The sequence below is a fragment of the Tamandua tetradactyla genome, chromosome 21 (assembly GCF_023851605.1).
Source record: "Tamandua tetradactyla isolate mTamTet1 chromosome 21, mTamTet1.pri, whole genome shotgun sequence".
Lineage (NCBI taxonomy): Eukaryota > Metazoa > Chordata > Mammalia > Pilosa > Myrmecophagidae > Tamandua > Tamandua tetradactyla.
This window is the reverse complement of record NC_135347.1, coordinates 55,424,064-55,496,152: the sequence shown is the minus strand read 5'-3', so window position 1 is coordinate 55,496,152 and position 72,089 is coordinate 55,424,064. Positions and strand designations below refer to the sequence as shown.

The 72,089-nt window shown below is 38.8% G+C and overlaps 1 long non-coding RNA gene and 1 pseudogene across 4 annotated transcripts in view; both read right to left on the bottom strand.

The window, feature by feature from the left end:
* The window catches only part of LOC143665679 (uncharacterized), an 18,637-nt gene extending 7,273 nt beyond the window's left edge, over positions 1-11,364 (bottom strand). The window contains exons 1-5 of one of the 4 annotated variants that reach the window (XR_013167169.1): positions 10,372-11,364; positions 9,645-10,250; positions 9,263-9,515; positions 8,950-9,068; positions 5,526-6,941 (exon numbers count right to left, since the gene is read on the bottom strand). This is a non-coding gene — a long non-coding RNA (uncharacterized LOC143665679). Of the gene's footprint in view, positions 1-5,525; positions 6,942-8,949; positions 9,069-9,262; positions 9,516-9,644; positions 10,251-10,371 lie in introns of those variants that run through there. The other 3 variants (XR_013167170.1, XR_013167171.1, XR_013167168.1) reach the window with 3 other exon arrangements.
* A 27,920-nt stretch (positions 11,365-39,284) lies between these two features.
* Positions 39,285-70,699, bottom strand: LOC143665223 (testis development-related protein pseudogene; annotated as a pseudogene).
* Between the last annotated feature and the right edge of the window lie 1,390 nt (positions 70,700-72,089).

The window sequence follows — 72,089 nt, the reverse complement described above, 5'->3', positions numbered from 1 at the left end:
AAATCGATAAATTGAGGGAGGACATGAAGAGGACATGGGCTGAACATAAAGAAGAAATAGAAAAACTGAAAAAACAAATCGCAGAACTTATGGAAGTGAAGGATAAAGTAGCAAACATAGAAAAAATAATGGATAGCTACAATGATAGATTTAAAGAGACAGAAGATAGAATTAGTGATTTGGAGGATGGAACATCTGAATTCCAAAAAGAAACAGAAACTATTGGGAAAAGAATGGAAAAATTTGAACAGGGTATCAGGGAACTCAAGGACAATATGAACCACACAAATATATGTGTTGTGGGTGTCCCAGAAGGAGAAGAGAAGGGAAAAGGAGGAGAAAAACTAATGGAAGAAATTATCACTGAAAATTTCCCAACTCTTATGAAAGACCTAAAATTACAGATCCAAGAAGTGCAGCGCACCCCAAAAAGATTAGACCCAAATAGGCGTTCTCCAAGACACTTACTAGTTAGAATGTCAGAGGTCAAATAGAAAGAGAGGATCTTGAAAGCAGCAAGAGAAAAATAATCCATCACATACAAGGGAAACCCAATAAGACTATGTGTAGGTTTCTCAGCAGAAACCATGGAAGCTAGAAGACAGTGGGATGATATATTTAAAATACTAAAAGAGAAAAACTGCCAACCAAGACTCCTATATCCAGCAAAATTATCCTTCAAAAATGAGGGAGAAATTAAAACATTCTCAGACAAAAAGTCACTGAAAGAATTTGTGACCAAGAGACCAGCTCTGCAAGAAATACTAAAGGGAGCACTAGAGTCAGAACCGAAAAGACAGAAGAGAGAGATATGGAAACGAGTGTAGAAAGAAGGAAAATCAGATATGATATATATAATACAAAAGGCAAAATGTTAGAGGAAGATATTATCCAAACAGTAATAACACTAAATGTCAATGGACTGAATTCCCCAATCAAAAGACATAGATTGGCAGAATGGATTAAAAAACAGGATCCTTCTATATGCTGTCTACAGGAAACACATCTTAGACCCAAAGATAAACATAGGTTGAAAGTGAAAGGTTGGGAAAAGATATTTCATGCAAATAACAACCAGAAAAGAGCAGGAGTGGCTATACTAATATCCAACAAGTTAGACTTCAAATGTAAAACAGTTAAAAGAGACAAAGAAGGACACTATATACTAATAAAAGGAACAATTAAACAAGAAGACATAACAATCATAAATATTTACGCACCGAACCAGAATGCCCCAAAATACGTGAGGAATACACTGCAAACACTGAAAAGGGAAATAGACTCATATACTATAATAGTTGGAGACTTCAACTCACCACTCTCATCAAGGGACAGAACATCTAGACAGAAGATCAACAAAGAAATAGAGAATCTGAATATTACTATAAATGAACTAGACTTAATAGACATTTATAGGACATTACATCCCACAACAGCAGGATACACCTTTTTCTCAAGTGCTCATGGATCATTCTCAAAAATAGACCATATTCTGGGTCACAAAGCAAGTCTTAACAAATTTAAAAAGATTGAAATCATACACAACACTTTCTCGGACCATAAAGGAATGATGTTGGAAATCAATAATAGGCAGAGTGCCAGAAAATTCACAAATACGTGGAGGCTCAACAACACACTCCTAAACAACGAGTGGGTCAAAGAAGAAATTGCTAGAGAAATTAGCAAATACCTCGAGGTGAATGAAAATGAAAACACAACATATCAAAACTTATGGGACACAGCAAAGGCAGTGCTAAGAGGGAAATTTATTGCTCTAAATGCCTATATCAGAAAAGAAGAAAAGGCAAAAATTCAGGAATTAACTATCCATTTGGAAGAACTGGAGAAAGAACAGCAAGCTAACCCCAAAGCAAGCAAAAGGAAAGAAATAACAAAGATTAGAGCACAAATAAATGAAATTGAAAACATGAAAACAATAGAGAAAATCAATAAGGCCAGAAGTTGGTTCTATGAGAAAATCAATAAGATTGATGGGCCCTTAGCAAGATTGACAAAAAGAAGAAGAGAGAGGATGCAAATAAATAAGATCAGAAATGGAAGAGGAGACATAACTACTGACCTCACAGAAATAAAGGAGGTAATAACAGGATACTATGAACAACTTTACGCTAATAAATACAACAATTTAGAGGAAATGGACGGGTTCCTGGAAAGACATGAACAACCAACTTTGACTCAAGAAGAGATAGATGACCTCAACAAACCAATCACAAGTAAAGAAATTGAAGCAGTCATTCAAAAGCTTCCTAAAAAGAAAAGTCCAGGACCAGACGGCTTCACATGTGAATTCTATCAAACATTCCAGAAAGAATTAGTACCAACTCTCCTCAAACTCTTCAAAAAAATCGAAGTGGAGGGAAAACTACCTAATTCATTCTATGAAGCCAACATTACCCTCATACCAAAACCAGGCAAAGATATTACAAGAAAAGAAAACTACAGACCAATCTCTCTAATGAATATAGATGCAAAAATCCTCAATAAAATTCTAGCAAATCATATCCAACAACACATTAAAAGAATTATACGTCATGACCAAGTAGGATTCATCCCAGGTATGCAAGGATGGTTCAACATAAGAAAATCAATTAATGTAATACACCATATCAACAAATCAAAGCAGAAAAATCACATGATCATCTCAATTGATGCAGAGAAGGCATTTGACAAGATTCAACATCCTTTCCTGTTGAAAACACTTCAAAGGATAGGAATACAAGGGAACTTCCTTAAAATGATAGAGGGAATATATGAAAAACCCACAGCTAATATCATCCTTAATGGGGAAAAATTGAAAACGTTCCCCCTAAGATCAGGAACAAGACAAGGATGTCCACTATCACCACTATTATTCAACATTGTGTTAGAGGTTCTAGCCAGAGCAATTAGACAAGAAAAAGAAATACAAGGCATCAAAATTGGAAAGGAAGAAGTAAAACTATCACTGTTTGCAGACAATATGATACTATACGTCGAAAACCCGGAAAAATCCACAACAAAACTACTAGAGCTAATAAATGAGTACAGCAAAGTAGCAGGTTACAAGATCAACATTCAAAAATCTGTAGCATTTCTATACACTAGCAATGAACAAGCGGAGGGGGAAATCAAGAAACGAATCCCATTTACAATTGCAACTAAAAGAATAAAATACCTAGGAATAAATTTAACTAAAGAGACAAAAAACCTATATAAAGAAAACTACAAAAAACTGCTAAAAGAAATCACAGAAGACCTAAATAGATGGAAGGGCATACCGTGTTCATGGATTGGAAGACTAAATATAGTTAAGATGTCAATCCTACCTAAATTGATTTACAGATTCAATGCAATACCAATCAAAATCCCAACAACTTATTTTTCAGAAATAGAAAAACCAATAAGCAAATTTATCTGGAAGGGCAGGGTGCCCCGAATTGCTAAAAACATCTTGAGGAAAAAAAATGAAGCTGGAGGTCTCGCGCTGCCTGACTTTAAGGCATATTATGAAGCCACAGTGGTCAAAACAGCATGGTATTGGCATAAAGATAGATATATCGACCAATGGAATCGAATAGAGTGCTCAGATATAGACCCTCTCATCTATGGACATTTGATCTTTGATAAGGCAGTCAAGCCAACTCACCTGGGACAGAGCAGTCTCTTCAATAAATGGTGCCTAGAGAACTGGATATCCATATGCAAAAGAATGAAAGAAGACCCATCTCTCACACCGTATACAAAAGTTAACTCAAAATGGATCAAAGATCTAAACATTAGGTCTAAGACCATAAAACAGTTAGAGGAAAATGTAGGGAGATATCTTATGGATCTTACAACTGGAGGCGGTTTTATGGACCTTAAACCTAAAGCAAGAGCACTGAAGAAGGAAATAAATAAATGGGAACTCCTCAAAATTAAACACTTTTGTGCATCAAAGAACTTCATCAAGAAAGTAGAAAGACAGCCTTCACAATGGGAGACAATATTTGGAAATGATATATCAGATAAAGGTCTAGTATCCAGAATTTATAAAGAGATTGTTCATCTCAACAACAAAAAGACAGCCAACCCAATTACAAAATGGGAAAAAGACTTGAACAGACACCTCTCAGAAGAGGAAATATGGATGGCCAAGAGGCACATGAAGAGATGCTCAATGTCCCTGGCCATTAGAGAAATGCAAATCAAAACCACAATGAGATATCATCTCACACCCACCAGAATGGCCATTATCAACAAAACAGAAAATGACAAGTGCTGGAGAGGATGCGGAGAAAGAGGCACACTTATCCACTGTTGGTGGGAATGTCAAAGGGTGCAACCACTGTGGAAGGCAGTTTGGCGGTTCCTCAAAAAGCTGAATATAGAATTGCCATACGACCCAGCAATACCATTGCTAGGAATCTACTCAAAGGACTTAAGGGCAAAGACACAAACGGACATTTGCACACCAATGTTTATAGCAGCATTATTTACAATTGCAAAGAGATGGAAACAGCCAAAATCTCCATCAACAGAAGAGTGGCTAAACAAACTGTGGTATATACATACGATGGAATATTATGCAGCTTTAAGACAAGATAAACTTATGAACCATGTAATAACATGGATGGACCTAGAGAATATTATGCTGAGTGAATCCAGCCAAAAACTAAAGGACAAATACTGTATGGTCCCACTGATGTGAACGGACATTCGAGAATAAACTTGAAATATGTCATTGGTAACAGAGTTCAGCAGGAGTTAGAAACAGGGTAAGACAATGGGTAATTGAAGCTGAAGGGATACAGACTGTGCAACAGGACTAGATACAAAAACTCAAAAATGGACAGCACAATAATACCTAATTGTAAAGTAATCATGTTAAAACACTGAATGAAGCTGCATCTGAGCTATAGGTTTTTGTTTTGTTTTGTTTTGTTTTGTTTTGATTTTACTATTATTACTTTTATTTTTTTCTCTATATTAACATTCTATATCTTTTTCGGTTATGTTGCTAGTTCTTCTAAACCAATGCAAATGTACTAAGAAATGATGATCATGCATCTATGTGATGATGTTAAGAATTAATGATTGCATGTGTAGAATGGTATGATCTCTAAATGTTGGGTTAATTTCTTTTTTTTCCGTTAATTAAAAAAAAAAAAAAAGAGAAGGGATAATTGGAGATGAAGGGATACAGACTGTACAACGGGACTGGATATAAAAACTCAGAAATGGACAGCACAATACTACCCAATTGTAATGCAATTATGTTAAAACACTGAATGAAGCTGCATGTGAGGTATAGGTTTTTTGTTTTTGTTTTTTTTGTTTTTTTTCTTTCTATTATTGTTTTAATTCTTATTCTGTTGTCTTTTTATTTCTTTTTCTAAATCGATGCAAATGTACTAAGAAATGATGAATATGCAACTATGTGATGTTATTAAGAATTACTGATTGTACATGTAGATTGGAATGATTTCTAATTGTTTTGTTAATTCTTTTTTTTAATTAATAAAAAAAAAGATATATATGGAGTTTGTTGTGAGTTTATTTTCACAGTTCTACTTTAGTCTGAACAAGGGACAGTGCATACAGAGCTACTCCTGGGAGCAGATCAAACTGAAATTCTCTCACCCTGACCAGTGCAAGAGTTACTGCAAGAAATCATTGCAGTTTAATCCCATGATCTTCCTAAGTGTCCCATTGAGATCATGCAAGACAATGGAACAAGGGAGGATGTGCAACAACTGTGCTCAAGGTCTAAGCAGACCTCTGAAAGGGCATGTCTCTCTTGGAGATCAGAATTGCCTCAAGACCTTGGAGGAAATACAGATTCTGAGAAGCCCACAATGGAAGCAAGTGGACCACTCTCTATTAACATCCACAGGGCACTTATAAGCTTGGTTTGAGAGCAGCAGAGTCAGTTAGGTAGGGGAAAAGGAAAACAGATGGATTACATCTGAGGGAATAATTTGGATATAAAGAAATAGAGCATAAAATATGTGGGAAAGTGTACAATGGGAAAGAAAACATGAAATTCACCACAAAGCTCGTGGTGTTGGAAGGAGCAGGAGTGAAATGGTGTCATTAGCCTAGTACCACAGTGTGAGAGTGACAGGTGTGCACTAGGCCATATGACCCAGCTCTCCCTGAAGAATTTACTTCCAAAATGCTGTGCTGTCCCTAAAATAGGCTAAAAACTCCCTTGATGGCAAAATTGGCCAAATATGGGAAGAATTGCTGTAAGGGAAGTAGCCAGGTGGAGCCCCTCATCCTCCACCTTCAGTGTCCAAAGCAGCTTAATGAATTTCAGATCAGCTCTGGTCATGGAGATCCCACACTGGGAGTGAGAATTTTGGGAAAGTCTTTCTGAGAATAGGGCAGGCACCGATCCAGGCAGGAGCAAGTGAGTCCACCCAGAAGTTTGTCACTTGGGACACTGTCTTCTCCACCAGGAAGTGCATCCCCAGAGTCTCTTGGAAGGGCAGATCCAGAGACACCTTTGCAACCACTTCTCCATCAGCCTTCCTGAGTTATCACTGGTATTCCTGACTTCTGGCCATCACTTGCCCTGTTTTACTCAGTTCTTAGCAATATGCCTGCTGGCCAACAGCTGCAGCCTCAAGCTACTGGGTCTAGTTCCTGGGCCTTGCCTTCCTCAGTCTGCAGCTTCCTCTCATTCTTGCTGAGCCCTGTGGATGAGCCTTGTTATTCAGTTCCAGGTGAAGTGGTTTGGGGTCAGGCAATGCAAGATGTGAGGCTCTGTTCCTGTCACCAACCGACTTGGTGGCAGCCAGGCCAGGCCGGGGACCTCAGGCCTCACTCTATACCCCATTCAGCCTCAGCAGCCTCATCCGCTGTCCTCCTGCTGTTTCCTCACTAAAATTTGGTCGCTGCTGATGCACAGAGGCAAAAGGACATCAGCATCCAACCATACACAAAGTACATTCCTGCTAGATAAACACATAATTGTGAAAAGCAAAACATAGAAATTAGCATAAAAGAGTAATTAAAGATACTAAGCGAGGAAATCAAAATTAAAACAAATCAGAAGGAAAACTTATCAGAGGAATATATTCTCCCTACATTCTGAACTCAAGGACGCTGTAGAAAAAAATCTGCTTGTTTACACTACTGTTCACTTCTCCACAGTAAATAATAATTTAGAGATCAGAGATTTGATAACCAGGACTAGTTACCAAAGGGGGATTGATTAATTGGTCTGGATAAGGCTAAAATCAGTAAAAAACCAGATAATACTTAAGTATGAGTTTCTTGCAGTCCAAATTTTGCATTGACGTTTTTTCTAATAAATTATTACCAACAGAACTCTTAATAAACTGTAAAATTTACAAAGTGTTTCATAAAACATTTGGCAGGAACACAAAACATACTATGAAGAAAATAAATCTATTGGAATAAATAAAATGAAGCCCAATTAAATGAAAAATTATGCCATCTTACTGAATGAGTAGACTTGTTGCATAAATGACATGCAGTTTCCATATCAATATGGGAATTTGAATTGTATGCATTAATAATGAATAATAGTTTTGGAACATTATTTAAATGTAGATGACATAGGTTTAATAACTCTTTTTTTGGGGGAGGGGACGGTGCATGGTCTGGGAACACATGGAAGGCAAAAATTCTCCCACTGAACCACCCACGAACCTATGAATTTTCATCTTAGTAAGAAAATAGGTACAAAAATTCAGCCCTTGAAAAATGAAGGATGAATTAAAACAGGACATTCATCAAAAATCAAAATGCCTGAGATAGATGAACGAAGTTGTTCACAAATACTGCTAAATGGAAAAAATGTGAAAGTACCAGTGAAACTGTTCAAATTTAAGAAACTAATGAAGCGGTTATAAGCTGGGTTGTGTGGAAAAGGATATGCATTTGCATAGTCAAAAAAGAACATTATTACATGATTTTACAGAAAGCAATGTAGCGATAGCACTAAAATTCTAAAATATACCAAACTGCAAATCTCACCGTTAGAAATTATTTCAAAGAGAGAAACATACAGAAAAAATATTGGCAGCTTTAAAGTCAATAATGACTGAAAAGGAGAAAGAAAATTACTTCCCTCTGATGGTAATATATAGAATAATAGGGTAAAACCATAGCATATATTAGACAGCCATCATAATGAAAGGGAGCAATAGCAGTTGAGAAAGAAAAGTGTCAAGTATTGTATTGGGAGAAATGCAAGTTGCATAGTAGCATACATAAAATGAGTCCATTTGGTTGAAATAATACAAATAATATATTTAAAGACATGCATATATACACATGTGTACAAAATAGAGTAGATAGCTAGATTTGGATATGTGAGTATGATTATTTAGGCATGAATTATAAGGTAGACTAGTTAGTAAATATTTATTATAAATTACCTTGGGTTCATTTGTGGGACAAGTCCAGGGAGTAGAGAGTCAGAGCATGCAGAAAAGACGGGACATAAAGAACATGGACATGTGCTCCCCAGTAGAGTTATTTATGAACATGTGTGAAGTGTACTGTAATAGTTCTGATTTATATAATACATGTATGAATAAGAATTTAAAAATTAAACAATTGAAATGATATTGTGGATGCCATATGTACTGAATTACAGGGAACCATGATTGATTGTTAAATGACGGATAGCAAATGGGGAGAGTTTGACCTGTATTTCCTAAAAGCCAACAAACAGAGATGAACATGTGTATCTGTAGTACATATAAATCTCCAAAAGGAAGAAAGTATGAAACAATACATGTGTGTTGTTAAAATTGCACATCTTGATGGAGGAGGTACAATTTACATGAGGGCATGGCTCTGCGTATTTCTTTATAAAAGTTTACAATGCTTGTAATGTGACAATGCAGTGTGTAAGTTAAATACCTATATATGTTAAAATGTATTAACAAATTTTGTTTGTTATTTTCTAAATAGGCAACAAAAATATACCTATAACATGGTGTACAAAGATTTTAATCCTTGGAAGAAGAGCATGTCCACAAACTGTATAAAAGGCCAGTGATCTCCTACTTCCTATTTGGAGTCAGTGACCTCTTCTGATCTCATACCTAGAAATGACAGAAAACAATTCTGAGTGTTAATGGACTTATTCTTGAAGTACATATTGCGTGTTTATGTCTAGAGATAAGGAAGTAGCTGAACACAATGGACAATTCACTAGGCAACATATGGGCCTCTACAGGACTCTTTCTCTCCTATGGTGCCTACACCTTCCACCCCATTGCTCCAGTTGAAAACTCACTCTTGGATACTGTAGCCTTTTTCACCAGACTGACCATAGAGGAAGTTAACTGAGAAGATGCAGCTATCAAGGAAAAAGCATATTTTGGCCAAAAGTCTTCAGGTTGTTGGAAGTCATGAGCCATCCTCTGCCCGTCTCCAACTGCAGTACATCAGTGCTTCATTGGCTTTTGTTTTTCTTGATGGTAGTGTATGGATGGATGTCATCTCATAGCCCCAACTTCACTCTGCTCACTGGAGCCATCACTATCTCTCTGAGAAATAAAAATAGGACACACTGTAAATGTTATGCGACAGGCCCTTATCCCCTTCCAGTGTCTCTGAAGGCTTCCCCATGCCACTCTAGGTCTCATCTCTGAAGTAGGTGGAAATGCCCCTGTCACCTTCAAGACTTCCAGGCCCAGGAACTTGATGCTGTGCATGTGACTAGCCTTTTTTCCTCATTACTGAATCTGGATCTGAATTTGCCCATCTCTTCCTCACATGTGATTGTCTAGTATGTTGTTGTCCTGTCCAGGTTTTGGAGATATTGTGCCTCTTTTATGCATTTACTCTCAGCTCAGGTTGTTCCAGGGAAGGATCTCAGGATCGTTGAGTTATAGAAGAGAAAAAATAAAAGGTCAAAGATATGAATAAAACCACAGAGTAAAGTCTGCTTAAAAGAAAATTGAAAAGTGTTTGTATATAGTCAAGGACATCTTTGCAGCAGTTATCCATGAGCTACTGGTTCTACACTTATTTAGAAAATATAACACTCAGTGGAATTTTTCTATACCAGCTGCTGCTTACACTCAAATCAAGAGGAAGCAATACATCATAAACCCAAATTCAGATTCTCTCGGCAACTACTGGGATGTTATGAACTCACCTTATTTCATGATGTCCTCCTGTCCTGTGCCAGTGCCCTCCTTCTTTTCACTGCCTAAATGTTGGTAGATTGTTTCCAGGCAGGCAGGATCCCCCACAGTCTGGCACTGCTTCTCTTCCTTCTGCATTAAAAATCTGTTATATCATCCTTCAGAAACACATTTCCCTTGGAGTCACCTAGGCTGTGACCCATTTCAGCCTCCCGTGTTCCAATAACATCCCATATCCTCCTTCCTGACTTACCATGCGGCTCACATGCAGAGCCTTGTAAAAGTCACTATCCAGATGAGGCTTCTGTCTTCTCCTGGCCTGGGGGGGACACTGAGCCTGAGTTGATGTCAGCTGTTCTGAGGCTTTTACAGTCCAGTTCCTTCTAGGGTGGTACTGCCCATGACATTGGGGTGGAGTAGAGGGATTACAATGGAAGGAGGGGAGCTTCTTAAAGAGGAGATGGATTGAAGTAACCTAAAGGGAAGTTTCCAGAGAAAAGCCCACATTTCCCAGCCCAAACCCCTTTCCCTGTCCAAGTCAGTGTGTTTTATGGTGTGTCTTTAAGCGCTTCCCCCTCTGCCCTTGAGGGTGTGCTGCTCTCCTTTTCTTCTGCTGGGCCTCTTGGCTCTGCAGCCCCACCAACTCCTGCTGCAGTTGCAACAGCTTTTGTTTCTGTTCTTCCAGCTTCTCCTGTAAGCGGCGACAGATTTCTTCCTTTCCTTTTATTTTCCTTTTTACATTCGCCTTCATGCAATGGTGGGCCATCTGGAGACACTGTCGACGAGGGCGCCTTTCTGAGTGGGCCCGCTGCCTCTCCAGCATCTCTTCATAGAAGACACGGCAGCTAAATCCCTCTTTGACGCCGTGCTCTGCATGCACCAGGAATGCCTCCCTGGTCGGGAACACCCTGCAACAGGCTACACAGCGGAAGCCGAGCTCTGTGGTGACTAGCCATTCTGGGGTTGCAGCCCGGGCACTCTCCTCCTCCTCCTCCAGATGGACAACAGGTTCAGGGATGGGTATTTCAGGTTGCTCCTGGAAGGGCTCCGGGGAGCTGAGCATGGACTCGGTGTTGGTTAGACTCGGGAGAGAGCCAGTGGTGCTCTCTTCAGAGAGCTCAGCCTCAAAGACCTGGGGATGTGTGTTTCCCACGGGTGAAAATGTGCTTTTGGTTTGCCACTCAACAGCTACACCCTTTACTGTGTGCACTCTGGTAAAATAGGCACACCTGACCCATTGGTGCCCAGAAGGCCCGACTGGTAGTCTGATGAATTGAGGTCTTCTCAGTTGAAGTTGAGGAAGAAGATCTCTCTGACACCCTTGGAATCTTACTGGGCCTGGAGTCTGGACTTCTTGATTTCTGTGTCGTAGGCTGCTTGGCACTCTCCTCTTCGGTCACAATATCTGAAAACAGAGTTATTTTTATGATCTGTTTGAATCGTGGGTGGACAGCAGTGAGCTCACACTTTTATCACAGAGATCACTTGAGACTTCTCCATCCTTACCTTCCTTGACACACTAATCTTGTCAGTTCTTTCTCCTTTCACAGGGCCTTTTACTTTGGAGACACTATGTGGGCAACTTATGTCCTGTGCACATTATATTATTAAGTATCACCTTATCACAAACATTTTTACTCTTCTAAAGCACTAATACATGTTGGGGTTCTATGTTTTCAATTGTAGATTCACCCTTAAAATTTTTTCTTTTATTTTTGGTTTTTAAATTCCAATTGATTTCTACTTTGAAATGTAGAAATTACCCCATGTGCCTGAACTTTCCTCATTTTCTGTTACTTCTCTGAAAGAATATTCTGTGAAAATAATCTTCTTAGTAAATTTGGAGGATGAATGTGAAATAGAAGTAATGGTAACCTTTTTTTTAAATCTATTTCAATCTTTTCAGGGAAAGCTTATATAAAGGAATTATGTTTAAAGACAGGAATTTGAATAATTTGTTTTGCTTTATACCATTATACCTCTCATTTTTTCATTTTTACTAAGCAACAATTCCATGTAAAAGTGTTTTCCCTGAAAAAACTTCCATTAACATATCCTTATTAAATCATCTTTTGGATCAAATAATGTATCCAGAACACAGTTCTCCATGTCTTAAAGTCATGATTCCATAAATCTCAGATGGTCATGATGGCAACCTCAAAGAAAATTATCTGGCAGTGTGTAATTATCAGGTAAAAGTTTCTGTATATTTCAGAATAAGATCAGATTATTCACAATGAAAAAAAAAGATGAGAGAGAGTTGTTGATATCAGGGTGAATGAAGTGTGAAAATCCATTCAGAGTCTTTGGATAGAGAGGGGTGACTGAATTTCATGAGGATGTTAGAGGCAGGCAGAGATGGAGAAGTAACAGGAAGGAGGGCTGCACTAGGGACGAGCAGATGAGAGAAGCAGAGGAGGGTAGGGTGGGTGAAGGAAATTGGCTTGGGGAAATGAATTAGAGTAGAGCTCAATTTGAGTAAAGAAATAATTAAAACTATGATCATGAAGTGAGCTATGCCTTTATGGTGTTAGTTGCTTGGAAAGTAGTAGGTAGGAGAAAAATGAGATGGATTTCCTTGGAGCTAAGGAGGAGGGGCCTGCACAACTCATCTGCCTGAGAAGAGAGAGCTCACGGACTAGGATACCTGGGGTGAATATGTGATACTGGCTCCATCACACTACCCACTCACATAACTCCCTAACATTTGGTTTCTTTTCAAGATTCTTCAAAATATGTTTTACTCTCATACACAATATGTAATAATGGTGAAGTAAAAATCTTCAAAAGCCACCTTGTTCCCCTTGCCCATCCTTCTGACTCAGTTGCCCCCTTCCTTCCTTCATCTACATGAAGAAGTTAGGATTCAAAACCGAAAATGAGCAACTTTTTTGAAACTATTATGAAATCCTGAATCACTTAATTATTTTGTTTGTTTACTATTTATTTCTCTATTATTCATTCATACTATGCAATTTTGTTAATTATCTACCATGTGAAAGAATTATGTTCTCAGTGAAAACCTTGGTGAGTTATTGCCTCCTTTCCAAAATCCATATTTTCTCTGGCCCAAGGCAGATCAAATTCCAGGGAAATTAGGGGAAATCCGGACAGGAAAATAAAATGCCCCATGGCCCATCGACCATCAGTCAGAGGCAATTTTCCTTCCATTCTTACCTAAGGTTTCAGAGAAAGGTCTCTTCCTTGCAGACTGCTGTGACATCTTGTCTGGGTGAATGAGAACTTAAAAGGAGAGTTTCTGAAAGGTTTTATCACACCTCCCAGTGGGAGGTGCTGTTCCAGCCTCTCCTGAGTTGGGGCCTTGGATTTAGTCCTGATTATCTGCCAATCTATAGTCAAAGTCGCTCTCCCACAGGGAGATCTCAGATCACCAACCTCCCAGAAGAGCGGTTGGGATATGAGTGAGCACCAGGACTTCCAGTAACCCTTGTGTGACATCATCACTGACATAGCTCAGTTCCATGGGCCAGTTTGAATCTAAACACAGAAACAAGAAAAACAGCAGCACCTGAAGTAGCAGTTGGCAAGGGATTGTGGGTCAGAGTATATAATAAAAATGAATTGAAACTCTTCTCTGTCCTCAAAGAAGTTATAATCTCCAAAGAGATGGACGTGCAGTGCTTAATAACTAAATGTGATGGGATATTTATGTCCCCAAACTTCTCATATGACTCTGATTCAATCCTGACACTTCAAACTTAATAACACAATATCCTGTCTGAACCCCCTCAGGTATCTTTGTACCAGAGTCTTAACACAGGCTGTTGCCTCTGACTACAAGTCTTCCCTTTCTACTTCTCCTCTCCCTTTGTTCACTCTGACTTGGAGATACATGGTATTGAAAAGAGCTGTACTCTTCTGTAAAAGACATTATACTCTATCCATCTCAATGTTGTCATTAGTATGAAATAAGTGTGTGGCTGATCAAGAGTAAGACCATATGAATGCTGGCTGTTTCTATTGTGATTTAGGTGACAGTTTGCTTAGTTAGTGCAGTCAATGTGATTTTCCTTCTTGAATGATTCAGAATGCCCAAAGGCAGCTTCCATCCTTGCTCTCCTCGTGGATCATGGGAGATGGTCATTTCCAAATATCTAGCCTCTGAAAGTACTGTATCAAATTAATGGAAAATAGGAGAATTACTTCATCTTTGCAGTTCTAGAAAGTAAGAAAGTTCCTTCCCATAATAGGTACCCAATATCCATTTGTGGAATACATGAATGTTTGGTGACTTTACAAAGGGACACTTCCCTTCTAGGCATCCAGCACAGAATGGGATTGTGTAATGTAGTTGCTCATCTTTTAATATGATATCCCAGAATATTATTGTGAAAATCCTGAGTTTTGATTCTAGCCATGCTAGTGGCTATGAAATATCACAGTGTGATTTTGATTTTGATATCCAAGATGGCTAACATGGAGCATATTTTCATGTGGTTTTGTATATTTGGGTAATCTTTAGAGAACTGTTTATTGAAATCTTTGTAACATTTAAATTGTGTTAGTTATTTTATATTGAGTTGTGTATGCCCACTTCATATTGTAGTCAAAACTCCTTATCGGATACATGATTGCACAATTTTCTCCCATTCATTAAGTTCTCTTTTCACTTTCTTGATGTTGTTCTTTGAAACAGAAAAGATTTTGTTTTTCTTGTGGCCCAATTTTATCTACTTTCTATTGTTTATCATTCTTCTGATGGTCTTTGGAAAATCCAAGGTCATGATTTTTATCTCACTTTTATTCTAAAATTTTTATAGTTTTTTCTTATATTCCAGTATTTATCCATTTGAGTTCTTTTACATGTTGTGCAATAAGGGCCCAAAGTTCTTTTGTATGTGAGTGTCAAATCTTATTGATCATTTCTCAGAAAAGTTTGCTCAGAGTCTGATAGGAATTTCATTAAATTTGTAGATGAAGTGGGGAATTATTGTGATCTTAATATTTAGTGTTCTGAATCATAAACATAGGATTTTTTAATTTATTTTGATCATCTACATCATTGCATCAGAGTTTTTAATTTTCTGAAAGTAAAATTTACAATTATGTAGTTAAATTTATTCCTAAGAATTTTATCTTTTTTGATGTGACTGAATAGAATTTTTTTCTTGATTTCATGTTGGATTGTTCATTGCATATATAAGAAATAGAACTGACTTTTTTAGATTGATCTTATATCTTGCACCTTTTTGAACTCATTAGGTATAGTAGTTTGTAGGGGATTCTTTAGATTTTTTCATAAAAATCATGTCATCTCTGAATAGAATAAATGTTCTCCTTTCCGGTCTGCCTGGCATTTATTTCTTTTCATTGCCTAAGTTTTCTGATGAAAAGCGCCAGTACAATCTTGAATGTAAGTGGAGAGCGCAACCATCTTGTCTTGTTCCTGATCTTTGAAGGAGATCATTTAGTCCTTTCACCATTAAATGTGATATTAGACATGGGTGTTTGAAGGATGACCATTATTAGAATGAGAAAATTCCCCTCTATTCCTAGTTTGTGAGTATACCTGTTGTGGAAGGGTGTTGGTTTTTGTCAGATACTTAATGCATGTTTGATATGATCATGTCATAATGGTTTTTATTCTATTGATAAGACATAACAATTGATATTTAGGGGTCAAAACATCATTGCGAATCTGGCATCAAACTCATGTAGTTAGGCCATATAATTTTTCTATGTTGCAGGATTCAGTATGCTAGCATTTTGCACTGGAGATTGCATCCACAGTTGTAAGGTATTCAATTCTATAGTTTTCTTTTATTGTGAGTTATTTATGTAATTTTCATATTATGTATATTTTAATTGAATTTTCATCTTCTGTTTTACTATTTAGTTTCTTATATACCTCATGTCTCTGTGGTCTCTCTGTTCCTTCTTTGCTGCTTTATTTTGCATTTAATAAACATTTTATATTGTAGTATTTTTATTTGATGATTACCTTATTGTATTTTTGAGTTATCTGATTTTTTGATCACTCTAATGTTTTACATAGTGTGTGTATAAATTTTTCTGAGTCAGTTTCATATTTTTACTAGTTTAATTCCAGATGTATATGAAAACATTATTCCTATATAACTCTACCCTCATTTTCCTCTTACCCTGATATTGTTATTCATAATACATCTGTGTGAAAAAAATGAAAAATACCTTTATATTTAATAATTTACTATCTGATGTAATTTCCTTAGCACTTACAGATTTTCCCACCCACTTTTTTCTATTATTGGAATCATAGAAACCATATATTTCTATATGTTATAGGACAAACAATACATTAAACACTGTTTCAGCTTGCTAAAGCTGCAGAATGCAATCTCCCAGAAATGAATTTGCTTTCCAGGGGGAATTTATTAAGTTATGAGTTTAGAGTTCTAAGTTCATGAAAATGTCCCAGTGAAGTCATCAGCTGGATGATACCTGTACTCTGAAAAAAGGCTTCTGGCATCTCAAACACCTTGTAAGGCACACAGTTGGCATTTGCTACTCCTTACTTCCAGTTCCATTGCTTTCAACCTTCTGAATCCAGTAGCTGTGTCCTTTGGGTTTTCTCTTAGCATCTCCAGGGCATTTCTCTCTCTAAGCATCTGTAATTCATCTATAATTTTCTTCATAGTCTCTTGGTCTGATGTCTGTATTAAGTGGTGGTAGCTTACTAGAATAACTTAGGGAGTATTTTCTCCTCTTCACTTTTGTGGAAAAGTTTGAGAAGGATTGGAATTACCTTTTCTCACAATGATTCATAAAATCACCTTGAATCCCTTTGGACCCTAAGTCATCATAGGTTGTTCATTTACTCTAAGCAGCCTAGTTTCTTGGCATAGAGTTACTCATATTATCCTCTACTGATAGTTCTTATTTCTGTGTTATCAGTAGTACTGTCCCACCTCTCAGTTCTGATTTTCTTTATTTGCATCTTCTATCCAGTTTTCTTTGTGTGTCTGTCTCAGAGCATGTCAGTTTTATTGCTCTTCTCACAGAACCAACTTGTGCATTTGTTGATAGTCCCCTTTTTGAAATTCTCAATTTATTTCTGCTCTAATCTTTGTTATTTCTTTTCCTTAGGTTCACTGTCAGGTGAGTTTAAGGCTCTTTTTCTAGTTCCTCCAAATATACAGTTTGCTGTTCTATGTTAATTCTTTCCTCTTTTATAATGTTGGTGTTTAGCCAATAAATTTCTCTCTCATCATTGCCTTTGCTGCATCCCATAGTTTTTGATATGTTGTATTCTCATTTGCTTTCATCTTGAGTTATTTACTGATTTCTCTAATAATTTCTTCTTTGACCTACTGATTAAAAGTATGATGTTTGTCCTTCAAGTATTTGTGAATATTCCAGTCCTTCTGCTGTGACTGGTTTACAGCTTCATTCCATTATGGTCCTAGAAAATGCTTTGTATATTTTCAAATTTTTCAATTTGTTGAGAACCTGTTTTTTTGTCCCATCATATGGTCTATCCTGTAGTGATCCATAAGCAGCTGAGAAGAATGTATATCCTCCTGTCGTGGGTGTATTTATCTTTACCTATCTGTTATGTCTAGTTCATTTATCTTATTATTCAAGTTATCTATGTCCCTGTAGATCTTCTATCTAGATGTTTTATCTGTTGATGACAGCAGTCTCATAATACCAATGTAGAAATGTCTGTTTCTCTGTAGTGTGTTGCCAGTTTCTGGCTCATATATTGGCACAACCTTCTTAGATGCATAAATGTTCATGATGGTTATTACTTTTTTGTCGATTCCCTCCTTAAATAATATATAGTGTTACCCTTGGCTCTTAAAATTTTTGCTTTTGAATTCTATTTTATCTCATTTAGTGTACTACTCCTGATCTTTTTTATTACAGTTTGCATGGAATATCTTTTTCCAACATTTCACTTTGAACCTATTTTTGAGAACTGGCCTAAAGTGAGTCTCTTGTAGAGGAACATGCACATAGATGGATCACATATTTTTTATCCATTTCCCCTGTCTGTGTCTTTTGATTGAGGAGTTTAATGCATTAACCTCCATTGTAAAGGCAATAGATTTCTCAACCATTTTAACTTTGTGCTTTTATATTTCCTATCTGAGTGTTTCTCATTTTTTACAAAATTTGTTTTTAGTTACGCATACTGACATTCTTCTTTTCTCCATTCTTTTTCAAACTTCTTTCTCCCGTCTTTTCCTTTGAGCCTGTAGTACTCCTTGCATTACCTGTTGCAGAGCAGGTTTCTTGTTAATAGTCTCTCCCAGCTCCCAGCTTATGTTTATCTGAGAATATTTTAAACTCTCCTTCATTTTACCATGATTTTTCCAGATAAAGAATTCTAGGCTGCAGTTTTTCTCTTCCAGTTTCTTAAGTATATCATCCTATGGCCATTTCACCTCCATAGCTTCTGATAAGAAATAAGAACTTCATCTTATGGTAGCTACTATATAAGTTATTAATCACTTGCTCTTGCTGCTTTCAGAATTCTCTCTTTAATTTGGTATTTGACATTGTGATTAGTGTCTTGAAGTAGGTATATATTCAGATTTATTCTGTCAGGAGCATGTTGTATTTCTTGAAACTGTATATTGGCATCTTTCATAAGAGTTAGTAAATGTTCAACCATTATTTCCTCTAATATTCTACCTGTACCCTTTCTCCTCTCTTTTACTTATGGTACGTCCATGACATATACTTGCATGTTTCATGTAGCCATTCAATTCCCTGAGACCCTACACCATACTTTGCATTCTTTTCTGATCTGTTTTTCCCCTGTAAGATTTTATATATTCTATCTTCCATTTCCATGATCCTTTCTTATGCCCCTTCAAATCTCCTATGGTTTATCTCTATCTTTTCTTCATCTCTTCCACTGTGCCTTTTATTTCCATATGTTCTGTTATTTTGTACATGCTTTTGAACTCTACTTTATGCTCATCCATTGTCTTCTTTATATCCTTTATCTCTTTTGCCACACTTTACTTCATCTCCTTGAATTGGCTTAGATTTCTTTGGACATGATTAATCAGTTTTTTCAATTCTTATATCTCAGCTGAATTTTTGGCTTGTTCCTTTCTCTGTGCCATATATTCCTGTTTCTTGTTGTGACTTGTAAGTTTTTACAGTTGTTTAGATTTTAAAACCTGTTTGATGAGTTTATTCTGAAGGTCATTTGTCTGTCTTGCTTAGGGTTTTCATGTTGAATAGATTTGTGCTGAAGCTCTTCTTTGATGCTTGGTTCAACTTAGGCTATACCTTTATAATAGGTTCTGTCTAACTAATTAGATTTTTTTGAACAATTAATCATATGATTCTTGTCCTGAATTTATGGTCCACTTTTTCCTTCAAATTGCACTACTGGGGACATAGTTCACACCCAGTAGAAAAATTCCTTTTCCTTCTCCCTCTTCTGGAAATATTGACCTGGTCTTTTTTTGTGTCATTTGCTGCTCTATGTTTTTGACATTCCTTTTATTATTTCAATCAACTTTTATCTGGAGGACTAATTCTGTAAGGAGGGCCCACTAGATAGGACCTATCAAATTCAATTTTCCTAGTCAACAGGCTCAGGACCTGGAAGGTATTACATAGGTCAATTCCAAAGTACCTTGGGAGGAGACCCAGAAGGATGCCAGTCTTCTCCATGACATCTCCCTGAGTCCTTACTTTCATGTCATGTTTAGCCAATTCTTCCCCATAATCCTAAGGTGACTCTGTGCATTTAGTTTTCAGCTGACTCCACAACTACCAGGCACCTTGCTGAGACAAATGTTGACAGCTGCTTTTGGCTTGGGTGGGTAGAAATTGTTGCTCAGATTCCAGACCTTGGGATCTGAATTCCTTGAGCAACAGCTTTGAATTGCACTGGGCCTTGCCATGACCCCTGTTCTTGGGGAAGCACCTCCCTTCAGCAACCTGTCCCACCCGAACCCACGAAATTACTATGTCTTTCAATTAACCACACCTTCACATCTGCCAGAGAAGGGGTTGGAACAGGGGCTGCCAATTGCTCTCACTCTTACTGGTTAAAAGGATCACTGTTGTCCAAGCTGGTGTCTGGCACCCTGAATTCTCTAATCAGGAACTTATGTCCGTACCCCATATATCTCCCCTTTTTCATGGGAAAAGCCATCCTTCAGCAAACTGATCAGTGCCACCTCAAGAGTTACTATCTCTCTCAATCTGTCCTGCTTCCTCCCCTGCCAGGAACAGGATTGCAACAGAATGTGTTGGATGATTTCTGTCCTGTGTGTGTTGTAAATTTAGCTGTGCTTAGAGGTACAGTCATATCACCTTGGAGAATGGTACCATATCAGTGACTTCTCATTGGTATCTGTTGTTGGCATATTGGGCACTCACCAGTGGCTATAACCAGGTCAGCCTTGGTGAATGTATGTGTTCCTGAGCCCATAACCTCCATTCCTGCCTCTATGGCAGCTAGGTTGTTGTGCCCATTGGGAAGTCATACAAGTGCCAGCTGAAGAGGCTGACTTGTATCCACAAAATGGGTCATATCATCTACTTTATTACTAAGATTTTTCCCTGTGGAAGACTCCCATTGCTGATTATTTACATGGATTATATATATTCACAATTTTTTACCCATTCAGGAGGTCTGTCTACATTCCTCTAAAGCAAACTGCCTTGCCACCTATTTTCCAGTTATAATGTTTCCAAGTCTCTGACTGAAAATTTTGCCTATAGATTATGAATCCACATACAACAACACATCAGACAATTTCTCCTTTTAAGCAAAAGTTACAACCATGAGAACTGCTCATAGTTTTACCACTGGGAGAAATTCATTACACCCTTACTTTCAGTGATATCCTGAAATTCATTTCACCCTTACTTTCAGGGATATCTAATGCTTCAGCTCTCCACTTTCAGATGGTGTCTACCATCACACAGAACCATCTATGATCCAGGCCCAAGTTTTTCCTTCCTCAGTCAACCAGTTGTAAAGAACTCCTCAAGAAAAAGATTAAAAAATTTAAAAAAATTAAAAAAAAGAACTCCTCAAGAAGCCTCTTCTCATAGTTGGTGCTGAGAAAAAGAAGGAAATGTGACAAGGATGATGGGCATGGACATTTGGACCACATTTTCATGTTCTTACTTTTGCCTCCAGGGTCTCATCAAGCAAGATCTCATATATCCCACTTGTATTGGATGATAGGGTGCTGCTCTGCATGTCAAACTTCATAACTTGGTGTATTAGAAAACACAAAGTTCATGATGGATAGCTCAGGTCACATGGAGCCCGATGTTCATGTAAGTGCTTATTCTCCTCTAAGGCCCAGTGACAAACCAAAAACTTCTTCTCAAAAAGAGAGCACTTATCTGTAGTCAATGGCATGGCATTTCTCCAAAATCATCAGAGTTTGCACTGTGATTCCTCTCTAGGAATCTGCTAGGGACCTCAAATATTATCTATGCCACTTAACTTTAGGCATTACTGGTTGTGATGGATCACATGGTACAAGTGACATAGTAGCTTGCCTCGCAGCCTGGACCTGCTGTGGAGCCTTGTCTTGCTCTGGTCCCCACTCAATATTTGCAGATTTTCAGCTCACTTGGTAAACGAGCCTGAGTAGCACACCAAAATGAGGAATATATTGTCTATAAATCAAAAGAAACTGCAAATCCTGTTACTCTCTTCTTTTATGGAAGGGGCCTTATTCAAAAATTTGTCCTTCATTTCAAAGGGTTATCTTAGCATGCCCTATATATAACTGGGCACACAGGAATTTCATTGAGATGGAACATTCCTGTATATTTGTTGGATGTTCTCAAACCCTCTGACATACAAATGCCTCACTAATAAGTAGTTGTGGCTGCTTGTTCTTTCTATTCAATTGGTATAATATCCTCAATGCTATGGACAATCGTGATGTCTCATAGAAAATAAAGGTGAACAAATTCCCTCTGGTTAAATTATGATAAAGAGCTTGAGAGTTGATATACCCCTGAGGAAAAGACCAAACTCAGGAGGAAGCAAGCCTTTTAGCAACTGAAACTGAACCAATAAAATATTCTTGTTAAAGTGACTCACTGGATTTTATTTTTCAGCTCAGAAGGTAAAACACTGACCTGCAGAGAAGAGTAATCACAGAGATCTTCAAGGATGCTGGGGCTTCCAACGTATATTTTTTTCTCACAGTTATGATGAAAGGTAAGTCCTTCAGCACTACTAGCATGTGTAAGTAGTCTTATATAAAACCATTATAAAATTCGAATTTTCAAACACTTGAATACCTTCTCCATTATGGCAAAGCTCTCTGACTTTTCACCTTCTTTAATTATAGGTCACTTTTTGGTCCATATTTCAGCCAACGAAGAACAAACTGTTATAATCCTTTCTTATTCTTCTTCTACTTTGTAGATCACATTTAAACGGAATCAACAAATATCTCTGTATCATTAGTTTGACACAAATGTCCAAGATATCAAATGTTCAGTCACCCATAATCTTTCCTCTTGCAAGTATTTGTTTAGGAGTATTCAGTGGTGACATTTTGAAGAGTTCCATTTCTTGATCATGCCATGGACTATCAGTGTTCTGTTTACAATGGAAAATGGGTTCATTAACTTCATAAAATCTAATCAAATTAAAAAACTGTACAGAAAAATCTTAAAATTAAATCAGAAAACTCTTCTTTAAGATTTTTATCCTCTAGAATGATTTCTAGTGCCCAAATCTATACGCGTGTATGTATTTATATACAGTCACGTGATTGTAGGGACTGGCATGTATGAATCATGTTGGACAGGTAGGCAGGTTGGAAATGACATAAATAGTGTTGGTTGAAGTCCTAAAACCAAATTTCATCTCAACCTTGGAACTGTCCATTCTTTACTCTTAAGACTTGCAAATGTTTGGATGAGGCCCACCAACATGTCAGTTGATTACCTTCTTAAATTAAAGTAAATTTATAGTAGATACTAATTCCAGATACAAAAACCTCCACAGCAATACCTAGGCCAGGTTTGACCAAACAATTTGACCATAACTTAGCCAAATTGACATGTAAAATCAACCATCACAATTTTTCAGAGAAGATATTTTTTAATGTTTCTGCAAGTTCACTAATTCTTTCCCCTGTCTTCTCAATTCTGTTTTTGAAGCTGTCATGTCAGTATTTTATTTTGATGATTATTTTTATCAGTTTTAACATCTACACTTTCCATTGTAAAATACCTTATATTAGTAACATTATTTTTCCATTTTTCAAGAGTGTTCCGCTTTACTTCATGGAACATGGTTCTAATAGGTGTGTTAAATCTTTGTCTTATGAGTCTAGTGTCAGAGTCTTTTGGGTTGGTATTCTTTGATTGCTTATTCCCCTGAGAGTTCCTGTTTCTTCCTATGTCAAGTAATTTTAGTTTTTTTTCCTACAGTATTTGGATATTATACAATGACATTCTGGGTCTTGTTTAAATGCTAGGAAATATAATTTTTGTATTTTTTTGTCAGGCAATTTACCTAGTTATGTTCATTCTGCAAGGTCTAGCTTGCTGTCTTTGTAGTGTAGCTCAAAAGTTAGTATAGTTCATAATGGTCTGTAATGCTATTCAATTCTACCCATGTGTGTGGAACCTGAACAGTGTAATATTTCACTTCTCAGTATCTTTAGTGGGTTTTTTATGGTCATGTGTATACTTGTGCACCTTAGGGGTCAGCCCAGGAGTCCATCCACAAAGCTATAGGATTATTCTTGACCTGTCATCTCTCCAAAATGTACCTGAAACTTTTTTTTTTTTTTTTTTTTTGCATGGGCAGGCACTGGGAATCAAACCCGGGTCTCTGGCATGGCAGTGTGAGCTCTGCCACTGAGCCACCATTGCCAGCCCAAATCTGAAACTTTTTGAACTCTTGAGAATTCTTGTTGCTCATCTTCTGACTACAGGAATTTTAGCACATCTGTCATGTATTTCACCCCAGGTGCCTGATTGTGAGAGGGTAAAGGGAAAAAAATCCTTAAGAGATTCCTACCACACTTTTTGGATTATGGTTCCTTTGTTTAAGGAGGATACCACTCCTTTGGTTTATATGCCTGACCTCCTGCCTGCATTGTACATTAGGATCTCTCCTTGCTATTCAGATGAGAAAAAGTGTTTCTTTGGTGGTTATTCTCTCCATTCCTGGTGCATGATTCTGGGATTTGGACTGCATTTGAGTTCAGATGTACAATTGTGTTCATACATCAAGTTCTTCTCTCATTCCCTAACTGCTTGCAACAATTGATATTTCAGAATCTTTAGTCAATTTCTCCAGAGATTCTCTACATATTTTAGTTGCATTTGTAGAGAGATATGCAATGGAATGTTTACTGCATTCACCTGAAATTGGAAACCCTCATAACTTTATCATATTTTATTCATATTGTTTTAACTACTCATATACATAATATGAGTAACAACAAAAATGCAAATTTTCTTTTGACATCCTGCTTCTGATCCTAGTTCCTTAATTGTGTGGGTACATATTTAAAAATTACAAGTTTCAGTGCTTTATTACACCGATGTTTAAATACTGATGCAAATGTATAGATTTGTTTTGTGGTGGTAATGATTACTGTCTACGGAAAGGATATCATTGTACGTATTCTTTTTTTTTAAGTGGCAGGCACCGGGAAGTAATCTAGGGTCTCAGGCATGGCAGGCACTGGGAACTGATCTAGGATCTCAGGCATGGCAGGGAAGAAATCTGCTTGCTAAGCCACTGTGGCCTGCCCCATTGTATGTATTCTTTACGAACTTGTTTTTTGACTTGCCTTTTTCTCTCATTTACATATTTTATTATGAAATAGAAAAGAAAAATAAATACAACCTAAATGTTCTAGTTTGCTAGCTGCCAGAATGTGATATACCAGAAATGGAATGGCTTTTAAAAAGGGGAATTCAATAAGTTCCTAATTTATAGTTCTAAGGCCGAGAAAATGTCCCAATTAAAACAAGTCTATAGAAATGTCCAATTTAAGACATCCAGGGAAAGATACCTTGGTTCAAGAAGGCTCATGAAGTTCAGGGTTCCTGTCTCAAGTGGAAGGGCACATAGTGAACACAGTCAGAGTTTTTCTCTCATCTGGAAAGCACATGGTGAACACAGCATCATCTGCTATCTTCTCCTGGCTTCCGGTTTCATGAAGCTCCCCAGGAGGCATTTTCCTTTTTCACCTCCAAAGGTCACTGGCTCATGGACTCTCTGCTTCATGATGCTGCAGCATTCTACACTCTCTCTCCGAATCTCCTCCAAAATGTTTCCTCTTTTATATGACTTCAAAAACTAATCAAGACCCACCCGAATGGGTGGGGACATGTCACCTAATCCAGTTTAACAACCACTCTTGATTACATCACGTCTCCAGGGAGATGACCTAATTACAGTTTCAACCATGCATTGCTGAATAGGGATTAAAAGAAACAGCTCCCTTTAAAAAATGGGATTGGGATTAAAACGTGGCTTTTCCAGGGTCCATACATCATTTCAAACCAGCACACTAAATTTACAATGTAAAGAATAATTATCAAGTGAATAACCATGTTTTCACCATAAAGTCAAGAAAAACTCTGCATTCACCAACTGTGACCTATTATCTCTCTCTTTTTTCCATCAAATTCCTAGAAAACATGGTTGATAGCCTGCTGAAATCCCTTTCAGGATCATGGTTTACTTATCTCCCATTTGACCTACATATGTGCGAGCAACTCATGGCCAAATGGGATGTTGGTGTCTTCCAAAGGCAGCCAATGACCAATGACTACTTGATGATACAGATGGTTGTCCTAAAGACCTCCCCATGGTGTCAAGGATAAACGAGCTACATGTCATAATTTTTTCTCCAAAGCCCACCATGTGATCAGGCTGAGTAATTCTTCTGTTGAGGCCATTCCTAGCTTGGATTTCTTCTATCTGTGCTCCTTTCTTTATTCCTTCTCCTGATGACATGCCTTAAATAAATGACTTATAGGACAGCTCCCATTTCAGGTTTTGCTGTTCAGATGATAGTGCTGTAAATATTCCTTGAATGCAGACCTTAAGAAAGTGATTTCTGAGGTGATTCTCTTATAAGCCTGATGATAATGAGGCACCCATTGCTTGTGCCAAGGTGATATTGATAATTCTTTTCATTAAATACAAGTAAAAGGGTAAAATTATTTTTGTCTAAGTAGAAGCTCCTCTTCGCATGTCCTTGTTAGAGGATCTCCCTAAAGGTGAAGGCAGAAAATGCCTTTAGTCAGGGTCCAGACAAACCACAGGTAGGGATATCTGAGTTTATCAAGGTTTAGTCTTTCAGCCTAATGGTCTGTTTATGTTTCTGAATATAATGGAATGATTGGAGAGTTTAGGATGAAAATATAGAGGCAGGTATTGTATATGTGTGTCCAGTTTGACGGTGGTTGTGGCAAGGCTGAAAGCTCGAATGAGAAAACAAAGAGGCGCACCCTCTAAGGAGGGTGCTTGAAGACTGACAGCAGACCAAGGAGGAAATAGGAAGCAGTGAGGAGCCACTGGAGGCAGCATACAATAGAGGCAGAGAAAAAGGATTGGGGTCTGGAGCAAGTGAAACTGGCTGGAGAAAGAGTGTGAAAATGGAAATTATAGGAGAATTTCTGATTTAGTAAAGTAAGAATGTAAAATGTCAATGGAGGCAGCCATTCCTGTAGATTAAGCTCTATCTGGTATGCTAAAAAAAGTGTTTCTTAATTCCATTTCCATGAAATACATTCAGAGTGTGTCCAATGTGGGGGCTCTGTACAAATCCCATTTCTTTCAGACACGTTTGGCAAATTGCCTTAGTTCCTTGTCTCATGAAATGGAGATAATATCACCTACCTCACAGGGTTTGGGGGGAAGATTGAATTATTTATTATATGTATAGTATAGGGCTTAGAACAGTATATAATATGTAATAATCCCTTATCCTAGATCCTTTCTAGTTATATTTTCTTCATTTTTTTCTGTGAAAATCTTATTGCTCAAGGATTTAAAATGGTTTTACACTCAGCAGAGTTGGAAAACAGCACATATATTTATATAGGGCACTGCAAATAACATGGACTGGCACCTTATTAGAGTTTATATGTATTCGCAGAGTAAACCACATTTTTGAGTCTAGAGTGGCATTCTGAGGGAGGGTGTAAGTGATGCTGTTTTTGTATTTGATTTTGACATTAACTAAATTCCACATGTTAACATTCAGGCAATATGGTCAATATGGGCTTGAAGATGCTAAAACAATTTCAATTGTGTGCTTCTTCTTCACCTGGGAAGAAGAGGCCTGGGGCTAAAATATGTACCCACTAGAGTTTGTTTCAGCCTTAATGCCTGATTCCACATAAATAATTACTGTTTCTATAGCTATGCCAAAAATGGACTTTTGAGTAAAGCTGTGAATTTTGCTATGATTGTTTATGTCCTTGGAACAAGTGGTTAAGTGTAAGGAAGGCAGGGAGTCTCTGAAGCTGGGATGGAGTTTCCTTCTGCAAACTTCTTTTTCCTGGGCTCAGAGGAATGCTCTGTTGCCCATAGGGGTTGCAAAGCTTGCAATGACCAGGACCTCTGGAATTATATGTGGTACTTTTCTATCTCATAACACCCATGCCCATAAAGATTTGATAGATTTATAATTCTTTAAATGGCATATAAATTCAATATCATTAGAAAATATAACAAAAATGAAATACAAAGGTGGGCCATGGTGGCTCAGCAGGCAGAGCTCTTTCCTGCCATGCTGGAGACCAGGTTTCAATTCCCAGTGCCTGCCCATGCAAAAAAAAATAATAAAAAAAAATCAAGTACAAGTCTCCTTAAACTCACTTTCCTCTTTCCTCCACCTCTCTGCTCCAAGAACCCTTTTACTTTCTTCTTTGCCATGGAAATATTCTTCTTTTCCATGGAAATTAAGCAGGGAATTCACAAGTCTGCACAACTGTGTAATTTGTCTGCATCCATTCTCGCCAATTCCTCAGAATCACAGTGAATTTTTTCATTCACTTTCTTCTATTCGCATCACAAATTTTACAAAATGTCAAAAGTTATGAAGTAGTTTCTCAATGAAAGAGTTAGTGAATACCATCCCCCTCATTTCAACTCCTTCTACTTCTCTCAATTTAATCCTCTTTTTAGGGGAGAGTCATTCTCTCTTGCTACCAGCTCCCGTCAATGACGTAGTTCCTCTGTCCTTTACCCTAATAACTTTCTCCCATATCACCATGTCATCCTGTTTGGATGAAGATGACTCAGAGAGAACAAGCTCTCAAGGATTTTGTTTCTATCCTCTGAGTTGCTAGTGATGTTCTAGTCTCTCCTGAGTTGGAGGCTCTTATATAGTCCTGAAATTATATGAATCAGTACCTAAAGTCCTTCTGCTACAGAAAGTTTTCTAATCAACAATTACTCAGAGCAGTTGGGTTCTGAGTGAGCACCAAGATTCCCAGTAACCCTTCTGTGACATCATTGCTGACATGGCTTAGTTCTGGGGTCCCGTTGTGAACTAAACATGACAACAAGAAAAACGTGCAACTGTTGTAGCTCATTCTAGGGGTTTCCTCACTCCCTTGGTGCTGAGTCTCAGCTCATTCTAGGATTTCTGTCCCACATTGCCAGGAAGGTCCATACCCCTGGGAGTCATGTCCCATGTAGGCAGGGGGAGGGCAGTGAGTTTGCTTGTTGTGTTGGCTGGAGAGAGAGAGGCCACATCTGAGCAACGAAAGAGGTTCTCTTGGGGTGACTCTTAGGCCTAATTTTAAGTACACTTGACCTATCCTTTATGGGGTTAAGTTTCATATGAACAAACCCCATGACTGGGGGCTCAGCCTACAGCTTTGGTTGTCTGCACTGCTTGTGAGAATATCAAGAATTCAACTTGGGGAAGTTGAATTTTCTCCCTTTCTCACCATTCTTTGCAAATACTTTTTTGTTCACTGTTCAAATCACTCTGGGACTTATTGGGGCATCACTCTGGACAAACCAACAAAATATCATGCCCTACCCCATGTTCCATGTACTTATGGTGTTCAATCAAGCTGTCTACATAAGTTATATTAGGAAATGCATTAGTCAAAATATAAATTTTGTACCAAATAAATATTTTTTTCTTTAGTCTCACACATAAGTTAAAATTTTAAAATATTAATTACCATCTATTTTCAACACCCTGCAGTAATGACATTCCTTTGTTCTTCTTCATGCAAAATTTGTACATTTAGTCGTTATCATTATACACTCTAGGCATTCCTACATTATACTATCTCAGTCTTTATCATCTATCTTTCTTTCTGATTTCATTTGTGACCCCAGCCCTCCTCCCTCTATCATTCTCACATTCATCTTCATTCAGTGTTTTAACATAATTGTATTACAGTTAGGTAGTATTGTGCTCTCCAATCCGAGTTTTTACAATCAGTCCTGTTGCAGAATTTGTATCCCTTCAGCTCCAATTACCAATATCTTACCCTATTTCTATCTCCTGATGGTCTCTGTTACGAATGAAATTCTCCAAGTTTATTCACTAATGTCAGTTCATATCAGTGAGACTATACAGTATTTGTCCTTTTGTTTCTGACTAATCTCACTCAGCATAATATCCTTAAGGTCCATCCATGTTGTTATATACTTCATAACTTTATTCTGTCTTACAGCTGCATAATATTCCATTTTATGTATATACCACAGCTTGTTTAGCCACTCTTCTGTTGATGGACATTTTGGCTGTTTCAATCTCTTTGCAATTGTAAATAATGCTGCTATAAACATTGGTGTGCAAATGTCCATTTGTGTCCTTGCTCTCATGTCCTCTGAGTAGATATCTAACAATGGCATTGCCGGTTCATATGGCAATTCTATATTTAGCTTTTTGAAGAACCACTAAACTGCCTTCTACAGTGGTTGTACCATTTAACATTCCCACCAACAGTGGATAAGTGTGCCTCTTTCTCCACATCCTCTCCAGCATTTGTCATTTTCTGTTTTATTGATAATGGTCATGACAGTGAATGTGAGATGATATCACATTGTGGTTTTGATTTGCATTTCTCTAATAGCCAGGGAAGCTAAGCATGTTTTCATGTGCCTTTTGGCCCTTTGTATTTCCTGTTCTGAGAAGTGTCTGCTCAAGTCTTTTGCCCATTTTGTAACTGGGTTGTCTGTCTTTGTGTTGTTGAGTGGAACACTCTCTTTATAAATTCTGGATACTAGACCTTTATCTGATATATTGTTTCCAAATATTGCCTCTCATTGTGTAGGCTGTCTTTTTACTTTCTTGACTAAGTTCTTTCATGTGCAAAAGTGTTTAATTTTGAGGAGTTCCCATTTCTTTCTTCAATGCTCTTGTTTTGGGTGTAAGGTCTAGGAAACTGCCTCTTAATATAAGATTTATAAGATATTTCCCTACATTTTCTTCGAACAGTTTTATAGTCTTCGATCTAATGTTTAGGTCTTTGATCCATTTTGACTTAATTTTTGTATAGAGTGTGAGATATGGATCCTCTTTCATTATTTTGCATATGGATATCCAGTTCTTTAGGTACCATTTATTGAAGAGAACAGTCCCAGGTGAGTTGGCTTGACTGCCTTATCAAAGACCAATTGCCCAAGGATGAGAGGATCCATATCTGAACACTCTATTCTATTCCATTGGCCAGTGTATCTGTCCTTATGCCAGTACCATGCTGCTTTGACCACTGTAGCTTCATAATATGACTTAAAGTCAGGTAGGGCGAGACCTCCGACTTCATATTTTTTTTCTCAGAATACTTTTAGCTATACAGGGCACCCTGCCCTTCCAGATAAATTTGGTTATTGGTTTTTCTATTTCTGAAAAGTAAGTTTTTGGGATTTTAATTGGTATTGCATTGAATCTGTAAATCAATTTAGGCAGAATTGACATCTTAACTATATTTAGTCTTCCAATCCATGAACACGGTATGCCCTTCCATCTATTTAGGGCTTCTGTGATTTCTTTTAACAATTTCTTGTAGTTTCCTTTGTATAGGTCTTTTGTCTCTTTAGTTAAATTTATTCCTAAATATTTTATTCTTTTGGTTGCAATTGTAAATGTTTTTTTCCCTTGATTTCCCCCTCAGATTATTACTAGTGTATAGAAACACTACATATTTTTGAGTGCTGATCTTGTAACCTACCACTTTGTTGTACTCATTTAGAATGGACACTTCTATAGCTTTGCTTTAATGGGACATTTTCATCAGTTTCAGAACCGTAAACTTGCAACATAATAAATTCCCCCTTTTAAAAGCCATTCTGTTTCTCATATGTCACATTCTGGCAGCCAGCAAACTAGAACAAACATTGTGGTAGTTAGCTTCAGTTGCCAACTTGGCCAGGTGAAGGCACCTCATTCTGTTGCTGCGTACATGAGTCAATGGTACGTGAACCTCATCTGTTGCTGATTACATCTGCGGTTGGCTAGGAGGCGTGCCTGCTGCAATGAATGATGTTTGACTTAATTGGCTGGTGCTTAAATGAGAGAGCACAATGTAGCACAGCCGAAGCAGCTCAGCATGCCTCATCTCAGCACTCGCAGCTCAGTCCAGGCCTTTGGAGATGCAGAAAGGAATCACTCCCAGGAAAGTTGTTGGAACCCAGAGGCCTGGAGAGAAGACCAGCAGAGATTACCCTGAGCCTTCCCACATGAGAAAGAACCTCAGATGAAAGTTAACTGCCTTTCCTCTGAAGAACTAACAAAATAAATCCCCTTTTATTAAAGCAAATCCGTCTCTGGTGTGTTGCATTCTGGCAGCTAGCTAACTAGAACAAACATATATACGGGAAAGAGAATAAATTACAAGTATACAGCTTGATGAATCACAAGTGGGAACTCCTAGGATACCATCAAGAGTCAAGAAAGAGAGCCACCCTCTTGCCTTTTCCCAATCACTCTCTCCTCCTTACTCCCCCAAAGGAATTACCATCCTGATCTTTAACACTCATGATTAGTTATAAATGTTATAAATTAAATCATACTGTACCTGCTCTTTAGTGTCTGGCATGTTTAAGCCAGTATTAGGCTTGTGCAATTCTAGTTCTTGGGTGTAGCCATAGTTGCTTCATTTCTATTGGTGCAAACTGATGTATCACAGTGAATTTTGATGGATTTCTGTTTTGAGATTTAAACTATTAAGAATAATGCTGCTGTGAGCATTCTTGCACATGTTTGGTGAATATGTTGTAAACATTTCTGTTGAGAATATATTTAGGAGTGGAACTTCTGGGTCACAAGTTTAAATTTGTTTTGGTTAGCTAACGCTGTGAGAATGCAATATACTAGAAATGGAATGACTTTTAAAAAAGGACTTCATCAAGCTACAGGTTTACAGTTCTAAGACCATAAAAATATCCAAACTAAGGCATCTAGAGAAGACTACTTAACTCAAGAAAGGCTGACGTCTGTCACATGGGAAGGCATGTGACTGGTGTCTGCTGGTCCTTGTTCCTGGTTCTGTTTCTTCCAGCTACTGATGCCAATGGTTTCCTCTCTAAGCCTCTGTAGGCTGTCACTTAATTCCTCCAGGACACAGCTCTGGGTTCTGGCTTGCTTAGAATCTCACAGGAAGGCACATGGCACTGTCTGCTGGGCTGTACATTTCCAAATGTCCATCTTTAGGCATTTGCTCTCTCTGCAGTCCTACAAGCATTCCCAAACATCTGCATCTCTGTTGACTCTGAAGCAACTGTCTGTTATCTCAGCTCCTGGAATCTTCTAGGTCTTTTGCATTTCCAAACATTTGTGTCAGCATCTTCAGCTGAGGTTTCTTTAAATGTTTCCCTTTTTAAAATACTCCAGTAAACTAATCAAGACCCACCCTAAATAGACAGAGACACATTTTAAACTGATCAAAAGGTCACACCCACAACTGGGTGTGTCACATCTCCATGGAACAATCCAATCAAAGGGTTTCTACCCAATAATATTTAATATGGATTAAAAGAAACATGGCTGCCCTGCAAGACTGAATCAAGAAAAAATCTGGCTTTTCTGGGGTACATAATAGCTTCAAACCAGTATATCATATATTCAACTTATGTAGATATCTCCAAATAGTTTTTCAAAATGATTGTACTAGTTCACTACACACCAATAATGTGTGAGAGTTCCTATTGCTCTTCATCCTTGTTAATACTAAATATTGCCAGCATTTTAAATTTTAGTAATTCACATATGTTGCACTGATAGTTCGTTGTGGTTTTCATTTTCAGTTCTGCAGTGACTAACAATGTACAGTATATTTTCATGAGCTTATTAGTCATTAACATATTTTGTTTTGTGAAGTGTTTGTTCAAATCTTTTGCCCATTTTTTATTGGAGTTTTTAAAACCTTAGTTGTGAGAGTTCTTTATATATCCTGGGTATAGTACTTTGCTGGGTATAAGTTTGTCAATAATTTCTGACCAGTCTATATCTTGCCTATTCATGATCTTAACTGTGTGTTTTCATGATCAGAAGTTTTATATTTTGATGAAGTCTAATTTATCAGTATTTCTTCCATGGTTATTGCTTTCTGTGACCTAACAAAGTTTGCCTATTCTCCAAATCACAAAGCAATTCTCCTATGTTTTCTTTCAAACGTTTTATGGTTTAGGTCTGTGATCTATTTGCAATTAATATTTCTTGTATGGTGTGCAGTAGGACTCGAGGTCAACTTTGTTCCCATATGATATTCAGTTATCCCAGCACCAACTGTTGGAAAAGATTTCCTTACCCCATTGGGTTGTTTTGGCATCTTTGTTGGAAATCGGATGTCTACATAAATGGGGATCTATTTCTGGGCCCTCTACTCTCTCCCACGATCTCCTTGTGGATTCTTACGCTAGAAGCATACTCTCTCAATTATTGTAGCTTTACAATATGCCTTTTTTCAGTATTAACAATATTTTTATTTTAAAAAACCCTCAGCATTAAGAACAAATCCTATTTTCTTTGAAGCTGACCACTTTGCTATTAAAAGGAAATAATATAACAACAGTATAAGGAGTACAGACAACGCTTTGTTCACACAGTGGATGACCTTTTATGTTTACAGAATTCAAACAAATACACCCGATTCAAAACCCTGTTCTCGCATTAACCTGTGAACATAGTAAATAAATTAGCTTTGGTAAGTTCTTCTCTCAAGAAAAAATTTTTGCTCCCAAAGCACACCAATAAATATTCACATTAGCAATCATAAACATAGTTATTTTAATTTAATCATATACAACAGAAGAGAAAAAAAATCATTTTTATATTAATAGAGCTTTGTAGAAAAGAAATATTGGATTTACAGCTCACATTCCAATCCCAATTTGCTTTTGTTTTTGAATTTTGTAAAACAATATTACAAAGGACTGTTTTGCCAAGTGTCTATCACAGATATATTACCAAGGTGAATTATAGACACTTAATATAACAATATGAGGCACAGCAAACTTGCTGGTCACAGTACTACAGAACTCTCAAAATTGTGAAGGAAAATGGTATTTCCAAACTCCCTGCATATTAATAATATTTTCAGAATCTCAGATACATCATTTACTTTCCTGTGCCTCAAGATAGTATTAGCCAAAGACAATCCTTAACCCAGCTCCTGCTTTAAAATATTTGTAGAAATAATGAAATTCTACATGTGTATACAATCATAGCAAGCATTTCTTTAAGGTGTTAATCTTATACCACCTTATAATGGTTAATCTGTATACCAAACTATTTACCTGAGGAAACTTCAGATTTTTCAACTCAGCTATTACCTTAAAAATAATAAGCTCACAATACTACCTAACTGTAATATAATAATGTTAGAACACTGAAATGAAACTGAATGCGAGAATGATAGAGGGAGGAGGCCTGGGGGCACAAATGAGATCAGAAAGAAAGATAGATGATAAAGACTGAGATGGTATAATCTAGGAAGGCCTAGAGTGTAAAATGACAGTGACTAAATGTACAAATTAAAAAATGTTTTTGCTTGATGAAGAAGAAAGGAATGTCAATATTGCAGGGTGTTGAAAATAGATGGTAATTTATATTTTAAAACTTTATGTGTGAGACTAAAGCAAAAAATGTTTATTTGGTACAAAATGTCTATTTTGGACTAGTGCATTTCCTAATATAACTTATGTCGACAGCTAAATTGAACACCATAAGTACATGAAACCTTGAGTAGGGCATGAAATTTTGTAGGTTTATCCAGAGTGATGCTCCGATAAATCCTAGAGCGATTTGAACAGTGAATAAAAAAGTGTTTGCAAAGTCCCCTTTGGGGAATGATGAGAAAGGGGGAAATTCAACTTCCCCATGTGGAGAATTTCTGATATTCTCACAAGCAGTGTGGACAACCAAAGCAATAGGCTGAGCCCTCAATCTTGGGGTTTGTTCATATGAAATTTATCCCTACAAACGATAGGCTAAGCCTAATTAAAATTAGGCTGAAGAGTCACCCCCAGAGAACCTCTTTTGTTGTTCAGATTAGGCCTCCCTGTCTCGGCCAACACGATAAGCAAACTCACTTCCCTCCCCCTCTCTACGTGGGACGTGACTCCCAGGGGTGTGGACCTTCCTGGCAACGTGGGACAGAAATCCCGGAATGAGCTGAGACTCAGCAACAAGGGATTGAGAAAACCTTCTCAACTAAAAAGAGGAAGAGAGATATGAGACACAATAAAGTGTCAATGGCTGAGAGATTTCAGAGTCGAGAGGTTATCCTGGAGGTTATTCTTATGCATTACATAGATATAACCTTTTTTAGTTAAGGTATATTGGAAAGGCTGGAAGGAACTACCTGAAATTGTAGAGCTGTGTTCCCGTAGCCATGTTTCTTGAAGATGATCATATAATGATATAGCTTTCACAATGTGAATGTATGATTGTGAAAATCTTGTGCATGATGCTCCTTTTTTCTATGGTGTGAACAGATGAGTAAAACACATGGATTAAAAATAAATAACATTTTAACAAATGTTAAAATAAATTTAGTAGATTGAAATGCTAGTGATCAATAAAAGGGAGTGGTAAGGTGTATAGAAAAAAATAGGGGAAACAAAGACTAAAATATATTGGGTAGATGGAAATATTAGCAGTCAATGAGAGGGAGGGGTAAGAGGAATGGTATGTAGGAGTTTTTTTCTTTTTATTTATTTTTCTGAATTGATGCAAATGTTCTAAGAAATGATCATGGTGATGATATTGTGAATTTTTTATTATATACCAAGAATGGAATGATCATATGGTAAGAATGTTTGTGTTTGTATGTTATTATGTTTAAAAAAATTTAAAAAGAAAAAAATAATAAGCTTTCTTCTACATTATGAAACAAAAAAACCCTCCACAATTCTAGGTTCTAAGAAAAACTGGAATTTGTATTTTAATACTACTTTAAAACCTGCCCCTCTTTCAAGGCTTTGTCAAGTAAAATTCTTGTTCTATTACACATATATATATTTATTTACTTATGTACTATGTTCTAAGTGTGTTTTGCCACCAGGTATGTTCAGATATTCCAAAGGAATGTTAAATAGAACAGTCACTGAAATGAAACCACATAACAGTGCACAATGAACAATTTGAGAACAGTGTATTTCGTTTTGTTTTACATATGTGAGGGGAAAGTATAACGTAACTGGAATTTTTTATTTTTATTTATTTTGGGGGGCTGTTAACTTTTTTCAAACTTTTTTATTGTATAGTATAACATATATACAAAGCAAAGAAATAAAAAAGCAATAGTTTTCAAAGCACTGTTCAACAAGTAGTTACAGGATAGATCCCAGAATTTCTCATGGGCTGCCATATAATCCTCTCAGATGTTTTCCTTCTAGCTGCTCTAGAATATAGGAAGCTAGAAGGCTTAAATATACTTTTTTATTATCACAATCAATTTTTTTCCTTCTTTTTTGTGAAAATAACATATATGTATAAAAAAGCAGTACATTTCAATGCACAGAACTACAATTAGTTATAAACTATTTTTCAGAGTTTGACATGGGTTATAATTCCACAATTTTAGGTTTTTACTTCTAGCTGCTCTAAGATACTGGACATCAAAAGAGATATCAATTTAAAGATTCAGCAATCATATTCATTTGTTCAATCCTATCTTCACTGTATAACTCCACCATCACCTTTGATCTTTCCATCCCTCTCTTCAGGGGTATTTGGGCTATGGCCATTCTAACTTTTTCATGTTGGAAAGGGCTGTCAATAACATGGCATAGGGAAATGGAACTATGGTGTTCTGGAGAGGTTGGGCCCTCTAGGTTTCAGGACTTATTTGGACCAGAGACCCATGTGGAGGTTGTAGGCTTCTGGAAAGTTACTCTAGTGCATGGGAACCTTGTGGAATCTTATATATTGCCCTAGGTGTTCTTTAGGATTGGCTGGAATGGTCCTGTTTGGGGTTTGGCAGGTAACTGGAGGCTTTATGTTTTGTTTTTAACAACAACAAATACACACACACACCTCTTCTTTCAAACCACCTTTACCTAAGATAGATATTTGCACACCTACTTGATAAGAGCCATATTGCTAGAAACACATTACTTATATTCTTGATACATGGGATTCCAATTTCAAAGACAATTAGCAAGTCTACAGAGAATTCAAATATGAATGAGAGAGAGAGAAATAATTCCTAGTGATGTGCTCAAATTAACCATGAATTATTTTTATGGGGGAGATAATTTCTAACAGATGTAACATTAACCACAACAAGTATCCTAATTTGAAAAACCAAAATGCTGAGCATAACGGAAAAGAGGCACTTCCAGTATTTTTATACAGTTTGAACTCGGTGAGCAAGTTAATGCTTTCTAGACAAAATTAAAAGCATTAAGTACCTAAAATTATCCACAGTTTATAGCATTCTTTAAACTGTAAACAAAAAAGAACACATTTTTAGAAGGAAATAAAGATCAATATTTAAAAGTTCAGGACATTTTCAGTTTATGGTGTGTTTGAGTGGCTAAAGGGAAGTACCTGAAACTGTAGAGCTATGTTCCAGTAGCCTTGTTTCTGGAAGATGATTGTATGAAGATAAAATGTTTACAATGTGACTGTGTGATTTTGAAAACTTTGCGTCTGATGTTCCCTTTACCTAGGGTATGGACAGATGAGTAAAAAATATAGATAACAAAGTAAACAAATAATAAGGGGAACAAAAGTTAAAATAAATTGGGTAGATGGAAATACTAGTGGTCAATGAGATGGAGGGGTAAGGGGTATGGTATGCATGAGTTTTTTTTTTTTATTTCTTTTTTCTAGAGCTATGCAAATTTTCTAAAATGATCATGATGATGAATATACAACTATGTGATGATATTGTGAGCCATTGATTGTATATCATGTATTGTGTATGTTAAGAATGTTTGTTTTCTGAATAAAAACATTAAAAAAAAGTTCAGGAGAAGTAAAAGTAAAATCTGAAAACAGGAACCACCATTACCTAATCAGTGTGCACTCTAGAAGATATGCTTCCCTAGGCAATAGGGAATGTGCATTTTAAAGCTGAATATATACTCAAATATAACCTTTGTTGTTCCAGTATTTAATCTGTTTACAAATTTTTAATTTAATAATAAGAAATTGTAATTTGCTATACATTTAACATAACCTTTGGAAGGTTCATTTTACCACCTGGATTGCAATTTTCTGGCAACAGAAAAGAATTGCACAACTGCTACATTCTGTGTTTCATAAACTGTACATATATGTTGCATGTAAGAATAAAGTATATAAATACTGAAGCAAAGAACAACTAAGGATGGCATGAAAATAATTTTGTGGCAAACTGCAAATCATACCTGATACCTTCGTGGACAGCATCAAAAATTCACATCCCAGTTTCAACAAAACATGGATTGTAAGTAGTACAATAAGACAATCAAATGTACAAACCCTGTATATATTCACTAAGGATGCACAGTATGGTTGGGGAATTTCAGAATTCAACATATGAAAATAAAGTTCCAAATGTGAAACAGAGGCCCGTTTGCCTCTGTTTTTAATATGGGAAACAGACTAAGCAACTTAATGATATACTAATAAAAAAATACTATGATACTAGCAAATTCTAAAAATCTCAGTAAAATTAAATACAAAGGTGCAATATTATGCCAACATGGTTTGAAAATATATGGAAATTGTGGACTTTTACTTTTACATAGTATTTCCTCTTACACCATCATTCTAATTCTTCCCAGTTATCAGTTAGATCACCTTTGCTTTGTCCTCTAACTCTGACCAACTTTCCAGCTGACTCAGTGCTCCACCTGGAGCTATTTCCTGAGCTGGCCAGGGTAGTATATTGAGTAGAGACTTTAGTGTCGTCTTCCCAGGCTGGCCAGGACATAGGCTCACTCAAGATGTCACTTGAATCAGCTGCTGCATCTTCAAGAGCAACTTTTGGAGGTTCCCAACCTTCGATCTCATCTGTTTTTTGTGTTTTTGCTTTTTTTCCCTTGACTATGTATTTGGTTTTAAACCAAATTGTTCCCAATTCCTTCTCTGCCTTCAACGCTTCCTTTAATCATAAATTATTTCCTTGAGACTTGGGAGATTTACCTCTTTCGAATAGACGTTGTTCATCCTTGTTAAACACGGAAATCACTTTCTTCCAACCTGGGAAACTTGCTCCCTGAACCTGGGCAGCCGGGAGCGCTCTTCACCCGCAGGCGGACCTCCTCCTTGTGCGACTCATCTAGAAGCATTTGCTCTGTTCAGCTTCCACGTGCTCCGTGCTCCGGAACGGGGTCTGCAGGCGTGAGGGGTCTGTCTTCTCCCCGACCTTGGCTGGGCGCTGGCAAACGGGTATTGATGCTCCGGGTTCGCTACTTCCACCGTCAGTCGCGGTTTACGACGTATCTTTAAATCAACTAGCGTAAGTCCTCTTTGTTCTTTTTTCAAAAGTGTTTTGGCTTTTCTAAGTCCTTTGCATGTCTACATACATTTTAGAATCAGCTTGTCACTGTAAAACACTCACTCACTCACTCACTCACACGCACACACACACACACACACAATGCCTTCTGGGATTTTGACTGGGATTATGTTGAACCTATAGATTAATTTGGAAAGATGCACGTCTTCACAATAAGTCTCATCTTAAATTATTCGTCTCCCCAGTTCCTGAGCTGTCCCCCAAACCTGCTGCTATTGATGCATTTTCAATCTGAGGTAGAAAATTATCTGCTTTTGGGTCTGAACCTGGAAACTGGGAGGTACCCTTGACTCTGCCCTCTCTCTGAGCCCCAACAACAGTCATTAAGGACTACTGAGTTTTCTTCCTTAAAATTTAGTGGATCCATTTTCTTCTCCTTATCCTTATAACTATTATGCTAATTTAGGCTTTCGCCATCACTCTCTTGGATAACTGCAATCACGTTTTTTCCGTTTTAATTTTTATGGTGGTAACATATATACAGCATGTCATTTCCCATTTTAACCACTTACAAGTATAGAACTAAGTGTGTTAATTGCATTCACAGTGTTGTGCTACCATCACCACTATCCATTACCAGAATGTTTCTATCCTTCCAAACAAAAGCTGTTAACTATCCATTCCATCCCCCACCATGCCCCAGGTACCCTGTACTCTAATTCCTGTATCTGTGAAAATTGCTTATTTTACTTATTTCATAGAAGTGAGGTCATACGGTATTTGTCCTGTTATGTCTGGTTGATTTTGCTTATTTTAATATTTCCATGTTTTAGCTAGCATGTTTAAGAATAGCATTCATACAGCTGAATAATATTCAATTTTATTTATCTGTTCATGCATTGATGGACCATTGGACTGCTTTGACTTTTTGGCTATTCTAAATATGTTGCTATGAAAATTGGTGTATAAATATCTGTCTGTGTCCCTGCTTTCAGTTCTCTGGGGTATATATACAGAAATGGAATTCTAAGCTCATACAATATCTTTATACTTAAGTTTCTAAGGAACAACCAGACTGCTCTTCACAGCAGCTACACCATTTTACATTCCAACCAGCAATACATGCACATTTCTACTCCTCTGCATCCTTACCAACGTGTCATTTTCTGTTTGTTTGTTTTTAAATAATAGCCATTCAAGTAAGTGTGAAGTAATAGCTTCAATCACTTCTTTTTTGTTGTGCCCTGCCATAACTTCTTAACTAGTTACTGCTCTAGGCTGCTCTTATTTTAGCAAGAGTGTGTGTTCTTGCTAATCTGGCCATGCCACTCTGGCTCAAAGCCCATTTTCTCTAGGATAAAGTCCTAATTGCCTTCAACTAAAGTGCGTCATGCTCACAATAATGGCCCTCTCCTACCTGCAATCTCTGGCTTTCTCTTTAACTTCCTCTTTTAAAAGCCCCACATCCTCCAAATGAGGCTGGACCCCTCTTTGATGGGCTGGTAATGCCTGTACACCAGGACTGGCTACCTAATGTGCAGGGTCCAGTGTGTTCAAGAATGGTAAGATGGCAAAGGCAGAGCATTATCCCAAGTGCAGGAATTACTGAGCAGGGAGCCTTCAGCCACAGCCCAGGTCCTCTGCAATTTTCACACTTGCTACTGTCTGTTTCTATGGAGTGGGCTCTAAGAGTGCTAGGTGGCCCAGATAAGTCACCCATGGAGTGAACTGTTTTCTTCCAAAATCAACAGCTTTTGTCTTTTGTTATAGCTTGATCATTTTGAATGCTCTTAGGAGGTAGAACATTCACCAGTATTATAGTCCAGTTACTTAGCTCTGCAAACTGGAGTAAACAAATTACTATGTGTGAGACCCACTGTGATGGGCCATTGTAAATCCTGGTTGAATGAAACTGATTGTTGTTACAATGTCAAAACTATGCCCAACATATACTGGAAACTCAATAAATTGCCCATTTCATGAATGCATGAATGAACATCATTACAGTGCAGGTGACCAAGAGTGAAGAAGCATTAAAATAATACAAATATACAAAAATTTTACAGTAAGTACTCAAGGCATTCAACTTAAGCATGATGTCTGCACACAGTAGTAGCTAAGAACATATGTGTTCAAATGAATTTAATTTCTCAAATCCTTGCTATGTGTTCAGGATTCTATTTCATGGAAGGAGGAATAATTCTCTTTTCCCCAAAGTGAGAAAAATAATTTGTGCTGGATGATGATGAAGATGATGACTGCAAAAGTAGTTGTGGTAGGCAGAATTCTAAACTTATTTCCAATGACCCTTGCCCTTTTATAATTATCTTCCCTATGAATATGATAGCCTATTACATTATATTACCTGACAAAAGAGGTTTTGCATATACAAATCAGCCCATATACTAAGATAGGGCCTAACCTAATCCCATGAGCCCTAAAAGAGCAGAAAGTTTTCTTTGGCTGGTTGTAGAAGGGGAAATCAAGCTCACCTTCTAGCTGACCCAAAAGAATGCAGTTATCTGTGCTGTGAGCAGCTTATGGGGGCCACAAGGAAAGGACCTGAGAGTGACCTCTAAGGGCTCAGAGTGACCCCCCAGTTGATAGTCAGTGAGGAAAACCAGAACCTCATTCTCACAGCTACAAAAGACAGAGTTCTGCCAACAAGAAGAATGGACTTGGAAGAAGCTTTTTCCCCAGAGCCTTCAGATGAGAACTGTCTTTCTGACACTTCATTTCAGCCTCGTGAGGCCCTCAGCAGAGAACCCAGCCATGTCATGCCAGGTTTCTGGCTCGCAGAACTGTGAGCTAATAAGTAAGTGTGGTTTTAAGTCACTAAGTTTGTGGTAGCTTGTTAGTTAGCAATAGAACATTAATTCAGTCATTAATGGTATTTTCATGGTATTTTCATGAAAAATTCCTCCACGGGGCATGAGAAAACCTAAGTAATGATTCAGAGAAATAGAGAGATGAATAGGCTTGATGTCCTGGGTGGGAAGCCCTGGATAGCCATTAAGCATTTCAGTATTTGGGGGAAACTAAGCGATGCCAGACTTTAAGGCATATTATGAAGCCACAGTGGTCAAAACAGCATGGTATTGGCATAAAGATAAATATATCGACCAATGGAATCGAATAGAGTGCTCAGATATAGACCCTCTCATCTATGGACATTTGATCTTTGATAAGGCAGTCAAGCCAACTCACCTGGGACAGAACAGTCTCTTAATAAATGGTGCCTAGAGAACTGGATATCCATATGCAAAAGAATGAAAGAAGACCCATATCTCACACCCTACACAAAAGTTAACTCAAAATGGATCAAAGATCTAAACATTAGGTCTAAGACCATAGAACAGTTAGAGGAAAATGTAGGGAGATATCTTATGAATCTTACAATTGGAGGCGGTTTTATGGACCTTAAACCTAAAGCAAGAGCACTGAAGAAGGAAATAAATAAATGGGAACTCCTCAAAATTAAACACTTTTGTGCATCAAAGAACTTCATCAAGAAAGTAGAAAGACAGCCTACACAATGGGAGACAATATTTGGAAACGACATATCAGATAAAGGTCTAGTATCCAGAATTTATAATGAGATTGTTCAACTCAACAACAAAAAGATAGCCAACCCAATTACAAAATGGGAAAAAGACTTGAATAGACACCTCTCAGAAGAGGAAATACAAATGGCCAAAAGGCACATGAAGAGATGCTCAATGTCCCTGGCCATTAGAGAAATGCAAATCAAAACCACAATGAGATATCATCTCACACCCACCAGAATGGCCATTATCAACAAAACAGAAAATGACAAGTGCTGGAGAGGATGCGGAGAAAGAGGCACACTTATCCACTGTTGGTGGGAATGTCAAATGGTGCAACCACTGTGGAAGGCAGTTTGGCGGTTCCTCAAAAAGGTGAATATAGAATTGCCATATGACCCAGCAATACCATTGCTGGGAATCTACTCAAAGGAATTAAGGGCAAAAACTCAAACGGACATTTGCACACCAATGTTTATAGCAGCGTTATTTACAATTGCAAAGAGATGGAAACAGCCAAAATGTCCATCAACAGACGGGTGGCTAAACAAACTCTGGTATATACATACGATGGAATATTATGCAGCTTTAAGACAGGATAACTTATGAAGCATGTAATAACATGGATGGACCTAGAGAACATTATGCTGAGTGAGTCTAGCCAAAAACTAAAAGACAAATACTGTATGGTCCCAATGATGTGAATCGGCATTCGAGAATAAACTTGGAATATGTCATTGGTAACAGAGTTCAGCAGGAGTTAGAAACAGGGTAAGATAATGGGTAATTGGAGCTGAAGGGATACAGACGGTGCAATAGGACTAGATACACAAACTCAAAAATGGACAGCACAATAATACCTAATTGTGAAGTAATCATGTTAAAATACTGAACGAAGCTGCATCCGAGCTATAGGCTTTTGTTTTGTTTTGTTTTGTTTGTTTTGTTCTTATTATTATTACTTTTATTTTTTTCTCTATATTAACATTCTTTATCTTTTTCTGTTATACTGCTAGTTCTTCTATGCAAATGTACTAAGAAACGATGATCATGCATCTATGTGATGATGTTAAGAATTACTGATTGCATATGTAGAATGGTATGATGTCTAAAAAAAAAAAAATGGTCAGCGCAATACTGCCTAATTGTAATGTAATTATGTTGGAACGCTGAATGAAGCTGCATCTGATCTATAGTTTTTTTTTTTCTCTTATATATTTTTGTACTTTTTATTTTTATTTGTGTTTTCTCTCTGTGTTATCACTTTATTTCTTTTTCTGTTGTCGTGCTATTTCTTTCTCTAAATCGATGCATATGTACTGAGAAATGATGACCATACACCTATGTGATGATATTAAGAATTACTGATTGCATATGTAGAATGGATTGATTTCTAATGTTGTGTTAGTTAATTTTTTAATTAATAAAAAAAAAGATTGAAATCATGCAAAACACTTTCTCAGATCATAAAGAAATGAAGCTGGAAATCAATAATAGGCAGAGTTTCAGAAAATTCACAAATATATGGAGTCTCAACAACACACTCTTAAACAACCAGTAGGTCAAGGAAGAAATTACAAGAGAAATCAGTAAATATCTTGAGGCAAATGAAAATGAAAACACAACATATCAAAATTTATGGGATGCAGCAAAGGAAGTGCTAAGAGGGAAATTTATTGCCCTAAATGCCTATATCAAAAAAGAAGAAAGAGCAAAAGTTGAGGAATTAACTGTCCACTTGGAAGAACTAGATAAAGAACAGCAAACTAACCCTAAAGCAAGCAAAAGGAAAGAAATAATGAAGATTAGAACAGAAATAAATGAAATTGAGAACATGGAAACAATAGAGAAAATCAAAAAAACCATAAGTTGGTTCTATGAGAAAATCAGTAAGATTGATGGGCCCTTAGCAAGACTGACAAAAAGAAGAAGAGAGAGGATGCAAATAAATAAAATTAGAAATGGAAGAGGAGACATAACCACTGACCCCACAGAAATAAAGGAAGTAATGAGAGGATACTATGAACAACTTTATGCTAATAAGCTAGAAAATGTAGATGAAATGGACAACTTCCTAGAAAGGCACGAACAACCAACATTGACTCGAGAAGAAATAGACTACATCAACAAACCAATCACAAGTAAAGAAATTGAATCAGTCATTAAGAAGTTCCCCAAAAAGAAAAGTCCAGGACCAGATAGCTTCACATGTGAATTTACCAAAAATTCAAGAAAGAATTAGTACCAATCCTGCTCAAACTCTTAAAAAAATTGAAGAGGAGGGAAAGCTACCTAACTCATTCTACAAAGCCAACATCACCCTCATACCAAAGCCAGACAAAGATATTAAAAGAAATGAAAACTACAGACCAATCTTTTTAATGAATATAGATGCAAAAATCCTCAACAAAATTATTGCAAATTGAATCCAGCAGCACATTAAAAGAATTATACACCATGACCAAGTAGGATTCATCCCAGGTATGCAAGAGTGGTTCAACATAAGAAAACCAATTAATGTAATACACCATATCAATAAATCAAAGCAGAAAAACCACATGATCATCTCAATTGATGCAGAAAAGGCATTTGACAAAATTCAACATCCTTTTTTGTTGAAAACTCTTCAAAGGATAGGAACAAGGGAACTTCCTCAACATAATAAAGGGAATATATGAAAAACCTACAGCTAACATCATCCTCAATGGGGAAAAAATGAAAACTTTCTCCTTAAGATCAAGAACAAGACAAGGATGTCCACTATCACCACTGTTATTCAACATTGTGTTGAAAGGTCTAGCCAGAGCAATTAGACAAGAAAAAGAAATACCAGGCATCAAAATTGGAAAGGAAGAAATAAACTCTCACTGTTTGCAGATAATGTGATACTATATGTCAAAAACCCTGAAAAATCCACAGCAATACTACTTGAGCTAATAAATGAGTACAGCAAAGTCGCAGTTTACAAGATCAACACCCAAAAATCTGTAGTGTTTCTATACACTAGTAATGAACAATCTGAGGGGGAAATCAAGAAAAAAAATCCATTTACAATTGCAAACTTAAGAATAAAATATTTAGGAATAAATTTAACTAAAGATACAAAAGACCTATACAAAGAAAACTACAAGAAATTATCAAAAGAAATCACAGAAGACCTAAATAAATTTAGGTATGGAATTTAGATATGGAAGGGCATACTATGTTCATGGATTGGAAGACTAAATATAGTTAAGATGCCAATTCTACCTAAATTGATTTACAGATTCAATGCAATACCAATTAAAATCCCAAAAACTTACTTTTCAGAAATAGAAAAAACCAATAGCCAAATTTATCTGGATGGGCAGGGTGCCCCAAATAGCTAAAAATATCCTGAGAAAGAAAAATGAAGTTGGAAGCCTCATGCTACTTGACTTTAAGCATATTATGAAGCTACAGTGGTCAAAACAGCATGGTACTGGCATAAAGATAGATATACTGACCAATGGAATTGACTAGAGTGTTCAGATATAAACCCTCTCAACTATGGACGATTGATCTTTGATAAGACTGTCAAGCCAACTCACCTGGGACAGAACAGTCTCTTCAATAAATAGTGCCTAGAGAACTGGATATCCACATGCAAAAGAATGAAAGAGGATCCATACCTCACACCCTATACAAAAATTAACTCAAAATGGATCAAAGACCTAAACAGTAGATCTAAGATCATAAAACTTTTAGAAGAAAAATGCAGGGAAATATCTTATGAATCTTATAATAGGAGGTGGTTTCCTAGACTTTACACCCAAAGCAAGAGCATTGAAGAAAGAAAGGGAACTCCTCAAAATTAAACACTTTTGTGCATCAAAGATCTTCATCAAGAAAGTAAAAAGACAGCCTACACAATGAGAGACAATATTTGGAAATGATATATCAGATAAAGGTCTAGTATCCAGAATATATAAAGAGATTGTTCAACTCAATAACAAAAAGACAGACAACCCAATTACAAAATGGGCAAAAGACATGAACAGACAGTTCTCAGAAGAGGAAATACAAATGGCCAAAAGGCACATGAAAGATGCTGAACTTCCCTGGCCATTAGGGAGATGCAAATCAAAACCGCAATGAGATATCTTCTCACACCCACCAGAATGGCCATTATCAATAAAACAGAAAACAACAAGTGCTGGAGAGGATGTGGAGAAAGAGGCACACTTATCCACTGTTGGTGGGAATGTCAAATGGTACAACCGCTGTGGAAAGCAGTGTGGCGATTCCTCAAGAAGCTAAGTATAGAATTGCCATAAGCTAAGTATTGTCTTGCCCATGAGGGCAAGGACACAAACAGACATTTGCACACCAATGTTTATAGCATCTTATTTACAATTGCCAAGAGATGGAAACAGCCAACATGTCCATCAACAGACAAGTGGCTAAGCAAGCTGTGGTTTATACATATGATGGAATATTATGTAGTTGTAAGATGGAATAAAGTCATGAAGTATGTAACAACATGGATGACCTTAAGGACATTATGCTGAGTGAGATTAGCCAGAAACAAAAGGACAAATACTGTATGGTCTCTAATATGAACTGACATTAGTGAATAAACCTGGAGAATTTCAGTTGGTAACAGAGACCATCAGGAGATAGAAATAGGGTAGATACGGGTAATTGGAGCTGAAGGGATACAGATTGTGCAACAGGACTGATTATGAAAATTCAGAAATGGATAGCACAATACTATCTAACTGTAATATGATAATGTTAGAACACTGAATGAAGCTGAATGTGAGGATGATAGAGAGAGGAGGCCTGGGGGCACAAATGAAATCAAAAGGAAAGATAGACTATAAAGACTGAGATGGTTTAATCTAGGAATGCCTAGAGTGTATAATGATAGTGACTAAAAGTGCAAATTTAAAAATGTTTCTGCATGAGGAAGAACAAAGGAATGTCAATAATGCAGGGTGTAGAAAATAGATGGTAATTAATATTTTAAAACTTTAACGTATGTTTGAGACAAGCAAAAAATATTTATTTAGTGCAAAATTTATATTTTGATTAGTGCATTTCCTAATATAACTTATGTAGACAGCTTAATCAAACACCAAACTACTTAGAACCTCGTGTAGGGCATGAGATTTTGTAGGTTTGTCCAGAGTGATGCCCCGATAAATCCTAGAGCAATTTGAACAGTGAATAGGGAAGTATTTGCAGAGTCCCCTAGGGGGAATGGTGAGAAAGGGAGAAAATTCAACTTCCCCAAGTGGAGAATTCTTGATATTCTCATAGGCAGTGGGGACAACCAAAGCAATAGGCCGAGCTTCCAATCTCGGGGTTTGTTCATATGAAACTTAATCCTGCAAAGGATAGGTTAAGCCTACTTAAAATTAGGCCTAAGAGTTACCCCCAGAGAGTCTCTTCTGCTGCTCAGATGTGGCCTCTCCCAGCCAACGTAGCAAGCAAACTCACTGCCCTCCCCTCTCTTCATGGGCATGACTCCCAGGGGTGTGGACCTTTCTGGCAATGTGGGACAGAAGTCCTAGAATGAGCTGGAACTTGGCATCAAGAGATTGACAAAACCTTCTCAACTGAAAGGGGGAAGAGTGAAATGAGACAAAATAAAGTGTCAATGGCTGAGAGATTCTAAACAGCATCGAGAAGTTATTCTGGAGGTTATTCTTGTGCATTAAATAGATACCACCTGTTTAGTTAAGGTGTAATGGAGAGACTGGAGGGAAATGCCTGAAAATATGGAGCTGTGCTCCGGCGGCCATGTTTCTTGGAGATAATTGTATGATGATACAGCTGTCACAGTATGACTGTGTGGTTGTGAGAGCCTTGTGTCTGATGCTCCTTTTATCTACCTTATCAACGAACAAGTAAAACATATGGATTAAAAATAAATAAATAATAGGGGGAACAAATGTTAAAATAAATTTAGTAGATTGAAATTCTGGTGATCAGTGACAGGGAGGGGGAGAGGTATGGTCTGTATGAATTTTTTTCTGTTTTCTTTTTATTGCCTTTTCTGAATTGATGCAGATATTCTAAGAAATGATCATAATGATGAATATACAACTATGTGATGATAGTGTGAGTTACTAATTATATAACAAGAACGGAATGATCATATGATAAGAATGCTTGTGTTCGTATGTGGTTATAGTATCAAAAAAATAAATAAATTTAAAAAAAGATTCCAACCTACGTTATTGAATAGGGATTAAAAGAAACAGTTGCTCCCACATGACTGGATCAGGATTAAACCATGGCTTTTCTAGGGTATATAATCCTTTCAAACCAGCACAGGTGAGATCTGAGAGCAGGGCAATGCTGGTTTGAAAGGATGTATGTCCCCTAGAAGAGCCAGGTTTTCATATAAATCCCATTTCTTAAAGGCAGAATAATCCATCTTCAATACTGTATATTTGAAACTGTAATCAGATCCTCTCCTTGGAGATGTGATTTAATCAAGAATGGTTGTTAAACTGGATTAGGTGACGACATGTCTCCACCCATTTGGGTGGGTCTTGATAAGTTTCTGGAGTCCTATAAAAGGAAACATTTTGGAGAATGAAAGAGATTCAGAGAGAGCAGAGCAGAACGACATAGCCACGAGACGCAGAGTCCGCCAGCCAGCGACCTTTGGAGATGAAGAAGGAAAATATCTCCCGGGGAGCTTCATGAAACAGGAAGCCAGGAGAAGAAGCTAGCAGATGATGCCATGTTTGCCATGTGCCATTCCAGATGAGAGAGGAACCCTGACTGTGTTCACCATGTGCCCTTCCACTTGAGAGAGAAACCCTGAACTTCACTGGCCTTCTCGAACCAAGCTGTCTTTCCCTGGGTGCCTTTGATTGGACATTTCTAAAGACTTGTTTTAATTGGGACATTTTCTTGGCCTTAGAACTGTCCACTATCAACTTATTAAATTCCCCTTTTTAAGAGCCATTCATTTCTGGTATATTGCATTCTGGCAGCTAGCAACCTAGAACAAGGGCACTGACAGCGTCTGCTACATATTAATTCCCAGACTTACTACGGCCCCTCTGAAAATGTTTAATACAGTATGTTGAGCCTATTTCAATCCTTGCAACCTTCTCTGGTCCAGTTCCTTTTGGGGTGGTAGAATAGCTGGCTTTTCACAAGTGGATGTCAGCCTCCTGAAACTTCTGAGCTCTTGTGTCTGCTTTTCATAGTTTTTCTGTCTCTTCCTCTTTTGCCTGTGGGCATGGACAGTGTGCCAGGTTCTAGCAGCACCAAATCCTTCTAAACAACTGATCCTAGTCAGCTGAGAGTCCAAAAGCAGATAATCAAGCTGGTGAGGTTGTGACCAAAGAGAAGGAAGATGTCAATAGAGCCAAGAGATCGAGGAACATTCTGAAAAGGCTTCGTGTCGTCTCTTTTGTTTCGTCGGGAGCCATTTCTGCCTGTTCCACAAAACTTGGCCGAGTGTCACAGTTGTTGAAGAAGTGGCTTTGGGACAAGTGGAGGGTCTCATGTCTAATGTGGTCAAAGAGATTCCTCGCATAGGAATGCATGTGCCTTCCCGACAGAGACCCAGGCAGGGACAGCCACCACAGGAAGTCATCATGAGACATTTCAGGGAACCAAGGAGGGCCACTTAAATAGAGCCTGGCTTTATTAAAGGGAAGGTTGGAGTGACACACCTAAATTACGAAGACCCATTTTAGGGAGACAGCAGAGCAGCCTCTAAAAGCATGTGGCGTAACAGACTTCTGTAAAGACACAAGAAGCAGACTCAACAGGAAGCCACAAGAAGAATTCTGTTGGGGATCAGAGGCTAAGCTAAGATGGCGATTGAGCCAACATGGTCACCCCGGCTGATGCAATGGCATCTATATAGTACAACAAGGTTCTTCACGGAAATAGGTTCCCGCCGGGACCTTCCCGCCGGGGCGAACTCCCCACCAATTATCTAACCAGCCCTTCCCGCCGGCGCGAACTCCCTTCTATCATAATGCTCCACATACCCTACTCCCTCCCCAAGTTGGTATATATACACCCGGCTTGCTTAATAAAATTTGCAGCTTGATCAGAATCCTGTCTTGCTGTCCTTCTTGCATCTCTCTGTCCCACAGCCATTCTTCCCTCAGCAGGTGGCGGACCCCGTTGACTGTCCTGTGGGTCAGGACAGAATTCATTGAAATGAGACCTTGTTTTTTCAAACTCTATTTAAGGAAGAATGGTAACAGAGGTGTGGATTTGTATTACCTCTATTCTTGTGGAAGGAGAGGGAAATCCCAATGAGACTAATTTGACAAATAAATCTTATAAGGATTTAGACCATTTAAGAATACAGAGGGGCCAAGATGGCGGCTTAGTAAGGTACATGCGTCTTAGTTCCTCCTCCAGAGCAACTACTAGGTGAACAGAAACAGTGCAGAACAGCTCCCGGGGCCATGGCAGGGAATGGACACACAGCGTACCCCAGTCTGGACTGGCTAGACTGACTGTGAGACTCTGCTGCGGTGAGATCCCCGAGCGGCGTGTGATTCCACGAGCAGCGGCAGCTGGCGGCCAGAGCACCTCCCTCCCTCCTTCCAGGGCCAGCTGAGGGTCTCGGAGAGGCAAGTTTCCCAAGCCGCGGCGGCCGGTGCCCCTCTTTTGCGGGTGGCTTCCTGGACCGGCTACGAGTCTTGGATCAGAGGGCTACCCAAGCCGCGGTGGCCAGCAACCGGCGCCCCTCCCCTGCGGGTGGCTTCCTGGTCCACTGGCAAATTCCCCAGGCCACGGCGGCCGGCGACCGACGCCCCTCCCCCGCGGGTGGCTTTCTGCTCCGGTGGCGAATTCCCCAGGCCACGGCGGCCGGCGACCAACACCCCTCCAGGGAGAGGAGGGAATTTCCTACAGTGGCAGGGACTGGATCCAACCAAACACCAATAGGGGCATTAATAAAGGAGCCACAAGGTCCCCTCAAGCCGCGGCGGCTGACGCCCCCATCACGCGCGGCCCCCCAGACCAACTGAGAGAATTGGATTGGAAATCCCCAGACCACGGAGAACAGTGACTGAGGGATCCCTTCCAAACACGTGAGACAAACGTGTGCCACGAGCACCACCTACTGGGCAGGATAAGAAAAACAGAACCCAGAGATTTCACAGAAAAATCTTACAACCTTGTTGGGTCCGACACCCAGGGAAATCTGACTAAATGCCCAGACGCCAGCAGAAGATAATGGTCCATGCTCAGAAGATTGAGAATATGGCCCAGTCAAAGGAACAAACCAATAGTTCAAATGAGATACAGGAGCTGAGACAACTAATGCTGAATATACGAACAGAAATGGAAAAACTCTTCAAAAACCAAATCAATAAATTGAGGGAGGACATGAAGAAGACATGGGCTGAAAAAAAGAAGAAATAGAAAATCTGAAAAAACAAATCACAGAACTTATGGGAGTGAAGTACAAAGTAGAAAAGATGGAAAAAACAATGGATACCTACAATGATAGATTTAAAGAGACAGAAGATAGAATTAGTGATTTGGAGGATGGAACATCTGAATTCCAAAAAGAAACAGAAACTATCGGGAAAAGAATGGAAAAATTTGAACAGGGTATCAGGGAACTCAAGGACAATATGAAGCGCACAAATATATGTGTTGTGGGTGTCCCAGAAGGAGAAGAGAAGGGAAAAGGAGGAGAAAAACTAATGGAAGAAATTATCACTGAAAATTTCCCAACTCTTATGAAAGACCTAAAATTACAGATCCAAGAAGTGCAGCGCACCCCAAAAAGATTAGACGCAAATAGGCGTTCTCCAAGACACTTACTAGTTAGAATGTCAGAGGTCAAAGAGAAAGAGAGGATCTTGAAAGCAGCAAGAGAAAAACAATCCATCACATACAAGGGAAACCCAATAAGACTATGTGCAGATTTCTCAGCAGAAACCATGGAAGCTAGAAGACAGTGGGATGATATATTTAAAATACTAAAAGAGAAAAACTGCCAACCAAGACTCCTATATCCAGTAAAATTATCCTTCAAAAATGAGGGAGAAATTAAAACATTCTCAGACAAAAAGTCACTGAAAGAATTTGTGACCAAGAGACCAGCTCTGCAAGAAATACTAAAGGGAGCACTAGAGTCAGATACAAAAAGACAGAAGAGAGAGATATGGAAAAGAGTGTAGAAAGAAGGAAAATCAGATATGATATATATAATACAAAAGGCAAAATGTTAGAGGAAAATATTATCCAAACAGTAATAACACTAAATGTCAATGGACTGAATTCCCCAATCAAAAGACATAGATTGGCAGAATGGATTAAAAAACAGGATCCTTCTATATGCTGTCTACAGGAAACACATCTTAGACCCAAAGATAAACATAGGTTGAAAGTGAAAGGTTGGGAAAAGATATTTCATGCAAATAACAACCAGAAAAGAGCAGGAGTGGCTATACTAATATCCAACAAGTTAGACTTCAAATGTAAAACAGTTAAAAGAGACAAAGAAGGACACTATATACTAATAAAAGGAACAATTAAACAAGAAGACATAACAATCATAAATATTTACGCACCGAACCAGAATGCCCCAAAATACGTGAGGAATACACTGCAAACACTGAAAAGGGAAATAGACTCATATACCATAATAGTTGGAGACTTCAATTCACCACTCTCATCAATGGACAGAACATCTAGACAGAGGATCAATAAAGAAATAGAGAATCTGAATATTACTATTAATGAGTTAGACTTAACAGACATTTATAGGACATTACATCCCACAACAGCAGGATACACCTTTTTCTCAAGTGCTCATGGATCATTCTCAAAGATAGACCATATGCTGGGTCACAAAGCAAGTCTTAACAAATTTAAAAAGATTGAAATCATACACAACATTTCCTCGGATCATAAAGGAATGAAGTTGGAAATCAATAATAGGAGGAGTGCCAGAAAATTCACAAAAACGTGGAGGCTCAACAACACACTCTTAAACAACGAGTGGGTCAAAGAAGAAATTGCAAGAGAAATTAGCAAATACCTCGAGGCAAAGGAAAATGAAAACACAACATATCAAAACTTATGGGACGCAGTAAAGGCAGTGCTAAGAGGGAAATTTATTGCCCTAAATGCCTATATCAGAAAAGAAGAAAAGGCAAAAATGCAGGAATTAACTGTCCACTTGGAAGAACTGGAGAAAGAACAGCAAACGAATCCCAAAGCAAGCAAAAGGAAAGAAATAACAAAGATGAGAGCAGAAATAAATGAAATTGAAAACATGAAAACAATAGAGAAAATCAGCAAGACCAGAAGTTGGTTCTATGAGAAAATCAGTAAGATTGATGGGCCCTTAGCAAGATTGACAAAAAGAAGAAGAGATAGGATGCAAATAAATAAGATCAGAAATGGAAGAGGAGACATAACTACTGACCTCACAGAAATAAAGGAGGTAATAACAGGAGACTATGAACAACTTTACGCTAATAAATACAACAATTTAGAGGAAATGGACGGGTTCCTGGAAAGACATGAACAACCAACTTTGACTCAAGAAGACATAGATGACCTCAACAAACCAATCACAAGTAAAGAAATTGAATTAGTCATTCAAAAACTTCCTAAAAACAAAAGTCCAAGACCAGACGGCTTCACATGTGAATTCTATCAAACATTCCAGAAAGAATTAGTACCAACTCTCCTCAAACTCTTCAAAAAAATCGAAGTGGAGGGAAAACTACCTAATTCATTCTATGAAGCCAACATCACCCTCATACCAAAACCAAGCAAAGATATTACAAAAACAGAAAACTACAGGCCAATCTCTCTAATGAATATAGATGCAAAAATCCTCAATAAAACTCTAGCAAATCATATCCAACAACACATTAAAAGAATTATACGTCATGACCAAGTAGGATTCATCCCAGGTATGCAAGGATGGTTCAACATAAGAAAATCAATTAATGTAATACACCATATCAACAAATCAAAGAGAAAAATCACATGATCATCTCAATTGATGCAGAGAAGGCATTTGACAAGATTCAACATTCTTTCCTGTTGAAAACACTTCAAAAGATAGGAATACAAGGGAACTTTCTTTAAATGATAGAGGGAATATATGAAAAACCCACAGCTAATATCATCCTCAATGGGGAAAAATTGAAAACTTTCCCCCTAAGATCAGGAACAAGACAAGGATGTCCACTATCACCACTATTATTCAACATTGTGTTGGAGGTTCTAGCCAGAGCAATTAGACAAGAAAAAGAAATACAAGGCATCAAAATTGGAAAGGAAGAAGTAAAACCATCACTGTTTGCAGATGATATGATACTATACGTCGAAAACCCAGAAAAATCCACAACAAAACTACTAGAGCTAATAAATGAGTACAGCAAAGTAGCAGGTTACAAGATCAACATTCTAAAATCTGTAGCATTTCTGTACACTAACAATGAACAAGCGGAGGGGGAAATCAAGAAACGAATCCCATTTACAATTGCAACTAAAAGAATGAAATACCTAGGAATAAATTTAACTAAAGAGACAAAAAACCTATATAAAGAAAACTACAAAAAACTGCTAAAAGATATCACAGAAGACCTAAATAGATGGAAGGGCATACCGTGTTCATGGATTGGAAGACTAAATATAGTTAAGATGTCAATCCTACCTAAATTGATTTACAGATTCAATGCAATACCAATCAAAATCCCAACAACTTATTTTTCAGAAATAGAAAAACCAATAAGCAAATTTATCTGGAAGGGCAGGGTGCCCCGAATTGCTAAAAACATCTTGAGGAAAAAAAACGAAGCTGGAGGTCTTGCACTGCCTGACTTTAAGGCATATTATGAAGCCACAGTGGTCAAAACAGCATGGTATTGGCATAAAGATAAATATATCGACCAGTGGAATCGAATAGAGTGCTCAGATATAGACCCTCTCATCTATGGACATTTGGTCTTTGATAAGGCAGTCAAGCCAACTCACCTGGGACAGAACAGTCTCTTCAATAAATGGTGCCTAGAGAACTGGATATCCATATGCAAAAGAATGAAAGAAGACCCATATCTCACACCCTATACAAAAGTTAACTCAAAATGGATCAAAGATCTAAACATTAGGTCTAAGACCATAAAACAGTTAGAGGAAAATGTAGGGAGATATCTTATGAATCTTACAATTGGAGGCGGTTTTATGGACCTTAAACCTAAAGCAAGAGCACTGAAGAAGGAATAAATAAATGGGAACTCCTCAAAATTAAACACTTTTGTGCATCAAAGAACTTCATCAAGAAAGTAGAAAGACAGCCTACACAATGGGAGACAATATTTGGAAATGACATATCAGATAAAGGTCTAGTATCCAGAATTTATAAAGAGATTGTTCAACTCAACAACAAAAAGACAGCCAACCCAATTACAAAATGGGAAAAAGACTTGAACAGACACCTCTCAGAAGAGGAAATACAAATGGCCAAAAGGCACATGAAGAGATGCTCAATGTCCCTGGCCATTAGAGAAATGCAAATCAAAACCACAATGAGATTATCATCTCACACCCACCAGAATGGCCATTATCAACAAAACAGAAAATGACAAGTGCTGGAGAGGATGCGGTGAAAGAGGCACACTTATCCACTGTTGGTGGGAATGTCAAATGGTGCAACCACTGTGGAAGGCAGTTTGGCGGTTCCTCAAAAAGGTGAATATAGAATTGCCATATGACCCAGCAATACCATTGCTGGGAATCTACTCAAATGAATTAAGGGCAAAAACTCAAACGGACATTTCCACACCAATGTTTATAGCAGCGTTATTTACAATTGCAAAGAGATGGAAACAGCCAAAATGTCCATCAACAGACGGGTGGCTAAACAAACTGTGGTATATACATATGATGGAATATTATGCAGCTTTAAGACAGGATAAACTTATGAAGCATGTAATAACATGGATGGACCTAGAGAACATTATGCTGAGTGAGTCTAGCCAAAAACTAAAAGACAAATACTGTATGGTCCCAATGATGTGAATCGGCATTCGAGAATAAACTTGGAATATGTCATTGGTAACAGAGTCCAGCGGGAGTTAGAAACAGGGTAAGATAATGGGTAATTGGAGCTGAAGGGATACAGACTGTGCAACAGGACTAGATACAAAAACTCAAAAATGGACAGCACAATAATACCTAATTGTAAAGTAATCATGTTAAAACACTGAATGATGCTGCATCCGAGCTATAGGTTTTTGTTTTGTTTTGTTTTTTACTATTATTACTTTTATTTTTTTCTCTATATTAATATTCTATACCTTTTTCGGTTGTGTTGCTAGTTCTTCTAAACCGATGCAAATGTACTAAGAAATGATGATCAGGCATCTATGTGATGATGTTAAGAATTACTGATTGCATATGTAGAATGGTATGATTTCTAAATGTTGGGTTAATTTCTTTTTTTCCGTTAATTAATAAAAAAAAAAATACAGAGATGACAGTTATAGCATCACCACCAGGGTAACAACTTATCAAGCAAGACAACCTATTACAAAACTATATTTAGGATATGGCAACAATTTCTGAAGTCAGGGGTTTCTGTAAGAAGTCCTTGTTCAAAAATGCTGTGTCTATGTTGAACAGGAGATCGAGATTAATTCTTTGTGAATGGTGTCAATCTGATGCCTTATTAGATTACATTTGGGAAAGAGTTTAAAGATATAGAATTGGTGTCTCTCTCTCTGAATCTATGGACAAGGGAGGACATCATCTTGTTCTTCTCTTTCTGAGACTGTTTTTTTTTTGGTGGGTTATTTATTTATTTTTGCTGTGTTTTTTTGTTTTTCGTTTTGTCCAATGGTTAATTAGGAAGGCTTGAAATTTTTTAAGTTTTGTCCTTAGACTTATTTATCAGAAAAAAACATCTCTGAGGAGCTCAAATTTTATTGGAAGAAATTGAAAAAGGATAAATGAGGATTTTATTTCATAATAATGGAATAAAGGGCATGCAGTGTCTACAGAATTGAGGTGGTTATTTGGTTTGGGAACAAAGCCATCAGTCATATTGAAGATCAAGAGTCAAGGCTACCTAATTTGTGCAGAATATGGAATGAGGGTGATTGGAAATGTTCGGTGAAACCTCCTCAGTGTGAAAGTGTTCTAGATTTGATTGTGGTGATGAACGCACAACTCTGTGAATGTTCTAGAAGACAGTGAGCCTACACGTTAGATGGATTTTATGGTATGTGAATTTTATCTCAACAAAACAGCTAAAAACAAAAGTGAAAGCTACAAAGTACAGTTCAGCCACCAACCCAGGGCTGGCTGTACTAGGGAACCTGGAAGAGGAGGTGGGTAACCCAGGGCAGTACGAGTTGTGTTAACCACAGCTTCTATCCCCAGAGCTAACCCTCAGTAGCAACATCCTCTAACAGGAGATAGTGGTGGAACATGTGCAAGGTCAGGGTATCAGCAGTATGTTAGTTTACTCTTTAGGCAGATTTCCAAAATGAAAATATTTTGCTAAGGAAAGCAAAAAAAGAAATGCTACTGAGCATCAAGCCAAAATAACTCCCAAACCACTTACAGAGCCCATTCGCTCAAGAAGAGGTAGTAATCATCTAAATGCAGAGTCTATTCACTTAGATTTAGTGAAAAAACTTAATAAGATTAAGTTTAAGGTGGTGCAATGGTGGCTCAGTGGCAGAGTTCTCACCTGCCATGCCGGAGACCCGGGTTCAATTCCCAGTGCCTGCCCATGCAAAAAAAAAAAACAAAAAATTAAGTTCAATTTTCAGTCTTGCTTATCTGATTTTCGCTGACAATTTTCAGTTCTTCTGAGTTTATTTCACCAGCAGATTATAATGGTGGTAGGGGGAAGGAGGGAGATGATAAATATTCCTTTTAACCTTGATGCCACAACCTGTACAACAAAAAGCATTTGTCATAATGACTCTTAGTCACACAGAAAAGTTACATTGTGTCCAGAGTACCATTTAATAAGGCAGTGAACTATGTCATTCATGGTTCATTCACTCGTTTTATTCAGTGAATTTATTCATTCCTCAAACTGAACCTACTATGGGTTAGGTACAGAGCAAGACCCCGGAGGAGAAACAGGAAGGGATAAGACGTGGTTTCTGCACTTGAAAACTAAGTATCTAGTAGGGAGGAAATGCCATTTTAGAGGAGACCGTTTTTATGGGGGCTTTGAGCCCAAAGAGCCTGCCGACGTGTCTCGGGCAGGATCCTCAGCCCTGGCTGAAACTATGGACCACCTGGGGAAGGGATAGATCTTAAAAAAGAAAGGAAACTGAAGATGCCTGGGCCTCTCTGAAGATAAATGGAGTCAGGGTCTCTGAAGGCAGACACCTAACACATCCATACAATAGACTATAGTTCAGCCGTGAAAAGGAATGTTCTGATAACACACTACCATAAGGATGAACTTTGAGATCATGCCAAGGGAGAGAAGCCAGACACAAAAGGCCACATATTGTATGATTCCATTTATATGAAATCCAAAATAGGCAAATCCATAGAGACAGGGAGATTAGTGATTGCCAGATGTCGAGGGGAGGGGCTTATTGGGAGCAACTACTAACAGGTACAGAGTTTCTTTCTGGAGTGTTGGAAATGTTCGAAATTCGATACTGGTGATGGTTGCATAACATTGTGAATACACTAGAGATCGCTGGATTGTACTGAATTGTGCACTTTAAAATGGTAAGTTTTATGTTGTATAAATTTTGTTTAAATAAAAACACAGTTACAAAAAATAAAAGAGTCCCCTTAGGGGCACAATAATGATTGAGATCCACCAACACGGAAGATTAATGAATTTTATATCCTGATATATTTGTGTATCAGTGTAACTGAGTTTTCCTTTTGCCACAAGTTCTAACATGGGGCTGCACAGCATTTATACAAATCTGTCTTTATTTAAAATTCGGGTATTTTGTTCATCGTGGAATTTTTTGCATTTTTAAAAAAATTTTTACAATGTTATATTAAATAGTATATATCTTGATTACTGGTTTTTATTTGGTTTTTTTTTTTGTTTGTTTTTGGGTTTTTTTGCATTCCCTTAAGTTTGGCACCCTGGTCCCAACCCTGGGGCTAAAGGTAAAATGATTTAGAGAGTCTTCAGCATTTGGGTGAGAGTTTAAACCACAGAATTGAAGGAGATTGCATGGGGAGAAAATGTAGAGCAAAAAAAAGAAGAATTTGGGGGGTATATCTGCATTTAAGCTCCAGTGAAAGAAAAAGAGAGTCCATGAAAAGTGATGGACTAAGCAACAAGCTAGGAGGAAAATGAGAAGAAAGTCATGTGATAAAGTCCAAGGAAAACGAGTTTCCAAAAGAAGCAGGGTTCTCAAATGCTGTAGGGAGTGTAGTCAGTTGAATAGTGGCCCTGAGAAGTTTTGTTCAAGTCGTAATTCCCTGAGACCTATGAATGTGACCTTATTCGGAAATGGGGTCTTTGTGGTGTAATTAAGTTAAGGATCTCAAAATGAGATCATCCCAGATTCAGGGTGGGTCCTAAATCCAATGATGAGTGCCCTTATGTGAGACAAAGACCCAGAGAGCCAGAGAGGAAGGCCACGTGTGAAAGGAAGCAGAGATTGGCGCGATGTGTTGACAAATCAAGGAATGCCAGGGATTGCCTCAGCCACCAGAAGGTAGGAGAAAGGCGTGGGACCACTTCTCCCTCAGTGCCTCCAGAAGGAACCGACCCTCCCACCACCTTGATTTCAGACTTCTGGCCTCTAGAACCTTGAGAGAATGAATTTTTGTTGCTTCCCATCACCAAGTTTATGGTAATTTCTTACAACAGCCCTAGGAAGTTACTCCAGAGGGTTTGGACAGCATATCACCAGGAGAAGGGAGTAGATTTAGCCGGGGAAGGTGAGCCCAGCATCCCCAGGACTTTGGGAGAGCAGCAGCGTCTAAGGTCGAATGGAGAGGCCAAGAAGGGAGAAAGAGCCGAGGAGTCAGCAGCTCTTGTCGACCGCTATAATGGTGAGGAGAGGAGGTGCTGGGGAAAAAGAAGACAGCAAGATCTATTTTAGGACAAGAAAGCTCTAAACAGTTTCATGAAAGAAAAAGAATGATGAACCAAGAAAAGGGGGAGCACTGAAGGAGTGAGAAAATCAGAAGGAAGACTGCTGCTTGCTCTAAGGAGGAGAGATAAGAATTGAGGAAAACAGAATTGACCTGAGGAAGGGACCATCTGCCCACTCCAGCCCTTTAAATTAGCCTGTCCCCACAAGCGTGAGCCCTGGAAAATCCACCTCAGGCATCCCCACAAGCTTTCAAAGTTTCTTTGGGCCTCTAGCCCCTTCCACTCCTCCTCATTCTCAGTTCTTCCAGTTTCATGAGCTCCTCAGGCCTCACTGTTGACCCAGCCACAAGGCGTAGTGACCTCAGGTGATACTTGCTCTCCTGACTGGTTTCTCCCGGAAACTCCACCCCCACCTCACCTCAGGCCCTGCCAGGTGGCGGGTAGAGGGTGTTCAGAGGTGAATTCCCTCCCAAGGACCCCATTACTCAGCGAGGGAGAAAGTGTGGTCGCCTCTGCTGGGAATGAGAGCCTAGAGGAGGCTGGAAATAAACACAATTATGACTTTTCACCCGAAGCATTAAGAAGGAAACTCTGGGGAGGAGTTTTAGGTAAGATTGATTCTAGGTGGGAATTAGTAAGACCAGGACATGGGGTGATCCAGGCAGGAGAAGCTGGAGGGGGCGGTGAGTGTAGAATCGAAATGTTGGCTCCAGAGTCCAAGCAAGTTAGAGGAGGGGAGAAGGAGGAGGGGGTGCCCGGCTGGGAGGAGGGGCACAGGAGGCGAGGGGCAAGGGGTGGTGATTGCACGGTCAAAGAGGGCTCCTAATGGGGAAGCAGGAGGAGAAAAGAAAAATGCCTGAGGGTTGTGGACAAAGAAGGCCAAGGTGAGAGTCCCACGTTTCAGAGGGGAACCTTTTAAGGATTTGATAAGGGTCACACTGTGAGCACAGGGTGGGTTGTTAAGGGGAAGGGAGGTGAAGAGCAGGACAGAGATAAGACGTTGAGCTAGAAGGCTTGGTCGGTGCTGAGTGCACACAGAGACAGCGCAGGTACTGGGTAAATATTCTTTGCACCCACAGAGACCAGACTTTGAATTTCATCTCCAACCTACCTAGTTCTTGGTCTTAAAGCAAATCGTTGAAGTTTATTGAGCACTGGTTTCCAATCTGTAGAATGGGGAAATGTGTATATTCCACCCCACGATTTTTAAAGGTCAAAATGAGATGCTATCTGTAAAACCATCAGCGCAGTGCCTGAAGGCGATGAGACCCAATACATATTGCTATTATTACTGTGAGTACCCAGTAGAAGAAGCAATACCAGTGAGATTTTCTGGAAGGACATTTATCTGGGGTCACGAGCCAAACATCCATTCCTCTTTCCTCTAACAACTCTTTGATTTCTATGTTTTATGGCGTTATCTCCACCCCACGCAGCCACATGTTTCAGGAAGGCTGAGCTATCCCCAGATCTGGGAGTGGACCTGTTAACCCTGAAAGTCATCCAATCCCTTCGACCCCAGCGGTTGTTTAGGAACGGGCGTGTGCCCTAATTCAGGACAACGAGACGCAAGGGGAGGTATTCTAGAAAGTCCTGGATTTTAAGAGGAACAGCTGTCCCCTCTTCCTTGGTGTATTGCATTATGCAGCTGTACAGGCCACACCTGTGTGGCTGTTTGTCACACAAGGGAAGCCACGGAGCCAGCACTTGGAAGGGGCCTACCTGGGGGTCCCAGAGGAGGGGAGACCCCACCACTAGATTCACACCACCACGAAGCCAGCCCTCACTGGGTTAGGCATTCATAAATGCTCACATTGTTGAAGGCACTTTTTTGTTCTTTATTACATACTATCAGAAAGCATCCTAACTGACCCCGTAATGTTACTGGTGGCTACTTCTGAGGAATAGAACTAGAGATTGAAGGGTAGGGTGGGGGTAGAAGGATGGCTTTTATTTTTCATTTTATTCCTTTCTATATTAGCTTGTTTTTTTGTGTGTGTGTGATTACATGATTATATTATAGCCGTAATTTTAAACTAATTTAAATTTTGTGTTTTAAGGCAACACAGCCTAACTTTTCTTTTTTTGACAGCAATCCATGCCTTTATTTATAATGGCAGGGGACAAACATGAACAAAGCTTTAAGTCTGTGTATTTCAGTCTTAAGACATGGAAAAGAATTTAACAAACTAACAGAATCATCATCTCTGAGTTCTTCTCTATTAGAAAATAAATTAATCATACAAGATTACACAAAAGGAAATGAACATAATCCTGCAACTCTAGAACCCAAAATTAAATTATATGAGAAGGAATTCTTATGTTGCAGCATCTGCACGTGTGTCTCTGACCCTGTGGCACCCAGTGAGGTGGTTAACTTTTCAACTCTCGTCCTCAGACTGTTCGTGGAACTGTTGAACAGCTGCCGTGGGGACTCTAAGATGTGAGGGCTGAGAACGCTGGCTCACGGCAGTGGTCCTCAGTATGGGATAAGGTGGTGTGAAGATGGTGAAGGGGGATGTGCATGGAGTTTGGAAAAGCATATTTAAGAAGCTATTGATTTCCTAATGCAAACTCTAGAAGGTCAAGCTCAGCAAGAGATTTTTGACTGATGGTTAGTGCTGAAGACCAAATATAGATTCCGCCTGGGGTGCCTGGAACAAGCATGGCTGTGGTTGAGAAACGCTGGTGGAGAGGGGGAGCAGGGCTGGCACATGAACAGCAAGACAAGCATGTCAAAGAGAAAGAACTTCTTCTGAGTCAGTGGATGAATCCTAAATCAGAACTTGTCATATTCTTTTAGAGCCCAAAAGCCCAATCTAGAAGAAACCCAAGATGGTCCATCAATCTTTTTGTCCCCATGGTAGGGGGAAAGGGGGTCTGCTTTTTACTACTGATCAGAAAGAAAAACTGAAGCCCCCTCAACTCTACCCCTATTATTATTATTATTTTGATTAATACATTTCAGAATTTAAGTAAACAGCTGCTGTAGTTGGTAAGAATAGTCTAGATCCATCCACCAAGAAGTGCTGTCCTCATTGGTGAAGCCATCCAGGTCCCAAGAAGGACATCATTGGGATCTGCTCTGTAATTATTTTAGAGCTTCAGTTTGCTGTAGCAGGCTCTTCAGTCTCCCACGGTTTTACATATTTATTGGATCAGAATATCCACCCATGCAATCTTTTCCGATAAAGACCTGAGGTACCGTTCTTGCCCCTGTAAGCTGGTGGAAATAATCCTGAGTCACATTTGTGTCACTGGTAGCTGTGATACTGACAAATTCCAGAAGTCCTTGTTTGAAGGGCATTTGACAGAAGATCTCTTCGGTCCTTCTGCGGTAGAGGCAGGTGAGCTTGATGAGCACAACCACCTTCCCAGGTAGATTTTGCTATACACATATTCCTGAGCCATGCAGACAGGCAGCTGTCTTCCCAGGAGGAAACTTCAATTGCATGTATCTCACCAGGTATAAAATCACACCCTAACTTCTTACTGTGTGCAGCAAACTCTAAGATTGCTGTTACCAAAACTGCACATATGATAGGGGACTGTTTCATGGCTAACAAACATTTTATGAGCTCATTTGCAGATAGATTCATTTGATGCCATGAGTTTTATGCTGGGATGCTGATATCTGCAGCTCGTTTGCAAAGCGCTTGATTTCCCTCCAGAGAAAGCCCACTCCAAGGAGACCAGCAATACAGTGTTGCTTCATTGTCCATCAAGGCTAAATTCCTGTCTGAGAACTCCCGTTGTTCTTCTTCTAAGTTAATCCATTTTTCTTCCCTATATTACACATGTTAATTTTCTGTTTATTGCACATGCAGAAATATAACTCCAAGCAGTATTTGTTCTTGCAAAACATTCAAGTGGTGTCACTGAGGCTCCAATGAACCATATTATAAGCCACTCTTCTATGAAAACCCAAAGGCCATCCCTATAGACGCGCTTTATCAAGGCGCATCTGTTCAGTGGCGCTTTCCCAGCTTCCTTCCAATTTCCTTTTTCTGAATCCAGTCATACTCATGATTGTCTTCTAGCCTCATAGCTTAAACAAACACAAAGAGGTCGAGACATTCCATATCCTGGTGCCCCAAAACCCAAGAACAGAGAGTCAGAAGGTATAATGAATGAATACGTAGGCAGATATTTTCATTCATTTTAAACAAACAGAGGGCAAGGAGTGAGGACCAGGGTGGGGACTTGGATTCAGCGTGTGGACGCGGGCATCTGGGGCTCTGGGTGTCCAGGGCTGAGCCCCCCATCGCACCCTTGCTCTCTTCTTCCTGCTGCAGCCACGGCCTTCGTTCTCCAGCCACAAGTGATGACTGCGGTGGTGCGGAGTCACCAACAGAGGCAGGCATTGACCTCTCCCCGAGCCTGCCTCACACAACTCCCCTTATAGGGGCGGGGTGACTTCAGCGATAATCAAGAGTAGTTTCGTCACTGAAGGGCACACATAACCGATTATTGATAAATGTGGCAAATGGCGACGCATCTGCTGGCCCTTGGTGCAGTGTGGTTTGTGCTAATCTACGCTTATCCTACAAACAACCAGAACCATTGTCAAAGAAGCTAAACCTACCTTCAAACTGGCAACAGGATCTCTACCAGAATTGCTTTCTCAGAGCCTTTTTAAAATTGTATGTTAAAACTACACTTTCAGCATCAAAAAAAGAAAGAAACAAACAAGCCTGAAATCTAAAAATTTGGGCCAATAAACCAATTCTGGGGGTTGAATGTTTGAAAATAATCAGTGTACTTCAGAGTCTTTTTTGGTTTTTTAATCCTCACTGATAAGGGAATATTCCTGTAGGACAGTGGACCACGTGATGTGCATGTGTGAGTGTGCTATATTGGCAGTCTAGTTTGTCTAAGTAAAATGTTTTCAAAATTGTGCCCTTATTAATCAAAAGGAGGACTCGACACTGACCTTGGATCTCTACAGGCCCTCCACTGAGGCCACTGAGGTGACCGGTGGCAGAATGACGAGAGGTCAGCCACAGCACACTCCAGTTCAGAGGCACAGGGTTTCTGGACAGATCAAGAACCAGCCAGTCGAGTGTGACTTATTCCACCTTCTTTCATGCTTCCACTGGGACTGAGTAAAGTGTGAGGAAGGAAAGGAGGGGGGACGGGAGAAGGGAGGTAGGGTTTGATTCAGGCCATAACTCCTAATAGACGAGACCTGGGTCTTTGTGGGCGTGGTGGTTTGGAGCTGTATGTACCCCAGAAAAACATGTTACTTAAAACATGAACTTAACCACTCCTGTGGGTCTTACTCCATTGTAAGTAGGACCCCTTGAAAAGGTTACTTCAGTAAAGGTGTGGCCACCTCAAACAGGAGGACTTTCAATCCTGTTATCGGAGTCCTTTATAAGCTGAATGTAATTCAGACAGAGAAAGCCATGGCAAACAAGAAGCTGAAACTCAACGGAACCAGGAAGAGAATGGAGGGGCCAAGAGAGGTCACCATGTACCTTCATGGGACAGAGAGCACTGGACCCAGGATCACCTGCCACCTGCCAGTCTTCAGGAGGAAAGCATCACCTTGATGACCCCTTCATTCGAACTCTCTCATGGCCTCAAAACCATGAGCATATAAATTCCTATTGTTTAAGCCAACCCATGGCGTGGTAACTGCTTGAGCAGCCATGGAAACTAAAACTAAAGTGGGTTTAGTTTATATGATGTTTCACATATGTAGTTAACTCTCAAGGCATCTATTCCTTTGTAAAACATCAAAGGAACCTGTGGTCAGATCCTCTTCGTGGCAGGCACCAAGAGCCCTCCTAGCTATTGGTGAGTTTGGAACTGATTCCCTGGGTTCCTAGCAGCTCTCCCTTTGGTTTGTAATGGGATAAAGACAGTGTTTCAAGTTGTCCATATAACAGCCTCAGGCCAAAGAAAGATAGTGCCTACAGACAGCTCTATCAAGATTCATTTTTAAAGCAATGTGTTTCCCACAGACTGCATGTTATTCAAAAGGTCCCCATTTGAATCAGAGTCCACATGGCTTCCAACAAACCCCTTTGTTTATGACTTAATTTAGGAAAGAATTTCATCCCTGGGGTCAAGTTCTTCCAGGGAACATTTACTTAGCATTTGAATGAGCTGGCTTCCCTGGAGGCCCTGCGGTTGGACACTGGCCCTGGCCTGGCATTGACTTTCAGGGTGTTGAGCAAGCCCGTCTGACCTTCTTAGAGCCAGGACAGTCCTGAGTCTCTACCTTCCTGCAGCATTCTGGCTTCTTTTCTTTTTGGTACGCTGTATGGTGTGGGGCGGGGCGGGGGGGGTGGTAGTTACATTTCATTCTTTTTCCATGTGACTATCCAGTTATTGCAGCATCATTTGTTGAATATTTATTTTTTGGAGTGGGGGCTGGTCTCCCACATGGCAAGCGAGAATTCTACCACTGAACTACCCTTGCACCCCAACAGTCTGGCTCTTAAAAGCTATTAGCATGCAGGTGCACTATCCAAGCATGTGTGCAAGCGCACACACATGCACACACACTTGCATGCACACATGCACGTGCACACACATGCACACACACATACACACGCACACACATGCACGCATGCACACATGCACACACACAGCTGCCACCATCACCAGTTGAAAAGACAGGAGAAAAAATTGGGGGGAAAGGTTTTGAACTCTGGAATTTGTAACTGTTGGGTATTATTCAGAACCTGGGTTTGTTCGTCATCTAGCTCCAAGGTAAGGGAGAGGTTTCTGTTCGTCTACTTAGTTTTCTTTCCTTATCCAGAGTACCTTTCTGTAGAGCCTATTCGAGGTAGGGGGTCTTGTCTGAGGGCTACTGGAGTGAATATGGGTTGTGAAATTGCCACTCATTCAGGTGGTAAGGACCGAGCCATGCCCTAGACAAACGACCAAAATAGAAGAATAAATATCTAAGGGTCCACCTTCCTGTTCCACAGAGCAGAATTCTCCAAAGGGAGAAAGCAATATGTGTCCTAGAGGTATTGAAAGCTGGGAAGCAGCAGGATATTTCCGGTTTCCAGTCTTAGCCTGAGCCAGCAGGTTTAGCAGAAGTGTTAGCAGCTGCCTTCCTCAACCAGTGTCTGCAGGGCTTGTACCTTCCACTGGTGAGGACGGTCTTCCCCCCACAAGATTCAGAGTTTCCTCATCCAGTTTCTTCTCTCATCTCCCAACAGTGCAATTTAGTGTACTGGAGAAATGGGGTACTTTCCACCTCACCCAGACTCTGTGGGTGCAAATCTCCATTTCTTCTTATTTCACCAGTGAGGCTGAGAAAGGTCTGGCTATTGGGAATAAGAGGGTCTGGCAAGTGGGTCTCCTGGCTGGGTCCCTTGCTGGGTTGAGCTGAGATTGAAGCACTGCCTTTGAGCATCCACCTGTCCCCTGGCAGCCAGTGCCAGCCGAACAGGGGCTCTGAGGCTGTGGCCACCCAGCTAAGGCGCCTGCTCAGCTCCACTTCCTTCCTCACCTCAACTTCTTAAGGAAGAGAGGTATCCAACGGAAAATATGGTGGGTGCCTAATTTATATGTCCAACTTCACTATTTTGTAATATTCAAATTAGTGTGACATGGTGACCCCCACCCTAATTCAAAAGAGGATATCTGTGTGTCCTCTCCAGATCCTTTCCTGAATAGGAACAGTGGATTAGCTAGGGTTCTCTAGAGTGACCGAATCAGCAGGAGATATCTGTAAATATAAAATTTATAGAAGTGTTTCACATAACCATGTGGATGTAGAGTTGATGATCTGTAGGGCAGGCCACGATCTGGCAGCGCCAGGAAGGTCCTCAGTGAACTCTCAGGAGAGGTTTGCTGGCTGAAGGAGGAAGAGTGACTGTCTCTTCTGAGTCCTCCTTAAAAGCCTTCCAGTGATTAGATTAAGCTTCACTCATTGTAGAAGACACTCCCCTTAGCTGATTACAAATGCAATCAGCTGTGGATGCAGCCGACGTGGTCATGATTTAAGTCCATGAAATGTCCTCATACAATAGACAGGCCAGCACTTGCCTGACCAGACAACCAGGCACCACCACCTGGCCAAGTTGACACATGACCCTGATCATGACAACCAGGAATCCTAGAGGGACCTGATCAAGCCCAGTCACTACCAATGCAAAGTCTGCTTTTTTCCGCCAAGGGCCCCATTCTCCATGGCTCTCGCTGCTCTCGACTGCATCCACCCAGGGGCAGGTGCAGAGCAGCTTCCAGCCTCAGCTGGCAGCCATGCCCAGAGCCAGCCCTCCCCTTCGGGTCCTCTCTCAGCAAGCACGTAGTCCACTCCTTTGACGATCAATCCTACCATGGCCAATTACTTGCTAACTTATTATTTAAAGAAAAAGTAACAGAATCTCTTTTCCTCTAAAACATGTACTACAGGTATAGACAAGCATTTCTAGAAAATTTTGAGGAAGGCAATGCACCTACAGTGTTGACTGTAATAGTTTCCATTCTAATATTGCACTCATGAAACTAAATATAAATACCTTATGCTTATACAAATATAAAAACAAATCCGCAAATTACATGCGCACTAAAGCGAATAACAAAACTCAATTTAACGGGTGCACACGTGGTTAGAATGCCCGCCTTCTGTGCAGGAGACCCGGGTTCGATTCCCAGAGCCTGCGCCCCAAATAAATAAATAAATAAATAAATATTTTTAAAAATCAATTTAACAACATTGATTTAACATGTCAGATGATGCTGGTTTTAATGAAACTAAATTTCTGCTTCCAACTGTAATTAATAATAGCTAATATTTTTTGAGGTAGTATTATGTTCCAGGCCAAAGAAATTTCATAACTCGATTCATTTAAGCCCACAACAACTTCAGAGGTAAGAACTGTTGTCATTTCTATATAACTGAAAAAGACAGTGGGCCCAGAGTGGCTAGATGAGCTTCTCAAGATGGCACATCCAACAGGTGGCACAGCGAAGGGTCCACTCAGAGTCTGCCCTTAGGGCCTCCACTCTTGACCCTTCGTGGTTTTCTGAGGACCGACTCCATGGAGCAGGTGCTTCTCTGAGTTCAGTGTGTCTAATCCACCACGGGCCGTGTGACCACTCCATTCACCCACCTTATTTCCTCTAATGGAACCACTCAAAGCCTTCATTTGCTCAGCTCACCCCGGCATCCTGGGGTATGAGAGCTCCATTCACATATTAAACTTCCCTTAGCCCTTATCGCATTCTCTCCAAGTACGATTTAGAGCCCAAGCAGTCAAAGTATAAATGTGAATGCGGGCCCAGAGGTCTCACTTCTTAGTACATTTGCATCAATCCAGAAAAAGAAATAAGAAAAAAGAAAAAAGTTCATACATACCCCTTACCCCTCCCCGTCACCAATCACCAGCATTTCAATCTACTAAATGCATTTTAACATTTCTTCCCCCATCATTTATTTATTTATTTTAGCTTTTATTAATAAACCACAGCGCCTGGGTTTGTGGAGCCCCCTACTGTCCCACAAGCAAACTGCACCTCTCTGGACTTCCTTCTAGGGTGAAGTTAAAAAAAAAAAGATCCTCGGAGAACTGGAGAGATTATTTGAAGGAATTAGCAGGAGAATTGGGACTTCATTTAGACAAATATGTGCATTTACTTGTACTTTCAAATCAATAAATATGATTTCCAAACTTTTTTACATAAAAATTGGGGAAATTTCTGTAATTTACTGTCACTGAATGTTAAGTGATGTTTGGATTTTACTGTTAATGTTTTCTAACAATGATACTTTTGTTTTGTAGCGTGTCCTTATTTTAGGAGACGCATACTGAAGGAGTTAAAGTTGAAATGTCATAGTCTCTGCACCCGACTGTCTCTGGCCTTGCCATGCACGCTTCCCTGGGCTCAGAAGGCATTTCTCCCCAGATATTGCACCACTGGCCCCTCACAGCCTCTGACCTTTATTCCAAGGACACCTTCTTGGAGAGAATTTTCCTGTCCACAGTCTGAAATTTAACCCACCACTTCCCTGGGAAATCTAACATCTCACTCCCCTGCATCATTTTCTCTTTTTTTTAGCACTTATTACAATTTAATGCACTATAGACTTTATTTAATGTACCATTTTTATTGTCTGTGCTACCCAATAAAATATGAGCTTCAGGAAAGCTCTGATGGTTGTCTGTTTGGTTTACTACCATATCCCCAGGACCTAAAAGTGAAACTAGAATGTGTGAGGAATTCAATAAACTTATACTGAATGAAAAAAAATACAAATCAGTGTCTGCACTCAAAATTTTACCCTCACTGTCAATTTGCAACTTTTGCTTTAGACTACAAGAAGTACAACATTCAAAAGATGCCATCTATTGGTGACAGGCAGGTTTGACTGGCTCTGAAGTAAGCATGGTTTACTTTTTATTCTATGGAAGTTCTAAGTTGAACCTTTCTAAGTGGAAAGATGTCCATGGCATGCCTTTTGTCATGTCTGGCATTTTGGTGGCTATTCTTCAGGCTTTGATGGCAAATTCAAAGGACATGCTTGCTATAATCCACCTGAAATGTGAGGGCAGGATTATG